We start from the raw sequence: 72089 nt of genomic DNA, 5'->3' as shown, positions 1-72089 counted from the left end.
GGTGTAGCTCAAGAGTCATTCTCAACTACTGGGTTCTACCATGTAGTAACACCTTGCACTATGTGATGTTTTGCAGTTTACAAAATGCTATCACATAATCTTCTTTCTAAAACCAAGAAGTAAATATATCCATTTTCAAACTGAAGTTGCTGAGACTCAGAAAAGTCAAGTAATCTTTCCAAATTCTAACAGCTGAGATGTGATAAATTCAGGACAAGAAATCCAGTTTTCTTCCAATCTGTACTCCTTTTTCTATACTCTGCTTCCTATAAAAGAGTTTAAAATTATCAACCTATAAAATACATGGTGATAGTAAAAATTCTTGTTTTCTTGTCAAATCACATTGTTTCCTTTTAAATATCCAGAATTTATTTGTTACTTTTTTTGCATGTGTGAAAAACATTCATGCTCTAATGATGAATAAAAGGATCAGTTTGGGAATTAAAACTTATATTATAAGAACAGTATTTTTTCTGATCAATTATAACTTCTTACCAATTTACATCATCATTTGACATGTGCTAAATAATAGAACACTGGAAAGGGGGAGTTAGAAGAGTTTACTTCCAGTCATGGTTTCATCAGTAACAAGTGAAACCGGATGGTCACTTACCTGCTGTAGGCTTCAGTTTCTTCACCCATACAATGAAAGGACCCTCTAAGTTCTTTACAGCTCTCTACAGCTCTAAGAACTCTGAAAAATCAGTAGGTCTTTACAAGACACTTTCCAAGTGCTTTACTAAGTCTGTGGCAAGTAAACAGCAAAATCTGTACAAATGTATTCAACAGGGAAGTTTTAAAGAATGCACTGAGCTCTTTCTATTTTTTAGCTACTATACTAAATGTTTTCATGTGCATACTCTTTGTTACACAGTTCAAGATCACCCCAAGAACTTTAATCAATTCAGCTGGAAATGTTGATTGGGTGTTGCTAAACCTGTTCCTTCTATGTTAATTGTGCTCTACTTACGATTTGGCATCTTACCTTAGCACTGATTTTTTTCTATGACAATAACTGGCTTCATCTTGTATATTTTAGAGTACTGAACACATTTAATTAAAATATTGTCAAGGATCAGAAGCCAGAGTGTGTATACACACACACATATAAAACAATAGATTCATTCTAAATCCTCAGGAATTTCACTTGTTTATGAACTTTAAGCAATTAAAAGTTAATAGAAAAGGAAAAATAATTAATTTTGAAAACTGTAAAGATACCGCAATGTCAAAGTAATGCTGAGCATCTACTTGTACTGCAGTATGTGTTAAAACTCATTAGATTTTTGTTTCATTTCCCTAGGTACAAATGTGTTGATGCAAATTATATTTAAACTTGTTCTCTTATTTAAAAGCCTTATGTTTTGTGTTAGGAGAGGACAGTTGTAAAATTATTAATTGTACATTAGTCTCATACTGATTTCAGAGGCTATTAACAATACAAACAACATCTTGGTGGTTGAGAACCAGCCTCAATCACAGCATATTCCATATGAGTTCATCTTTACAATCTGTTTCATACTGCATGCAAAACACTAAAGCTATATGCAACAGAACTGTTAAAATAGTAAATGAGGCTTGTATGTTAATAAATATTTGGCAGGTATAAAGGATCAAAATGAATCTTTGCAATGAATGGATGACATTTGGCCTTCTCAACAGCAACATATTGTCTTTACTGAGCATCTAATATGTGCCAGTCACTACTCTGAGCAACAGGAATATCATGGGCAGTATTATACCATTCTTTTCCTTGACAATAACATACTAAGAACAATATTTCTTCCATTATTTCAGCTCAAGTATTCAAAGGGAGTCAGCTAAAATACTTCAACAAATAAAACCTTCACTACCTATATCTACCCAGAAGTAAAACAGCATGTCTGGTGTCAACCGAGTATATTGACCCTTATTTTTGGTTTTTCTTCCACTATAGGGCTAAAGCCTTTGGGTGTTTGTGCTTAAGTATTTCATGTTTGTATATTCTATATAATACAAATAGTACTAGAAAAAGATAATTTTTCATATTATATTCAAATTAAACTGTAACTGGTGTTTAAAAATTAACTTCCTTAATCATTTACTTAAAATTTGATAAAATCAAAATACCTACAATAAAAATAGATTAGCAAACATATGTGTTTCCTCAATGTAGATTTCTGAATTCATATAAAGTTTAGAGTTATCAACACCAACAATGCCGGTGAAAGCTAGGCTATGATATTCTGAGCTCAATACAGAAGGAATTCTGGAAAGGCTGTGCATATTTTTCTCTTCCAAATTTAAATACTGGAAAACTTAGGTATAATCTAAGACCAGTGAAATACTGAAAATTCTGGTTCTTTCTATGAGTATGATTGATGTACTCTCTGCAAAGACCAGGAAAAAGGAAGCTAGACAAAATGCAGGGGAGTGATTTAGTTGATCTTAAAGAAGGGTCTCTTAAGCACACTTATAAAAGTGGGGCAAATAATAAACCCTGCAGTAAGAGATTTAGAAAACCATGAATAATTTGACTAGTCACCAACTTGCAAACAAAGCATATGGGCTCTGATTTATGACTCTAGATTAATTAATATATGTCATATTTAATTTCACTTTTATGCATATCACCTTGTACTTAACTACACTAATCAGTCGTTGATACCTCTTTTTGTATTGGGATGCAAGTTTGCACTTTTAGCAACACTTTCTACTTAAACCTAAAATAAAATGTGACAACTATTCAGGAAATTTGAATAGGCATTGTATTTGAAGAAACACAATTTCTATTTAACAGAAATTTTAAGACCAGCTATCAGGCAGAGTCCCAGTAAGAAACAGAATTTACCCTAGAAGGATCATTGAAGACTTCCAAAATCCTTATAGAAGTGTTGATAGGGATAAGGAAATAAATAAGGTACTTAGAGACAAGCAATAGTGGGAAACCATTACAACCCCTAGGACTAAAGGGATGAAGAGAGAAAATGGTGCTCCTGGAACCAAGTGAAAACTGTAGCTATAGAGGATGAGCTTTCCAGAATGAACTAGACACTTGGAAGAGTGACACTTCTGCCAGAGACTCCATACCAAAGTAGGGAGGGAGCTGAGAAGAAATATTCCAACCTCCCACCTCTTGCCTGTGCCTCCTCTTAACCAAATCCAACAAGAGGCAAGAACCAGAAGCCAAACCCAATCTCCCATTGAACAATTTAACCAAGGTCAGCCAGCAAGAAAACCAGATGATGTCTTCAGTAGTAGTCAATCTCCCCAGGAAAAGAGCAGTATAGAAGACACACAATGGATTTGTGTGGTATAGGGGTACAAATTAATTAATCATCACACCAGAATAGCAAAGTGTCTTTTGTTTGTTTGTTTGTTTTTTGTTGTTGTTGTTTTTGTTGTTGTTGTAAGATTTTATTTGAGAGAGAGAGATGGTTCAAGTAGGGTAGGGGATGGGGTGCAAAGGGGAAGGAAAAGGGACAAGCAGGCTCTGTGCTGGGAGCAGAGCCCGACTGGGGGTTCCATCTCATGACCCGGAGATTATAACCTGAGTCAAAACCAAGAGTCAGAAGTTCAACCTATTGAGCCTCCCAGGAAACTCAACTAAGTGCTGTTTAGATTTAAAGTATGAATTGAAAACATTAACATGGTCCTTTTTGGAGTTCACCAAGTGACAACAGTGTGAAGAAAAAAAGCATTCAAATGTATTCCCTAAGAGAGTGATTATTACAAAGCTATCGCAAAATGGCAAATCTAAAACCAATGTTCCTACGACCTGGGCTGTTTCTCTGAAAAAAGATATGATTCTGTCTTCTGGAGTGAAGAATGGAAGTATAAAGTCACATTTCTAAAATAATTTGTCCTTGAAAATATTATTTTAACAGACCCTGTGAGCCAATTACTCCATTTCAGAAATATTACTCTATTATTACTCCAAATATTGCTCCATTACTCCATTGAGAAATATCTATATAAGTGGAACCATCTACAGGGATGTTCATTTCAACAATACTCATATTCACCAAAATGTCAACCCAAATAGCTATTCATGTGGTAGGTATATTCATACATCTAAATACTCTATCATTATAAAAATGAACATACTAACACTATACATAGCCACATGGAAAACTGGGACCAAACTAATGTAGAGCAAAAGTAGCAAGATGGAGACAAATACATTAACAATATAGTTCTATCTATATGAAGTTTAAAATCTATATTATTTAAAGATACATTCATATCTGGAAAAAGTATAAAGAAAAATAAGGAAATGATTACCATTCAGATCAGCATTCTGGTGACCTCTAAGGGAAATGTGATAGGAAAGAGACACATTGGGGGCTTCTGACATTCTGGCAATGTTTTATTTTTTCTTCACACAGTATATTAGTTATTAGAGATGCCTTAACAAAATATAACAGATTGGGTGGGTTAAATAATAGGCATTTATTTTCTCATAATTCTGGAGGCTGGAAGTCCAAGATCAAGGTGCTGTCAGGATTAAGTCCTCTCTCCCTGGCTTTTGCAGGGCTGCCTTCTCACTATCTTCATATGGCCTTTCCTCTGTATACTAATGGAGGGGGACAGTGCTCTCTTGTTGTCTTCCTGCCTTCTTGTAAGGACAATAGCTCCCCACCCTTATGACCCCACTTAACTTTTATTATTGGCTCTATGACCAAATACTGCATACTGGGATTAGGGGTTCAACATATGAGTTTTGAGAGAACAAAACTCAATGTCATAACAGATGGTCCTTACATGGATTTTGGCTTTATAATTATTCACTACAGTATATGTTTATTTTATGTATTCTTCTATATGTGTGTCACATTTCACAACAAAAAATGTTTTTTAAATTATTACCTGAGTTCCTTTAACTTGAATATTTTGATTTTACAATGAAGAGGTTTCTTGATAATTAGACACATAATTCCTTTCCAGGAAATTTTATGCTTTGAAATAATTTCCTTTGGTTCCTAATCCTTAATTATAGCACTCACCAGATATAATAAATTAGAAGGAAAAATCCAAAACATTTTGTTTCTGCAATGTCTTTGGGAAAGACATCATAGGTTTATCTCTTTTGATGAAGACTATTTGTCCCAGAACACATGTGCCAAGCATCTGTTTTTAGAAGGAGATATAACATAGAAAAATATAACTGCATTGTTTGATCTCAGAAGGGAAAAATTAAAGTATGGAGAAATCATAAATAATAATTAAAATAATGCCAGTGTGTAAAAAAATATATAAAATTTTATTCTGGTGAGTTTGGACTGGGATTAATCACAGTAAGGGTCAAATTTACTGATGAGAGTAGTGATGTCCTCAAGGAAGAGAAATAGAGAGAAAGCAACTCTAGGGCAGGAGGAAAAAGGCCTTCTGAAATTAAATGCAACGAAAATAGAGTCCTAATTAGAGCTGTGAAATCATTTATTCAAAGAATAATCTAGCTTTAATATGACTTATTTGATTTCTATTCCTTGAAATTCTAAGTTCCATTTTACCTTGACAAATATAAATTCAAGCATTTATCAGATATAAAAAGAAATACTGCGGTAATAATTTAGGGGGCTTGAGTATAAACGTTTTCTGCCAATTTTCTTTAACTTTTTCATATTTTTTTAAAGATTTTATTTATTTATTTGACAGAAAGAGAGATCACAAGTAGACAGAGAGGCAGGCAGAGTGGGGGGGGGGGGAAGCAGGCTCCCCGCTGAGCAGAGAGCCCAATACAGGGCTTGATCCCAAGACCTTGAGATCATGACCTGAGCCGTAGGGAGAGGCCTAACCTACTGAGCCACCCAGGCACCCCATATTTTTTATTAAGTTTCTTATTTTAATTCCAGTATAGCTAACATACAGTGTACTATTAGCTTCAGGTATACAGTATAGTGATTCAGCACTTCCATACACACTTCCTTAATCCCCATCACCTGTTCCTCCCATTCCCCCCACTTCCCCTCTGGTAAACACCAGTTTGTTCTCTATAGATAAGAATCTATTTCTGGGTTTCTCTCTCCCTCCCTCTCTCTCTCTCTTTTTTCCTTTGCTTATTTTATTTCTTAAATTCTGCATATGAGCGAAACCAAATGACATGTCTTTCTCTGACTTATTTGGCTTAGCATTATGGTCTCTAGCTCCATCCTTGCCATTGTAAATGACAAGATTTCACTCCTTTTTATGGCTAGATAATATTCCATTATATATATACACCACATCTTTCTTATCCATTCATCTACGAATGGACTTTTGGGCTGCTTCCATAATTTGGCTACTATAAATAATGTTGTAATAAACATGGAGCATGTATCCCTCTGAATTAGTGTTTTTGTATTTTGGGGGTAAATACCCAGTAGTGTGATTACTGGATCATAGGATCATTCTACTTTGAACTTTTTGAAGAAACTCCAAACTAGTTTCCACAGAAACTCCAAACTATTTTACCAGTTTGAATTTCTACCAACAGGGCAAGAAGGTTCTTTTTTCTCCACATCCTAATCAATACTTATTTCTTGTGGTTTTTATTTTAGCCATTCTGCCAGGTAATATGCCATTGTATTTTTGATTTGTATTTCCCTGATGATAAATGGTAATAAGTATCTTTTCATGTGTCTGTTGGCCATCTAGATGTCTTCTTTGAAGAAATATCTGTTCATGTTTTCTGCCCATTTTTAATTGGAATATTTGCTTTTTGGGTATTGAGTTTTATCCCTTTTTTATATATTTTGGATACTAACCCTTCATTGTATAGGTCATTTGCAAGTATCTTCTCCCATTCAGTAGGTTGCCTTTTAATTTTGTTGATTCTTTCTTTTGCTGTGCAGCTTTTAATTTTGATGTAGTCCCAATTTCTATTGTATTTTTACTAATACGAAACTTCTTTTCCCAACATATTTTTCTCATGACCTGACATTTCTCTGCATTAATTATGTTTTTATGCTTCCTCATTTTTTCTTTTCTTTTTATTTTTTCTTTTAAATGAGTTTCCCTGGAAACCAAATCCTAAAATGAAAAAACACCATAAAAATACTCTCCAGACATCAGCTTTCCCTTAAGGTAATCACCTTAATTCTGTCTTTTCCTTCCCTGACAAACTTGTTAAGAAAGTCTATGCTTATTCTGTCGACCTAGTTATTCCCAACCTGTTACAATGGGGTTTTGCCCCTCCATTCTACTGAAACCACTTTTGCTGGGTCATCAACTACACTGTGTTTGCAAGATTCAGTGATTTTTTGGGCTCACATGCTTGCATCTGACACTTAACACCCTCTTTTACTTTTTTTTTTTTTTTTTTTTTTAATTTTTTATTTTTATAAACATATATTTTTATCCCCAGGGGTACAGGTCTGTGAATCACCAGGTTTACACACTTCACAGCACTCACCAAATCACATACCCTCCCCAATGTCCATAATCCCACCCCCTTCTCCCAAACCCCCTCCCCCCGGCAACCCTCAGTTTGTTTTGTGAGATTAAGAGTCACTTATGGTTTGTCTCCCTCCCAATCCCATCTTGTTTCATTTATTCTTACCTTGGTTAGTAGTTTGCTAAACCTTGGTTAAAAGTAAAAGAGGGTATATACACCCTCTTTTACTTTTAACCAAGGTTTAGCAAACTACTAACCAAGGTTTAGCAGCCTACTCCCGGCTTTTATAGAGCCCATGAACCTAGAATAGTTTTCACATTTTAAAGTGGTTTAAAAAAAAATGATATTTTGACATATTAAAAACATATGAAATTTGAATGTCAGTGTCCATAAATAAAGTTTTATCGGAATACAGACACAACTATTTGCTTATCTATGGCTGTTTTCTCACCTCATAGGCGGAGTTGTAAGGCTGTCTCAAAAGCCTGAAATATTTACTATCTGGTCCTTCACAGAGAAAGCTTGCCAATGTCTACTTAAAATTCACTCCAGCCAAGTGTTCAGGATGCCTGAAAAAGCTCCTACTTCTTTGATAAGATCTCCCAGAGCTGTTGTGAAGATTAAACTAGATAACATATGCAAAGTAACTAAGATAGCATCTGTCTCACAGTTTGTGTTCAAAACAATGTTAGCTCTCTTGTCTGCTGGCTCTTCTCCCTCTATCACTTAGATATGTGTTTCCCAAGATTTCATCTTCATTTTTTTCCTTTTTTCTTTTTACTCTCTTCTGTAAACCTCACTTTCTACCATAACCTCAAGCATCATTTCTACACTCATGAGTCCCAAAACTACATATCCCAGTCCAGACCCTGCTTTACTTAGATGCCCTACAAGAAATCCAGCTGGGCACATCCAATATTAAAATCATCCTTTCTCTAAAATATGTTCCCTTTTGGTATTCCTGAATTCAGTTAATAGCACTGCTATTCACCCACCCTCCCAACCAAGAAATCTCGTCTTTTCCTTTGTGCCTCTCTCTCACCCTTCATATCCAACTAGTCAGTCAATGAATCCTTTCCACTGCAATTCAGAAGCTTGTCCCACCATCCATAGAGCCAGCACTTTAGTTTAAGTCCTCTTCGTTTTCTTCTGATATTTTTAACTCATCTCCTGGAATTCCTCACTCAATGGGCACACAATCTGTTCCCATTTGGATATATCCTTTCCATTTCCACCAGAATTACTTTTTACCTTCTTATGTAACAAATGAGATCATAGGACTCCCTGCTCCCTGATCCCCATGACTCTCATTACCCAAAGGATAAGTCAAATACTTGAACCTGGACTTTCAAAATCCTACCCTCACCTCATTCATTCATCCCTTCAAAAACTACTTATTGAGCATGTATTATGAAACAACTGCTATGACAGACTATGGATACAGAGTGAATAAGGTCACCATCTTTGCTTGCTGGATTCCAATCTAGCAGAAGAGATCAAGATTAAACAAAGAACCATTTCCCTTCTATCCTTATTGAAAAGATACACTGTCATAGTGTCATCTGCACATGTAGTGACTCTGTCTAGATTACCCTATGGTAACTTTCTCCAGGTTGGCTATCAGAGTTAATTCTGGCTTTCTTTGCATTCTCTGAACATATCTCTAAGGTTTAAACATACTGTTATACAGCCCTGCTCATTTTACCTCCCTGAACTGTGAGCATCTTATATTCAGAGGCTGTGTCTTATTAATGCCCTCATGCCGAATCTGGTAGTTATTATAGGTCCTTTGATTAATTAGTAGTATCTCTTCTGTGATTAAAGGCCTAAAATTGGCTTATGTCTATACTATAAGAATATGCACTATTTGAAAAAAATCAAAAGTAAGAAAATATTTAAAGAGACAACATATGTTGTTCATGGATAAATGATACAAATAAAATAGCATTTTATTTGCACTTTTAAGTAATTAATTTAAAAATGTTTACTTTTACATTTTGTTCATTCAGGAAAGGCCAAATGATTTGCCAATAAAAGTATATTTCAGCTGTTAATGCTTAATTTTTATCCAGTAATTTTATTTCTTATGTTAGTATGTTCAAAGTATATTTTAGTAAAATATAAATCTCTTTGCTAAGAAATATTTGAGGATATTATCCTCACAGTAAGATATTTGTTTTATATGAATAATATATTTACATCCTGTAGATCTTCAAGTCATAAACAATGCAGAAAATAGAGAATGATGGATGGGCTGCAGAAAGATTCAAGAAAATAATTATAATAATAACTATTCTAATCTTTAAGATGTGCCAAAGGGGAGATCCAGGAAATTACCAAGCAGTTAACATCAATACTAGGAAAGAATAAGAATAAATAATAATAGAATTGATCAAGAAGTACTTAGACAAGAACAATTTAATGAACAACTAGCAGCATGAGTTCATGTAGAAATATTGTGGAATATTAACCAGACAGAAAGTGTGGGTATAAGCAGAGTCAGCCAAAGGAACCTAAACGTCTATTTAAAATTATACAACAGCCATTGAAAAAGTCTTAAAATAATCCTATAAGGATAAATATGAAATTAATGTTTGGCTGATATACTAGAGAAGACAGGACTTCATTTAAAAACTTCCTAGTCAAAAGAAACCTTCAACCCAACCATTTCCACCACTGAACTCAAAGTGGCATATATGAATGCTGATGTTAATACTTCAATATTCTTACTCCATCTCCCAACAAACAATTGCTCAAACTTTGCTAATAAGTAGGGAAGGGAAAAATGAAACAAGATGGGATCCGGAGAGAGACAAACCATAAGAGACTCTTAATCTCACAAAACAAACTGGGGTTGCTGGGGCTTGGGGAGAGTAGGGATAGGGTAGTTAGTTTATGGATATTGGGGAAGATATGTGCTATGGTGAGTGCTGTGATATTTGTAGGCCTTATGATTCACAGACCTGTACCCCTGGTGCAAATAATACATTATATGTTAATAAAAATAATTTTAAAAAATAAGTGGTTTTCAAGTCATCCAAATGAGGACTGTTGATATAGGCTGTCTTTGTGAACGCCTGAAACTAGTGTTGAAATCCTTACTAGAATGACAGCTGTTAGCAATGGCGGCAAATGAGTGCATCAAGTTTTTCTTTTTCTAAATATAATCTGCTTACGTGTAGGGAAGTACTTTGGGACTGCATGGTGAAGTGAAAGATTCTAAATGGGCCATAAGAAGCTTCATTCATTAGGAATGGTCTCTAACCCAGTGGAGCTCAGATCAGCTATAAACATCTCCCCTGTCAAAGACATGCTTTTCACTGATTAGGGAGGAGCCTGCTGCTTAGACCAGGAATCCTGCAGCTCAATCAGCAGGGCAGGACTGTATCCTGGGCCAGTATGGGTATTCTCAAGATGGCCGGATGCCAAAGAAGCATCAGCCAAGTGGGTAGCCTGGTATCATGACCTCTGTAGTGAGAAAAGGACAGCCAGCATGACTGTGTGAATGAACAATCTGATAGTCAATAAGGGGCCTACTAAAACTGAACCAAAACAAGAAATGTAGTGGAAAATATTCGGATTGTACTATTCCAATGACCATGGGAATTTAACTAAAATTGGGATAGCCTAATCTCCTTATTGCTCTGCAATGAGTTAAATTCAAATGCAATTTTACAATCATAACTCATTTTGCAAGAATTTTTAATCTGAAAGTCTGCTGAATTCTTTATATGGGTCAAAATATATCCTGCTTGCCACCCTAAATACCTACCTTGTTCTTCCTGAATACTTCATTTTTTAGCACCTCCAACTTTTTAACAATGATATAAAACTTCCTTCTTTTAAGTTAAATATTTAATAAATTTAAACAACTCTTACGTATGTCACTTCCTCTATCCAGAGTATGATATATCTATTCAATGATTATTAATAAAAATGTCCTTGGGGCACCAAAGTAGCTTGGTTAAGCATCTGATTCTTAGTTTCAGCCCAGATCATGTTCTCAGGGTTCTGAGATCCAGCCATGTGTTGGGCTCTGCCCTCATCAAGAAATCTGCCTAAGATTCTCTCTCCCTCTCTGTCCTTTCCTCAACTCATTCTCTCTCTCTCTTCCCCTTTCTCAAATAAATAAATCCTTAAAAAAATAATGATGTTCATACACTTAAAAACAGTCACATATTACAACTGTCTGGTTAGGAATTTCATTTGTATACTATTTTTTCATTCTTATCATCTATCAACATTTTTATTGGTGAGTGTACTAACCTTGCTTTTTTTAGAAAGTAAAATTAGTTCAATACTAAATTGATCCATCTCATTTATTATATCTGACTTCATCTCTAAAATTAAGAGTAGCTTTATTCCTATTAGTTTTTCCTCATTCTTCAACATTTAAATAATTTTAAACGTTTAATCATAGCTAAAGCCAAACATAACTTAGAATAACATGTTTTACTCTTTTAGATTTGTCCAAGCCTCTACAAATTATATTTCACATTTGCCAGCTTACTGAATAACATTTATTGGACCATGCTTATGCTCTGGTGAGTTACAGAACCTTGAAAATGTTCATTCTCTATCTTTATAAAAGAAGGTAGTAAGTAATACTGTCTAGTATTTGAAACACTGTCTAGTTAATGATATATCAAGTTTATAACTCTGTTTTTTAAGAGGTTACATTTGTAAAAGATAGAAAATAGAAGGGGTAAGACAGTTGTTTACTCACACTACATATCAGTTTCTGAGCGTACACTACATGGACAATTTAAATAAATTTTCCTGAGACACTGATCCTCATTATAATACATAGCATTGTAAACTCAGTTATACTCAACAAAGCTATCAATCTACATGCCCCAGTCAACAATATTCACCAAAGCTCTTTTGTTGTCATAATCATCTCTTTCTCTATATTCCTGTAAAACTATTTAAAGCAGGAATATCAATTTTGGTAAAGTACATTGAGTAAGACAGACTCCTACCTTATCAAAAGGATTTCTTAGAATAGTGACTATATTTTAATAATTGGACAACATACATGCTTAGAATTAATGGGGTTAACTTTTTTTTTTTTTAAAGCCAACATTTGTGGGGCACCTGGGTGGCTCAGTGGGTTAAGCCACTGTCTTCGGCTCAAGTCATGATCTCAGGGTCCTGGGATCGAGTCCCGCATCAGGCTCTCTGTTCAGCAAGAAGCCTGCTTCCCTATCTCTCTCTCTCTCTGACTGCCTCTCCGTCTACTTGTGATTTCTCTCTGTCAAATTAATAAATAAAATCTTAAAAAAAAAAAATCCAACATTTGTTTAAGTACTAACTATAGAACAGACATGGTTCTATTTGCTTTACATGTATTACTTCATTTAATCCTCATTCACAATGAATTAGCTACTATTAGTACTCACATCTTACTGATGACTAAACTCAATGATAAAAAGACTAAATAACTTGCTCAAGTTCACATAACTTATAAACAGAATACTGGAAAACCTTATTTTAAGAAAAGATCTAGATATCCACTTGTTTGGCCAACCTTCACTGATGGCTCATGAGAAAATGGAAAATGGGACTCCAGGTCACTAAACATCTTTTCAATAAACTCATGCTACTTTATATATTCAAAAACAGTCACATAAAGTTCAAAGGAAAAAATGGTAACTTCTGGCAGATGTGACTGGGAAAATTAAAAACTGGCACGTGATCTGAGTCTTTGAAGATAACCAAATTTTCAAATGGCAAACACTGGAAGGTAATCTAGACATAGATCAATATGGGCAAAGGATAGAAATTAAAAAACCTGAAGAGAGGCGAAAGGCACATCTGAGAGAATCTAGGAATAGAGGTAAAATTTTTAAAAGCTGGAGAAATGGGAATCAAAATGAAGTACTTTCTGTAACTTTAAACTTGATGAGGCTTAATGATATATTCTTTGGGAAAATTTTTAGAAGAGAAATACAGAAAATGTTGATTTTTTTCAACATTTGAGTAATGTAAGTATCCATTTGCATAAGTTCCAATTTATGATTGCCAGTAGCTATATAATGAATTCATTTGGAAGTACTATACATAAGATTAAAGTATATGATGTGGTATTTTATCCAACATTCTCTCTGAAACAATATAACCAAACTACATGCAGTAGCAAATTAGGTTAACGTCTGTTATAGTATTCAGCTGAAAAGCACGGCTCTATTATCTTAGAATTTCTGCAGTCACTACATCAGACCTCCATATACATTGTGAATATATATGAACATTTATAACACTTTTTCCTCAGATAAATGCCAAATACTAAACTGCCATAAATATGATAACCAGTTGTATATTCTAAATCATAGGAATGCTCTAGAGTACGGATATAGGCACACTCACGTGATTGCAACATTAGGCTTTCAAGTTTAGTGGCAGCAAAATGTGTCCACACAGACGTTTCTTGCTCTCCAAACAGTTCCTGTGCTAAGCTCTCTACCTTCTAGTTCACCCTGCTATACTAATGTAACTGTTATAATCAAATTTGGGTAACATACATAAGCATAAAAAGCAAAAATCATCTAAAAGTATCCATAGTTATGACCTTCAAACAACCACTGTATGCATTCCAGTGAAAGTAATCCATTTTTTCTATGCATATGCATGTGCATATATATTTGAAACTGGGTTTCCAGTCCATGTCTCTAGTCATAACTCTAAGGCTCACCTAAATGTACAGGATCAATGTGTTACTATATCCAGAAAAGCCATGTGTATAAACTATACTATTACTCAGCTGATTCATCACAATAATAATGATGCCATTAATTTCTTGGGAACTTTCCCTTCTCATCTGCTTGTTTCTGGTGATAAAATATCCCTAAGAGCAAAGCCCGCCCTTTCAAATAAGTTTTACTCAAAACAGCTGACTCTCTAAAGAACTTCCAGTCCTCAAAACTATCACCATTTCTAAAACTAAGGTGGAGTTCAGTACACGCAGGATTATGGTTAATGACTTATAGCACTAAATCAATTTAAAAATATAAAACTCTCCTGAACCTCATATAATAATTACAGGAACATTTCCAAATTTCACTCAGACTCTGGCCTTTGGTTGTCACATTAATCGAAAAGACTACTTATTCCCCACTGAATTGTCTTAGTCCCTTTATCAAAAATCAACTGACCATAATATACTAGAATTTCTGGACTCAATTCCATTCCATTGATCTGTATATCAATATTTATGCCAGTAAAATCCTGTTTAAGCTATGACAGCTTCATAGTAAATTTTGAAATCAGGAACATGAGTCCTCCAACTTTGTTCTTCATCTTCAGGATTGTTCTGGATATTTTGGGTCTCTTGCACTTCCATATGAATTCAGGATCATCTTATTAATTTCCTTAAAAACAACTTGTTGGGATTTTGATTAAGATTGTGTTCAATCTTTATGTTCTGTGGAGATTATTGCCATTTTAACAATATTAAGTCCTCCAATCCATGAACATAGAATGCCATTTGTTTAGGTCTATTTAATTTCTTTCAATGTTTTATGCTTTTCAGAATACAAGTTTTACACCTTTTTAGTTAAATTTATTCCTAAATATTTTATTTTTTTGATCTACAGTAAATCTAATTTTTTTCTCATTTCAGTTTTGGACTGTTCCTTGCTGAACTTATTAGCTCCAATAGTATTTTAATTGATTCCTTAGGATTTTCTAAATTCAAGATCATGTCATTTGCACATAAAAATACTTTTACTTGGGGCGCCTGGGTGGCTCAGTGGGTTAAGCCTCTGCCTTCAGCTCAGGTCATGATCTCAGGGTCCTGGGATCCAGCCCCACATCAGGCTCTCTGGGCGGCAGGGAGCCTGCTTCCCCCACTCTCTCTCTGCCTGCCTCTCTGCCTACTTGTGGTCTTTCTCTCTCTCTCTCTGTGTCAAACAAACAAATAATATCTTTTTTAAAAATATTTTTACTTCCTTTCTAATCTAGATGACATTTTTTATCTTTTTCTTGTCCATCTGCGCCAGTTAGAACTTACAGTACAATGTTGAATAGAGGTGAGGAGAGTCAACATTATTGTCTTGTTCTTGATTTTAGATACAAAAACGTTCAGTCTTTCGCCATTAAGTATGATGTTAGTTTTTCACAGATGGACTTTACATATTAAGTAAGTTCCTTTCTGGTCTTAGTTTGTTGAGTATTTTTATCATGAAAGGGTGTTGAGTTTTGTCAAAGCTTTTTCTGATTTGTTAAGGTGATCCTGTGGTTATTGTCCTTTATTCTACTGATAGGATGTTTTACATCAATTGATTTTCAGTAAACTAATCTTGCATTCCTGGGATAAATCTCCCTTGATCATGCATGGTGTGTGATCGTTTTTATATGTTACTGGATTCAATTTGTTACTATTTTACCTACATTCATAGGAAATATTTATCTGAGTTGTCTTTTCTTGTGATGTCTTATCTGGTTTTAGTATCAGGGCAATACTGGCCCCTCACTGCATGAATTGGGAAGCTATCCTCTTTTGTTTTTTGTTATAGCTTGTGAAGAAATTATAGTAATTCTTCCTTAAATATTTGGTCATATTCTTTTACTTTTTTTGTTTTTATACTTTTAAACATGCACTCTGACAGCATGTCCAATAGGAGGACATAAATGTCCACCCTTTCACTCTGTAAACCTGAAATTAATATATGGTATCTATGACCCACCAGAGTATTGTCAAAGTTTGAATTACAGGAAAGAGAAGTTCTCTAATTCCTCCTTAAAAAGTTTTTCAAGCTTAAAAAAAAAAAAAAAAAAAAAAAGTTGGGAAACATTTATCTCGGACCTGAACTGTTTCTCCTGTACCCCCAGCTCTCTCCCATTTCGCGACCCTCCCCAATGCAGAGTTCCAGCCACGTGCGCACAGATCTAAGAGGTGACCCTGGGGTAAGATCCTGGCACCCTCCCGCTTCCGTCAGCATCTGGAGGGGGAGGAGGTTGGGCCAAGAGGGTCTCCGGAGGCGGGGCGGAGGAGGAGAGAATGCAAAACAGTGCCTCGTCCCTGGAACCTCCTGAGCAGCAACGCCCCTCGCTATAAATTCAGAACTGCCTCATCGAGGATGATTCCAGCGCCTGTCAGCCAGGGCCCCAGGCAGTGGTGACAGGCAAGGGCTGGCAGCTCTGCCGTGCTAGGGCGGTGATTGATGGGGAGCAGTCCAAGCGAACCCCACGAGTGAGGTCGCACCCCCGGGACGCGGAAGCGGCGGGCGGAAGCCCCGCAACAGCGCTGCCAGCTCGCGGTCCGGCGTGGGCTCAGTGCCCTAGGCGCGGGTGAGTCGACACCAAGTCCCATGCCGGGTTTGGGGGCTGCGAGGCGGGCCTGCTCAATTTTATGTCAAGGTGTCCTAACTGCGGGTGCTGTGTTGTTAGGCTCCCGGGGACGAAGGAGAGAGCTAGCTTAGTTCCGGCCGGCGCCCACCAGGAACGGGCAGCCCTCCCCCAAATCAGGTGAGGGGCGCCAGGGTTACAGGGCACAATTTGAGACTGTTCCGCTGCGCGCCCCCAAAATTTCATTCTGATTTGACCAGACTCGTTTGAGTCCAAGCAAGAAATCTGCAGAACTGGGATGCAACCAAGTAAACTTTCTTCCTGGCTTCCTAGCTTTCAGCCAACTCTTGTCTTTTCACGGTAGCTTGAGAAAAAAGCCGGTATGACTCCGCGGGGCGTCCATTTAAAAGTTGTGCTATTTCTAAGGTGAATTTTGGAGTGTCCCCAACCTCCCTTTCTGCTTCCCAGGCAACACCCCAGCACAGCGCATCTCCCCCTCGCTCCTCCCTGCAAACTCTACTGGTGGGTCCTTGGAACTGGGCATAGCCCCCATCTGAAGCAAACTCTCCCACCTTCAGGTGTTCCCCAGGTGTCCTTTGATTTATTAGATTGGCAAGGGGGAGAAGCAGGGGAAGTTCCACACCCCAATCTCACAGCCCTGGCCAGTACACGTTTGTAACTGAGGCGGGATTTTAAGAGACAATCTTTTTGGCTCCCTTCCTCCACATCACCTACCTCGCACTCCATTCTTCAATCTTAACTGTCTAGCCCAGTCTTCCTGTACCTTCAGGCTGCTACTTCTCCCCAAGACCTCAGCAAGTCTTTCTCAAAGTGTCTCCTGTCCCGTTGTCTTTGGGCAGCTAGTAGAGACCCCGCTATTGAACCCTACTGGGGCTTCTTTACCTTTTCTTTATTTTCTGGTGGTGTATCAGAATTCCACTACTGGCCTTCAAAGTCCTCTCCTCTCAGTAAACATTCGGGTGTTCATTTTCTCTTGGGATCAAATTTGGGACTTAGCTACATTTATTTCTAGTGTCACTGAGAGAAAAGAAAGTAACGGTGAGGGATGCAAGAAATCTGGGATGCTACTGTTCTTTTAAAACTTTGTTGAGCAACTTGTTTCTCCTAAAGGTATTTAGTCCCCAACATGACTCTCTTGGTAGACAGCATGTGAGTGTCCAGGATCCCGAGACATTTATTTCCTTTAGCATAAGTTGTAAGCTTTTTCTAAGTCCTCGCTAAGAAACTGCCTGCTTCCCTGTCTCTGTAGTGCTTCCCTAGCTCTAAAGGCTCCACACAGATAATCTCTATTCAGGCTGTGGTGGATTCTGCCACCTTCACAAGCAGACAGTGCAGGGGCAGGAAAGTTCCAGGAGCTGGGAATGGGGAGACCCACGTAAGTGGCTGTGTACTATCAGGAGAGTTATTTCACAACTCTGAACCTCAGGTCCCCGCCCTTAAGGTTCCCTCCAGTAATAAAATTCCTTGATTCCTTTTGTTTCCTAGTTATTTGCTTAAAAAATAATAGTCTAAAATAACTATCCATTTAATCCATATTTGGGACCCCCAAAACCCTCTAAATAACTGTCCTGGTAAATTATCTATTCTGGAAAATCATTAAGTTTCCAGTGCCGGCTCCAAAAGTCCATCCCTACTCCCCCCCAGATTATGGCTGCCGGTTCCCATAACCTGGTTTATGGCTCAGGGAGTGTACCCACAGTTGCCAGGTCTCAGCATTTGATAAAGTTTCACAGTTATTACTGTCAATTCTGTCATCTCCTCTGTCTCTCCCCACTTTTTTTCCTGATTTCATTGTTCTTTGTGCCCATGATGAAGCCTCCTTAATGATGAAGCCTCCTTGATGAAGCCTCTGTGACCTTAAACTGAATCAAATTCTCCATCATCCAAGTCAGAAGAAAGCTTGTTTTCTTCCACTGGTTCCGCTGATACCAAAGGAAGACTTATCTTAAGAGGGTTGCCGGGAGGAGGGGGTTTGGGAGAAGGGGGTGGGATTATGGACATTGGGGAGGGTATGTGATTTGGTGAGTGCTGTGAAGTGTGTAAACCTGGTGACTCACAGACCTGTACCCCTGGGGATAAAAATATATGTTTATAAAAAATAAAAAATTAAAAAAAAAAAGATGTATAAAATATCTCTCAGTTACTGTCGCTTCGGCAGTGCTCCCTATCCCAAGAGTTTCAAGCCTAAATCTTTCCTGTCACTCTCTTCTCGTGGTTCAGTATTCAAAAACCAAACAATCTGAGGATTGTTCGGGTTTCTTACATTGTGTTTTTTCCCCGCTAGTTCCAGGTAAGGGGTGTGTGTGTGTGTGTGTGTGTATGTATATTTTTTTGTTTGTTGCTGCTGCTTATTACTGTCGTTGTTACTATCACTAATTATTTGCCCTATGCGGGGAGGGAAAATAGTGAAAGAAAATTTAATCTGCTACTTAACCAAAGCCCTGGTAAAATACTTAGCTGAGAGAAGTCTAAAACTAACAGCTTAAATATATGATGCGTATTTTCTACAGTTTTATCTCTGCCACCACATCCTTTTCAAGCAAATAACAGATATGCTGTATTTTGTTTTCAGATTTGTTATAGAGACCTAGTCCCATAATATTTGCATGGTTTGACTGCCTGATGCAGGCTTCCGGCCTTTAGCCCCACACTCATTAGTTTACCTAGTGCTTTGTCTGCTCAGTCATGACTGGCCTATGCCAGAGAGTCTCCCAAGGAAGCGAACAAATTAGAATTTTATTTAGATGTCTGAAGTAAATCCAAGTGTTCTAAAGACTAATTAAGCTGTCTTAAAGACACACTGTGGCAAATAACAAATATAGAGCCGGACCAGCAAACTATGACAAAGCAGTCAAGGCCAGGTTAGGAAAGCTCTTCTCCCATTTTAAACTTATCACCACTGAAAAGTGCTATTATTTTTCTTCAAAATAGTTCTAAGCCTTCCCTTTGAAAACTGCCTAAAGTCACTGAATTACGTGGTTTGTGTTCCCGGTCATGTAATTACTTATTAAAATAGTATATCAAAGTTCACATAAGCAAAAGAAGTTTTGTTCCATTTCCAGCCTAAATTTAGCTGTCATTTTACATTTTTCTATTTTATTCATTATATGAACTTTAGCTACCAGAATTCAATTTCTTGATGACTTAATATATAAGCTATCTTAAATCGAGGAGTGTCCATAGGGATTTAATATCATTTTCAACTGATTTGAAAATGACTACCATTACCCTATTAAAGCTCTAAAACACATCCAAAATAAATCACAGCCAAAAACAAACAAACAACAACTAAGGAACTATACATGAGCTATATATATATTTGCCAAATGTTTTATTAGTCAGTGGTCATTTTAATGACAAATTTGATATCTGGAAATAGAACATAAAGTATATATAGAGAGATCATAGATATGACAATGAATCTTGTTATTAGTCGTCATATTAATATTGAAAGTTCTGCTGATTTTTGATCCTCTGTAGCAAATGGTCACAAGGGAAAACAATTCCCTTGAGTGTTAAAACCATCTTTCAAGTATTTTACTAACATAAGATTCACTATATGCTATAAATATTGTATGACTGCTGTATTTTACATTATTCTTACAGCTCAATTTAGAAGTTTTTGCTTTATTTATCTGGTTCCTAAATAGGTGCATCATCCAAATGTCTGAAGTAGAAATAAATGTCTAGAATTTGCCAGTGATTACTAGAGCTTCCTTCTTAAATCTAAGAATATTTTAAATTGTGTTACTAGTCTCACATTTAATTACTTTTCTAACAGTTAATAGTTTAGAAAATGGGTGAAGAAATGGGTATGCTTTGTTTTTCTTAACTACACTATGCCTTCATATTCCAAGTCTTAAGTCTAAATGTCCTTAGAATTTAAAATCATAGAATTAATAATCATTCAGTTTGGGTCAAGTTTTATATGATTTCTTGTTCAATTTATACACAAATAAGCTGTTTTACACTTCACCAAATGATGTTAAAACTTATTTAGATTTAGATTAACTTTGAATGGTTAACTTCAGAGTGAGAATACTGGGGAACACATTATATGATTGTGTACTATTAAAAAGAGTTTATGATTGCTAATTTGCTCTCTATGATGTCTTTAGATATTTACCAATTAATATTAATCAAAGTTCTTTTATCCGCCTTGGAAAATGAAGAATTATATGTATGAATTGTAACAATAATAGTAGAAGATACTTACAGAGGAAATACTATAGATCTGAGTAATATTAGCTCCTTAAGAACACTGAAGTATAAAAATGGTCTTTGCCCTAGAGAGATGTTGGTCAAGCTAAGTACATATTTGGATATGAGACTCTCCAGGCATCTCAGTGACACTGGGGTGGGAAGCCATTTTTAAAACAAGCCTCCTTCTGTCCTCCTTTTCAGACCGGGTGGAACATCTAATGTGGTCACATTGTTTGATTCCAGCCACTTCCACAACTTTCTCTTTCTCAGGGGAGTATACCTCCTTTGATAATATATGCGCCACATCCAATGCTTCTTTGTATTCTATCACTAAATGCTCCTCAATTCACTTTCTTCTTGCTTGCTATTTGTTTTTAGCTAAAGCCATGGGAAATGTTAAATACATTTTTCAGGTCCCTATATTTTTTTTCAAAGATTTTATTTATTTATTTGTCAGAGAGACAGATCACAAGAAGGCAGAGAGGCAGGCAGAGAGAGGGAAGCAGGCCCCCTACTGAGCAGAGAGCCCGATGAGGGACTCGATCCCAGGACCCTGGGATCATGACCTGAGCCAAAGGCAGAGGCTATAACCCACTGAGCCACCCAGGAGCCCAGGTCCCTATATTTTAGAAGAGATATGCTAGAAACCACTCTTCAAAGCTCATTTGAGTATAGTACCCTATTACACACAATAAAATGACTTGAAATTGATGCTTTACTCTTACTAATTGGGGAACTAACTATTAATACTATTTTTTTAGTCTAAAGCTGTAAAGGCAAGGGGAAAGTAGAGGAAAGAGTAAGAAAAGGAGAAACAGAATAAAAGTTGAAATGGCAAATCAGTGGTTCTTCAGGCTTTAGGGAAAGGGTAGGGCAAGCATATTATAATCACCTGGGAGGTATTTTTAAATCTATATATATTGTCCAAATTTTCCTTAATCCCATTGCCCCTACTGAGAACCACTGTACTATATATTAGGAGCAATAATCCACAATTACTTCAAGCGTCAAGGCAAAGATCAGCATCATGAGCATCATGTGGGAGCTTGTTAGAAATGCAGACTTTCAGACTCCACCTAGACCTACTGAATAAGAATCTGCATTTTAACAAAATTCCCAGGTGGTTCAAACACACAATGAAGTTAGAAGAGTCCAAGTATACAGCACCTAGACCTTGTTTAGAATGATCAAAATTTAAAAAAAAAAAAAAAGAATGATCACCTAGGATGGTTCAGTCAGTAAAGGGTCTGCCTTGGGCTCAGGTCATTTCCCAGGGTTCTAGGATCCAGCGCCATCAGGCTTCCTGCTCAAGGCGGTGTTTCCTCTTCCCTCTGCCCCACCCCTCTCATGCTTGTGCACGCTCTCTAAAGTAACATTTTTACATAAAGCTCACATTTATTGAGCACAGCCTTTAATACTGTTTTTATTTAATTCTCACAACATCCCTATGAAATAGGCATTGCTTTATCCTCATTTTGTAGATTGGGATACTGAGTAATAACAAGATAAATAACTCACCCAAATGTGGTAACTGGTAAACACTTAAACACAGGAATTTTGATTCCTGTACTTTTAGCTGTCACCCCACATTGTCTACTCTACATTTGGCTGTCTCCTTTTTAAGGCCAACTAATTATTTGAGAATTTATTTAACATTATAATTTTAAATCAAGTTCTGTTTCATAGAAAAAAAACAAGATTTTATCTGTAATATTTGTCTGTCATCTTACCTTTAAGTGTAATAATGAAGAATTCTAGAAATTCCTTCTTTAGTTGGAAAATAAATACTAAAACTATGACAGCTCATTATTTAAAAGTTAAGGTTTGCTATCTCTATGTTTTTTCATAACTTACCTAAAATTTATTCTTTTTCCCTTTTGGTGTTCTGATGCTATAGAAAAAAACTTTTCTCTTGAACAAGTGATTCCCTACCTACTTCCAACTGAAATTTTATATCAGTCTTTTAGCTTTAATATAAACAATTGTCTACAAGCATGGCTCATAAAACTAGTTGAATGTAGTTACTAGCTAGTCAGTCTGCAAGCAAATGGTGACTTCTTTTAAGCCAGTGACTCCCCAAATGATTGAGTCTCTAAACAATTTCTCCTAGTGCATGTAGATTCTCTGAGAGATGTCAGCTGGATCTGGCCAAAAGCCTGTTGTTCTGACAGGGGCTTACTGACATTGGTCAAAATGAGTCTGGGTTCCCTGTGATCATGTTTGAGAGGAGAGGTGTGTCAACAGGACTGAGTATCTACAATTTTCCCAGCGACAAAGGGACATCATTGGGATATAGAACTTCCCCAGCTGCTTATATCTGGAAGTTTAGGCAGCACTAACACTACATTATCTAATTTATAACTTATGGCTTAGGATACAGTCAACACAGGGCTGCCATAATGCCAAGTTGTAGGGGCCTAGCAGGGTGGTAGTGCCTAGGAGACATACTGCACACAGCAGCAAAATTTCTTAGAGCTAATAAATGATAAAGTACCAATGATTCTCTTATGACCTGCTAGTCTCAACAAGACCAAACATTTGTGATTGCCATTGCACAGAATCCATACCAGGTTTTCTTCTAAATAAATTGAAAAACATGGGATTTCTTCTACAAAATTCATATATTTATACTTTCATTATCACATACATTTTTCTTCACCTTTTGACCCAAACTCTTCTCATTAATCCAATTCAAATGCATTTTACATGCTTCTAAATCTGTGTAATACACCACTAGAACAAGAATGTTCCATGAGCCCAGCTGTAGTAATTTTCTGTGCAAATGATGTCACTTCACATAAAACACATTGTACCCTGATGGATCCCAGCCCTTAACCTTCACACAGTTAAATGCTGCCACTTTATCAGGAATGGAAAAGTATCTGATGTGATTCCTACGTAATGATTTCTTGAATGTGTTCTGGCATTTAATCAACTAGGTTAATAGAATAAATTTTTAAAAGAAACAAAAATCTTTTCTTTTTTAAGTTCCTATTAGGTTAAGCTATATGATGGGACATTATATAGTCATTTTTACCTATTTAATAATATTTAATGGCAAGGAAAGATAATCATAAGTGAACAAAGCAAAACATAAATCACGAGTGTGATTCAGCTTGTGTGTGTGTGTTCGACAGATTCTTGTCAAGTTGACATTATGGCCTTACTTGGGTCTTTAGTGTTCTAATGAAAATAATTATATTAGCACTGATGTATGGTTAAATTCACTGATATACTTTTTAAATGTCTGCATCTTTGTAGACCAGATAAGACTAGGAAAAATATATAACAGATCTTAAAAGCTTTGGAGAGTTATTAAGATCAAGGCTAAGATCAAAAGTGACTTTTTTTTTCCTTTTTTTTTTTTTTTTGGTATAGATTTCAGATCTTTAGACAACTTCTACTAACTCTGTAGAAAATGATACTGGAAAATCCAACCCTTTCTGATTTTTTTACCCTAAGATACACTAGGGCCTTACAGAAGTTCACAAGGTTCATACCAAGGTGGTATTTTTTTAAGAGAAATAATCTCATGGGAAATGTCTTATTGCTATAACAAAAAAAAAAAAAAAAAAAAAAAAAAAAAACCCACTGAAATTCAGGGATAAAAAGAGATTCTTGTAATGCCAAAATCATTCCAAATAAGAATGTTATAGTAAAGTTGGTATATATTGTGGTTTAAAAAGTAATCTGTAATATGCCTATTGCCTTCTTGAATAACTCTTCAGCTTTAAAAAAATTTCTTACTTAAAAATGTCCTGTAGGGCACCTGGGTGGCTCAGTGGGTTAAAGCCACTGCCTTCGGCTTGGGTTATGATCTTAGGGTCCTGGGATTGAGCCCTACATCGGGCTCTCCGCTCAGCTGGGAGCCTGCTTCCTCCTCCTCTCTCTGCCTGCCTCTCTGTCTACTTGTGATCTCTGTCTGTCAAATAAATAAATAAAATCTTCAAAAAAAATCCCCCAAATCCATAACGAAAATATTGGTTAATTTAGCTACATAAAAAAATTAAAATCATCATATGTAAAAAGGACAATAAACAAAGTCAAAAGATAAACAGGAACTTGAGAAAGCTATTTGCCACACATTACATGTTAAATGCTAGTTTTCCCAACATAGCATAAGCTCTTCTTCTTTTTTTTTTTTTTTTAGAGATTTTATTTATTTATTTGACAGAGATCACAAGTAGGCAGAGAGGAAGGCAGAGACAGAGGAAAGGAAGCAGACTCCCTGCTGAGCAGAGATGCAGTGCTCTATCCCAGGACTCTGGGATCAAGACCTGAAGGCTTTAACCCACTGAGCCACCCAAGCACCCCAGTATAAGCTCTTTAAAATGAGAAACAGTGAAAAACCCAATTGAAAAATGAGCAAAGGCCATTACTGGGCAAACTAGTAGAAGAATAACTACAAATGATAAGAAAACAAAAAGCTCAACCTCATTCATAACTAAAGAAATGCAAATCAAGACAAATATATACTTTATATTTATCACCCTGAGAAAAAAATTTGAGATTTTATAAAAGACAGATTTTTAGCATCATATAACCTTTATAGAGGACATTTTTAAGTATCTCTCAAAAACATGGATTGTACTATTTGCTTCAACAATAATTTTAAACTTTTCTAATGATACATAGTTTAAAAAATGCATATGTATAAACAGGATCATTCAGGCATGTTCTTAAGCAGCCAAAAAGGGAAACTGAAAAAAAGAAGACCGTAAGGCCCATTAACAGGGGGCTGGCTGAATAAATCATCATGTGTCAGTGCAATGAATGAAATATTGTATAGTCATCAAAATAAATGAGGCAGATGTATATATACAGTATAGAGAGTTCTAGCCATATTAAATTTAACAAAAATGCAAAGAGCAGAATAGTATGATGTGTAAAATGAAAAAAAATGTGTATATACACATTTGTATGCATATGTATGCTTTTTTAAAAGTCCTAAAAAATATGGGGTGCCTGGATGGCTCAGTGGGTTAAAGCCTCTGCTTTCGGCTCGGGTCCTGATCCCAGGGTCCTGGGATCGAGCCCCGCTGCTTGGCAGGGAGCCTGCTTCCTCCTCTCTCTCTGCCTGCTTCTCTGTCTACTTGTAATCTCTGTCTGTCAAATAAATAAATAAAATCTTTAAAAAAAATAAGATACATTTGAAACTGTTAGTAGTAAGTACCTCTAGGAAGTGGATCTGAGACATGAGACATGAGCTAGGAGACACAAACTTTTATTTTTATACTCTTTTTATAACTTGACATTTATACCACAAGATGTGTCACTACAGTGAAAAATAAAAACAGACATACAAAAAAAAACCAGATCTCTTAAAAAAGATTTATTTTCAGTTCTTGTACAATCACACTTCTATAGGTTTATATTAAAAAGAATCATTTATCAAAGTTTAACTGTAGATTCATAAGTATCTAATCTATTATGAGATTTCTTATATTACTAGTTATGTCTACAGAAGTGTCTTAGAATAAGATTTTATTTTACCCCAAAACATTGTTTTTCTCCTCTAGTGTGTATCTACAAGGGTATGGGGAACATGTTGACTATAACCAGGAAGAAGATGAAATCCCATATAACAGACTGCCACTTTGTGCAGCCTAACTCTACATAAGGATAAACATATCCTTGATATGGACCAGAGAGTTTCATTCCCTTCAAAAACACATTTAAGATGTAGTGTTAATATTTATTCTATCAACTAAAAAATGAAAATCTGACCATATTCAGTGAATCTCATTACTCTTTTCTCTTTTCAGGTTGAATATATGATAAATTGGTCTAAAATGGCTGAGCTTTCATCTGACTAGACGTAGAAGCCATCCCAGAAGTTCTGATCCAGGTAAAATATCTTATACCTATAGCACTGCATCTGTCAGTGGTTTTTCTCTAATGTGTCAATGGTGGAGGTAGCACAAGAAACCACACACACCATTGTCTAATGACAGAAACAGAGGAAGCAGAAAAGAATGAAATTCCAGTCTTATCTCATCCCTTATATGCAGCTTTAGAACATACATATTTATATAATTTTAAATGTAAACAATTTTAGAATTACCATGATATTCATCTGTTAATGTAAACCATGTGAGAGATTTGTAACCCCTTGACAAGGATCTCCTTGTGGCCATTGGTGGATTGTTCTTCATACTCTGCAGGGCTTTCAGAGAACCAGGAAGGAAATGATGGTGTTCTCTCCTCAGCCACCCAATGGGGGGGTTGGGCTCTATGAAGCACTCACTTCCAGAAGCACATGTCCAAAGACCATACGTCCAAGGACCATAAACCTTAAAACTCACCTTCAGAAAATCCAGGTGTCTCTGAGTCTCATTCTTATAAAAGTTTCCCCTACTCCAGTAAGATATAGGCAAAAAGGGCAATGTGGAATTGGAGGCAAAGTACCCTTTAATACCCATATAGTCTAGCCCCCTAGTAGGCATGAATCCCATGGAGACATGCAGCTGGGCATTACACTCAGAACCTAAGAGGGCAGCGTGGGTAATCAGAGACTGCTCCGCCCATCCACTTCCTGTCATATTGTTCTACCTGATTATTTTTCATAAAAAGACTCCTGTATTTTCCAGATCAAAAGATATTTTTCTCCTCACAAAAACAGCTCAAGGAACAAGCCCTCACCCTCCTAAATTAACATGGGAGACACTCCATAGTCCCCCCAGAGAGAATAAAGAGAGTAGCTTTTCCTCTTCTTAATATATTGTGATTACATTTTATCAAAGCAGAAGACAGGACAGGTGCTGGGTGGGCAGACAAATGTTAGAGGTGATTTTATTTTTCTTTGCTTCATTGGCAAATGGGAAACAGTTGCTGGAAGGCACTCCATGGTGGTATTAGGAAACTATTTAGGATTGCTTTAATCTTGGAGACAAAAATAGAAACATTCTACGGAGTTCTGTCACTGGAAATCCTTAGGTTGGGGGGTTTTTTGTTTGTTTTTTGTTTGCTTGTTTTGTTTTGTTTTGTTTTTGAGGTATAGTTAAGCTTAGAAAGCTGGGCTATACATGTTTTCAGCAAAAATCCAGCTCTAGAAAAAGTATGTTGAAATATATGTCCTAAATAGGAAACTTTATTTTATATCCTAAGAGTTCTGAGCAGAAGAACTGTTTGTCCATAATACTCCATCAGCCTTATAACAGAAAAAGCAAGACAGTAATCCAGGGAAGTTCCTGATGGAAATGATTCTATGAACAGCCTCCCTTCTCTTGTTTTGGAAGCCCTCAGTTTCTAACAGTCACATATTTGTAGCAAAACTTTCAAAATAATATGATGTTTTCCTTACAAATAACAAAACAGTGAAAAAAAAAACACTATAAAATCTTCAACTTTTTCAAACCATTAAGTTGCAGATGAATAGGCAAAACATGCTTACTTCAAAGAAGTTATTTTTTGTTTGTTAAAGTACTAATGCTATACTAATTCTGCCACTGACTAGCAACTTTGCCTTTGGTTTCTTGTAAAATAATCTCCAAGACCCCCACCCAATCCATAGGCACTCTACTGAAATACAAAAGGTGTGTTTAGAGTTTCTGAACATTGCAGTGCCCGTTTTACCAACTTACAACTAAAGAACTCTGACCTCTTATTGATTTAAACCAGTAATGTGTAAACAGCATTTCAGAGCTTGTTTTATAGGACCAAAAGAATTTAAGTTGAAATCTACTTAGGAAAAATAAGGAAAACAGGACATTTAAAAGAATAAATAAAGACCACATTCACTGGCTTAAAATCTGTAGACTTGCACTGACCAGTATGGTAGTCATGTGCCATGTATGGCTATTCAAATGTAAATATAAATCAGTTATGATTAAATGAAATTAAAAATTCATTTCCTCAGTTGTGTTAGCCACATTTCAAGAGAAGACACATATAATTAGTGGCTATACTGTTGGACAGGACAGATTTACAACATTTGTATCATAGAAAATTCTAGATACAAATTCTAGATACAAATTCTAGATACAACATTTGTATCATAGAAAATTTGTTTATTGCTATAAACAACTTACTAATAATTGCAGTGGATTTCCATTGTTACTTGGTAAGAAATTTTTATGGTCTTTTAAACTTACTGGGAAATTTGAAAGTTTTTTAAATTCTAATTTTCTCAGCTATAGGTTATCTAATATATAATTCTCATAGTAATTTTCTCTTTTTCCTATTTACTTGCATATTAAAATACATGGTGTTAAGTATCTTATTTACTCTCCTAAGGTTAGAGGCTGTTTTCTTAAAAATCATGAGAAGAGGTACATGCAATTTTATTGAACTAATATATAGCTGTTGGGTTTTTTACCTCCATCATTGACATCCCCAAGTAAACAAAACTAGAAAATAAGTGGGATCATTTCTAAAGACCCACATTTTTTTTTGTTGTTCTTTATATTCTGTGAGGGTTTTTTTACTGCAATGATAGATATGCCTCAATTATACTGAGGTAACTACAGATGACTTAACATTTTTTCAGAAATTGGAAAGCCATGCAAAATAAGTATTAAATGACTTATTTTTTTCTCTTTTTCTAGAAATGCACAAGATATTAGGAGTCTCTATTTTTGTTTCCAAATTATTCGTATCACAGAGAACAGTACTTTGTTTTCAATTGTTAATTAATGTAATCACCACCTGTTATAGTATATTCTTAAAGTTCTTAGTCACCATGTCACCATTTCTCCACTAGTATTGATCCCATTATTAAAATGTCAGTCTCAATTACTTTCCAGTCACTTATACCTAGTAATTCAATTACATTTGGTTCCTAGACTAATGGTTGTGTGTTCCACAAGGCAAAAAATTAAAAATGAATTTGTCTTTGAGTCATCGAAGCATCAAGAATTTGAAATAGCTATATAACTAAAAGGAAAGCATGTAAATATCTCAGCTGTATTCCCTTTACACATTATTAGTATTATTTTTCAATAAATGCATATATAATAGAAGTTAGCACCTAGTTTTGGATTATCAAGTATGAATCCTTGAGTCTTACCAATGGAAAAAAAAAAGGCAAAGTACAGGTTAGTCATTTGAGGGGTGGTTCTTGCAATAAAGAAAAACACAGATTTCTTTATAGAGTAACAGGTTTACTCCAAAGAACCTATTATCCATAGTATATCTACGGAAACACTGTTCTTAGGCTTGAAAAATAGAGCTAGATATGCTTAGCACATAACTGACCATATAAGAGAATCAAATTTAGGTTACTGTTTAGATTTTTAATAATTAAAAGAGTTCAGAGAATTAGCACCAAAATGTGGAGGCTTTGTTTTGCTGGCAGAGAGAACTTTTGACTAGTACCAAAAATACTCATCCTTCCCCTTCAACTAGTCATTCCTTTTAAGACTTTTAAGAAGATTTAGACATTTAGGAATCATTTTTTAAATTCCAGAAAGGTGTAAGATATTTTAGAAATGTAATAACACAGCACAGATATGATGAAAGGTGGTTATCTGGAACTAGGTCTTGGGCACATTTCCAGAACTTAGATTCTAGGGAGCCCTGGGACAACAGGAACAATGTCATACTGCAAGTCCAAAATCCAGTCAGGAACAGCGTTTCTCCTCCTCCTCTCACCCAGGCAAGGCCAAAATACATCTATACACACCATGGGTCACCATACAAAGCAAATAGAGCTGCTATGGATTAAAAGAGGCAGTGGGTAAAGGCTACACCCTGAACCTTGGCTTCTCAGTGATACTCCCACATTAAAGAGGAAGAACAAAATGGGCATTTCACTTGCTTCTGGTCCCTCTAGTATGGTCAGTGTACAGAGCAGGAGGATAAAACAATTGTCTTAACAGTGTAAAGCAGAAAGTTCAAACTGCTTTGGCAGTGTGAAAACAATGCAAATTTGACTCACTAAGGACAACAGCTTCTCATGTGATATATATAATACTAATAGGTTGGCCATATTTTGTTCAACTCCAAACCATTAATGAATGCTCATATCCATTTTACATAGAACATATCTATACACGGTGGAACAAATAGGGAATGGCCGTATTTGTGAGAACTGTAGCCCACAACACATGAGCTTCATGGGACAACTGAAGTAGTAGTAAGTTCCTCTTGGATTTCTGCTAGAATTTAGACTTAATTAGAGGATGAGTTATACAGAACTTACCACCTGAATTAAAGAGTGAGAAATAGAGTATAAACCAATTAAGGGAAAGAAAATCATATTATGAATAAAACAATAAATGTCAATTAATTAAAGCTTTTATTTTAGCTTCCTTAAGATAATATGACAAATTTAACAGACCTAATTCAACATCTTAAAATGAAGAGATTTAGGTAACCTATTTTATGATTTTTATCTTCTTTGGAAGATGTTTAACATCTTTAATTTTCATATTTAATCAGTTTTGTTTCTGTTTTTAGTTTCTGTGGTGTCGCTATCCATCAACTCATATTGGTTGAGTGTGTGTGTGTGTGTGTATCCCAAGAGAAAGTAATTCTGCAATCCTCCTCAGCAATTCATTTTAACAATTAAGAACCCTTAAGCTAAATAGAATAATTCAATTCACAGGAAACTTTTATTCAATATGTATAATTAGTTTTAGTTAACTTTATTAATGAAATGTCGCAAATCAATTAGGTTTGCAATAATCAGATGCTGAGGACCCAAGAGGGGCTATATCTCTCACAAGAGGGGAAGGTGATATACAATTTAGTTGGGAAGCAAATGTAATTAGATTTGATCAGTTGAGTATTCCTGTCCTGATGTAGATTCGGGCACATAACCAGACCTGTGTATATAGTTAAAAAGAAGTAGAAGAAACAATGTGACTTGGAAAAAGTCTTCATGGTCCTCTCAGCCACATACTGATAGCTGAAGTGGACCTTTGAAACCATGGGTAGACTCATTTTCTTCAGACAGTGCTATCTTTTAAATTTATTTTTCAAATCTAAATGCCTGTAAGTAGGGCAGTATATATAAACTCTCCTGTTTATCACAGACCCCATTGTTACCTAATACCTTAAATAGGGTACTTCACACATTTATTTAACTGCTCAAATCCTGATGACATTTCAGTTTAAAACTATTGTGATCTAGAAGTTGGTTACTGAGCAAGTATTGGTTAATCCTAAAATTTCTTCCTCAGACTCTAAAATAAAAATATCAAATAAAATGCATGACAGTAAGAATCCTTCTGAATGAGAATGATGTTAAAAACAAGCTATTCCTATTTAGGGCTGTGGTTTGCAACAAATTCTGCTTTGATTCACTGAGTATTTCTGTCAGATACCTACATGTCAGGCACTATTCTCAGTCCCGAGGACAAAGTGTGAGCAGCAGACAAAAACCCCTGGCCTCAGAGAACTTATATTCTAGTGCATGTAGACAGAAAAACAATTAAGTAAAAAATGCAATATGTTGCATGACATGGAGAATGGAGATAGAAATGAGAGGGGGAGGAAGGAAAGCCTCCTTAGTAAGAAGGAAGGAATGCTGTGGACATCTGGGGAAAGATTCCTCTAGGCAGAAGCAAAGCATAAAGCAAAAGCAAAGGCCCTAGGCAGGACTATGCCAGCAAATTCAAGACACAGCAAATAGCCCAAATCCTTAGAAACCACAAAAGAAGAATGTATAACGAAAGAGAAATCAAGTTATTGAAGGATAGCAGGACTAACAGGTAGAAACTGGAGACTTTAAGAATGGATGCTAGGAGAAGAAACAAATGGAACTTTAAACCTAAATGATTTAAAGACCTAAAATGCTTTGAGATGTACTGAAATGTTTCCAAAATGTTAGATTTTTAAAAGAAGTCAGGTCTGTGATTCTATCCCCAATAGTTGGTTCTGTGGCTATAACTTGAACTCTAAATATTAAAAATGTGCATTTGATGTCCGTTCCTCCTGGACACCAACTGATTTGTTTGGGGCCTTTGGTATATTTCAAAAACTCTTTGCCAATCACTAACCTGTAATCCCTGGTCTCTGGGCCTGAAAGTAAAACTCAAGTAATAAAGACTTGGGGGTATATAACCTGGCCTTTAAATTATTTTTAGTGAAAGTTTTGCCATCTTAGACAAATATACCAGTGAACTTAACACTGGTGAACTTAACAAATCCCAGGGATACTAACAAATGTAAAATGATTTTATATATTAGTTATCCTATTTCAATTAAGTTATCTCCAAGCCCAATAAAAAGAAAATTCTAAATAAAAAGATACATTTGGGATTGTAACTGTGGCATTCATCCACATTAGGAAGAAAATTACTTAATAAAAATTTTCAAATTCAACCAATGCTACAAATGTAGGATAGTCTGAATGAGAAGGAATAGCCCTGACTTTGCATTATATTTTAGTGGTGGTGTTTTCTCATAATCCCCATGCTTTTTTCCTGTCCTGCTATTCTACAAGATTTCCTAATGAGGATTAGGGAACAAGTGTATTTAACAATATGTATTTGCAGGTTGGAAGCAAGAAAATGAAGACTAATAGTTTCTCTCCTGCTAATTTGATTTTCTACAGCTCCTCTCCTACTAGCACAGGCAAAAGACTTAGTTACTATTTCTAGCAGATGGGCCAAGGAAAAGACAAGCATCTGTGATGTCATGCTTCCCTCAAATGGGCCAGCTGCCCTACAGGCCTCCATTAAAGACTTCCCCAAGAGTAATAAATGAGAAGTGATCATGAACAGAATAAGATTAAAAAAAAAAAAAAAAGCAACTTCCTTTATTATAGAAAAGCAATACTCAGTGCATGGTTAACAATGCTACCATAAATATTTTTGTACATTTCTTTTGCAATGTCTAGAGTTTTAGGGTATGTACTTAGAAGTGGAAATGGTCATTTGATTTCCAAAGTGGTGGTAATATAAGGAGATTCCTGGGAATGGGGTTGTACTGAGTTGACAGAAAGACGTAGGGGTTCAGTCCTTAACTGCCAATGTGTGACTGGCTCTCTAAACTGAAATATGACCCCAAAAGAACTTTTTCTGGTATACTTCCAGGTCCTAAGGCTAGTTAATAGTACAAACGGTTATTTATTGATAATTATATAGGAATTTATTTCCTAGTACCCCACATATCAATGACATCCCATAAAATCAGCCTGCCAAGGAACTAGAACATTTTGAGTACACAACACACAACTTTAAATGAGAGGTTTTCCTTTTCTCACATAAAAACATGAAAGTCGGTTTGAACTGATCTGGACTTCTGTCCAGGTGCGTGCCTCTGATTTCAGAAAGCATGTACCTCTTTTGTAACTCCAGCGTGTCCTTGGAAATTGCTGCATAAAGGCCAAACTGCCAAGTCTAGTCCTTCTCTGAGGAAAACCTTTTTAGTTGTATGTCAGTAGCTGGTCTTTGTTCTCTTCAGTGCTCATTGCAAAATACAGCAGTTCTAATTCTAAATCCTAATAGTATTGAGAAGACAAGTTGAGTTAAAATAATGCCTGTAATTTAATCAGTATTCGGTCCCTACTAAAAAGCTAGTTAGTCACAGCTTCCTTCCCAATCCCTCTCCCCAGATTTCTCTCCTGAAAGGAGATACTTACTATACCTCATTTTAGGGAATACAAACTTTCCTCAGTTGCTAGGGCTAGAGGAATGAAAGATATGAAAATAGTATTTTAAGCACTATCACATTTTTCTTTCCATTCTTGGAGGTTCAACAGATTCTTAATTTCAGTTTTTTTAAATTCCCTGAAAATAATTTGTCTCTACTTACCTACTATTTCAATGCATTATTTTATCTTCTTATTCTGGTAGACTCACAAATTTCAGTCACCATCCAGATCAAAAAAAAAAAAAAAAAGTGAGATGTAAAGCATCTAAATGACAAATCTTCTCACTCAAAAAGCTAAAAATTAAAAAAAAAATCTCAAATCCAGGAATGAATTATCCTTGAAATTCTCCCAACTTGGAGTTTAGGGTTTTTTTTTTGTTTTTTTTGTGTTTTTTTTAATATTTTATTTATTTATTTGACAGACAGAGACCACAAGTAGGCAGAGAGGCAGGCAGAGAGGAGGAAGCAGGCTCCCCGCCGAGCAGAGAGCCCAACTTCGTGGGGCTTGATCCGAGGACACTGGGATCATGACCTGAGCTGAAGGCAGAGGCTTTAACCCACTGAGCCACCCAGGTGCCCCTTGGAGTTTAGTTTTAAGGGTAAAAACTTGGGAGATCAGTTTGGGAAGCAACCATGCCAGGTACTGTTTGATATACATAATCTTAACTTCCCACAACACTTAGGAGGTACTATGATGTTACAATAGTATTATATTGTTATTTCATGTTATTTTATTATATTTATAAATGTAGACACATAGCAGCAGAAAAAATAATGCCCATTAACTGGACACTTACTGGATCAGGCATTGAGTCAGTCGCTTCATCTGCATTTTCTTACTTAATCCACCAAAAAGCAAGCAAACAAACCCTATAGGCAAAGTTCTCTTATTGGTTTCATTTTTTTTTTCATGGACACTGAGCCTAAAGGGTCCACTTTGCTAACCAACGTCAGGACCAGAACTAGAATTTGGGACTGACTCCAACACCCTGGTTCTGATCATTTCTTTTCCAGATGTAACCCATCAAGTTCTCCAGAGCCTGATAACTTCCTGCTGATGCTTTTAATTAACTGCTGCACCATCAGCATTTTTTACCATATATGTATATAAGTGAACACCTTGTTAATATTTGCTTATATGGATATAGGGTACAAGTTTAAGCTAGCATCATTGTGTATAGTAGGAGAGTCCAGAGCTCTGAAAGGAATGCTGAAGATAGGGTAAAGCAAATATTTTTGTCACATTTCAGTGAGAAAACTGTTAATTCATATGCCACCAGCCAGACACAAAAATGCAATAGGAAATGAGGAAAAAAGTAGCTACTTTAAATAATGCGGTATGTTGTACAAATTAGTGCACTGTGAATTAGTTTCCTTCTTCTCTGGAATTGATCATTTGGATTATGTAGGCAAGCAGTGTAAGACATTACTAAAATTATCATTGAATCCTAGCTTTGAGATCTATGGAAGACACTAGGCAATTTGCCTTTTTATAAAAGGATAGGGATGGGTTATTTCCCTCTCTGTTAAATATTAGCCTTTGAAATGAACCTAGCTGAACTGCTAAATAACACTTGCAAATTGTTATGCTTTAATAAAGTGACAGACTGAGAGAGAAGTCACACTAGACCCGCTTATGCTTCTGGAAGCAGTACAGGCCAGAAACATTAAGCAATAATGCCTTTTAAAAGAAGGGAGCCTCTTAGCGTTACACCTTGCCTGGCAACACAGGTAGCCACTTACTCCAAATGCAGACATAATTACAATCTATGAAAATCTAGCATCAGAATCCCAAACCCCTGGTGCAATACACAGTAAATTATGGCTTTTATGTCTGTAATATTTTCCACCATTCTTTTTAAATATGTGAATATATGAGCGTGCTGTATTTCAGGGAGCCTTGCTCTATAAGGCTGTAGAAAGGTTTTACTGCTATCATTCGGGTATCTTGTAAACAGGACACCTCATTTTTAGATTTCTGGAAGGTTCAGAGCCTGCAGTGCTACTGGCAGAGGGCAGGCCCAAATGCACTACTCCTAATAAAAAAATCTCTCTGCAAACATGGAACACAGTGAAAACTTGAGGGACCCAAGGTGTAGGTGCCACTAACAATCATCACCTCAATTACAGCTTTAACCATGCAAATCTGGGCTCATTCATTGGTTTATAAAATTACAGCAGAGCCTTATAAAGTAAGTGTAAAAGAACATTCATTTTTAATCTAATCTTGGATGACCAATAAAAGAAAAATCTTATATTAAAACCCTCACAAAAGTTGTAAAATCGGTGTCTTAAAACTGAGAATAACTTGTCGAAAGAGAAAAATAAATGCTTTAAAATCTAAAGTTAAAAAACACAGACATCTTAAAGTAAATCAAGGAAATAACTATTTTTCAGAAAATAAATTTTGTTCCTGTGATTTGTGACTGGCCATTGAGTTTTGAGCTTGAGTATGAAGCTGTGCTCAGCTGTATAGTGGAAATAGCAGGGGAAACAGGTTCTTCTGCTTCATTTCCTAAAGCGTGGTGATTTTTTATTCCCAGGTGTTATGTCTTAAAAAGATCTTAAATCTTAAAAAACAGAAATAGATTTTGAAATTGAGAGCTCAAAGTTTCAGCTAGTTGGGTATGATTTTTAAAATAGGTAATACAGACCTCTAGTGGTTGAACAGTTAAAGCCTCAGCAAGGAAAAGAAATTGTGAGGCAAGTGCAGGCATTTTAAGGAGAATTTTTTAAAAGGATGAAGAGGAAGGGGGTGGGGGAGAGGATGGGGAGAAGGGGGAGGAGGAGGGGGAGGGGGAGAAGAAGAAGAAAGAATAGTTACTAGTTAAAATCACTCACATTACAAAATTCACATATTTCACACAAGAAAAGGTAAGCATGTGCTTCAAGGAAATGTGAAGCACCTGCCATCTTCACCGTGCTCCTTGATTCTCCTAAAATAAGCAAGGACCTTCCCACCAAAGTTCCGGCAAGAAATCTGGATCTGTATTGATTTTCATCCAAAAGATCAACATCCAGTTCATCTACTATATGAATGGATCTGACAGATATTTGTGTTATGTGAAACAGATTTCTTCTCCTTGGTACACAGTTCTGCCTCGTTGAGACTCTTCTAAATTCCTCATGAAAGCGCTCCCCAAGAAAATGCAACAGACCCTCACACAGCTGAAGCTTACCTGTCCTGTTCCCCAGTCCCTCTAAGGACAGCCCCACGCCACCAGAGTGGGCTGAGTGACTGGGGCCCTCTCCAGTCTACAGGAAGGGCAAACTGTTGGGTCCATGCACAAGCTTAAGTGATTACTAAATGTCCATCTAGACTAGGTTTCTAAACTTGAATGAATGCACAGCGCCTGAAGAGTCTTGTTGAAATGCAGATTCTGGCTCAGTAGGTGAGAATGGTGCCTGAGATTGCTTTACCAGTAAGCTTCCCAGTGTTGTTAATGTGGCTTATCCCGGGCCAGCTGGGAGTAGCAAGGAAACTCTGTAATATCTCTATCTTTTTTAATTACACTTTTATTTTTACTGATTTCTTTATTTGTTAATGGCATCTCTTAAAATTTAATTTTTGAATTTACTTGACTATATGTATGTATCACTGGGAACCTGTTACTCAAGTTTTGTAAAGATGATCTTAAACTTTAAAAATAGATTCAGTGTCATCTGTTTCGCCTGGTGAGTTCATGGTGATTATGAGCACCTCTCTAAGCATTTGCGGCCGTCAGGCAATTGTAGCCACAGTTAAGTATCTGATCAGCCATACTGGGACAGTGGGCGAGATCAGGTTTTGTGCGTGTTGAAAAACTATCTAAGGTCCCAAAGTAACCTCCACACCATAAAATCAGGCGGAATAAAAAACAAAAGCTGAAACTGTAAGAGTCAACAGATCAAAGTAGAATATGGAAAAATATATTTTTTCATACAAAATGTATTATAATTCCATCACCTAAATAATTTCCTATTACAGCATATTGTCAACCTTAATTTTGAAATCCATAATTTTAGAACTTATGTCACTGAGTAGTCTTTAAAAGCCTCTTGCAAACTTTTAACATCTAGTTTCAAATCAAAAATAATATATTAACAAGCTGTAGCATGGAGGGAGTACATAAATTATCATCATTGCCCTGCATGAACAGTAATTCACAGGTTTGGCTCAGACACAACTTAGATGAAATAATTAACTATGTACAGTACTTAACAGTAAAAAAGTAATTAATCTAGCTGCCTCATACTGGTTTGGCCTAAATAAACATGCAATAAAAAAAGCCATACAATTTTATTATTTTCTCACATTACTAAGTTGGAATTTTAATATGTCAGAAAAAAGATATCTTTTCTTTAAAAAACATCACTTTCTTTTCAAATGTCAATGTACTGATTATAAGCTGAATGAGTTCCAATATTTATAACTGAGGGCAGATGTTCTCAATATATAAGGCAGTTTATTTCATAAAAGTTTGGTAAAAGTGATTACTTTAAATTAAGATGAAATAAGGAAAAAAATCAGTTTTTAACCACAAATTACTCAGATTCTGTTAATGGTACTATAATTGTGTGGTGGTATAGCTTTGGCATAATGTTTCAGATAAAACTGTTTTTTGCCCCATGGGTTCTCGGAGGAGACAAGTTGTCTTTTGGCTTATAGACCCTTTACTAGCAGACCTACAGGTAAAAGGCAGGGTCATTATTTGGAGTGAGGGCAACAAATAAGGCAAGTATCCCTGTTTGGGCAAAAGAAAAATGTTCAGGTGATTTCTGCTAGGGGGAAAATTCATCCCACTCAGGTATTGTGTTTTGTTTTGTTTAAAGTTCACTTTCAGGGGCACCTCAGTATCTCAGTGGGTTAAAGCCTCTGCCTTCAGCTCAGGTCATGATCTCAGAGTCCTGGGATCTAGCCACGCATCGGGCTCTCTGCTCGTCAGGGAGCCTGCTTCCCTTCCTCTCTCTGCCTGCCTTTGCCTGCTTGTGAGCGCGCTCTAGCAAATAAATAAATAAAATCTTTAAATAAATAAATAAATAAAGTTCACTTTCAGTGTATGGATACTCCTTTGCCTAATCTCATAGACTATGATATGTTCTCCCCTATATGATGCCATCAATTAATCACTGTATTATTATCTCCATTTCATAAATAGAAAAGAAGAGGAAAAGACTGAGTAATTCTTCCAAAATCAAATAACACGCAAGACGTAGGGTCAAAACTCAAACCCAGAGACTTCTGTATCCAGCCAAGACAGAGTAACAGGGATTTACTTACCTTCTCACCTAAAACGATAACTATATAACACACACACACATACACACATACACACATAGGTGAAAAAATTATTTTTTTAATACATGAAACAATATGTGAAGAACAATGGCTTTCAAGACAGTATACACCAGGCAATGAAGGGCAGTGATCTCTAAGGGAGGAAAACAAATGAAGTGAACCCTGTGGTTGTCCCAGCTCACTGCCTGGGCATATTTTCCGGCCAAGGCATAAAGAAGAAGAATCCAGAAGGAGCTCCCAGGTCTCCCTGAGTTGAAGAGATGGAGCTAGGAATGCAGAGAGGCAAGGAGCTAGAGTTCACAGGGCAGTGTACCACGGAGTTTTACAAAGGAAGGGCCCAGTAATCTGCAAAGTACCCCCCTTGTGTTTCAGTGCATGTGTATGAGTAATCATCCACAAGGATCAGAGTGTATCCAAAGCCAAAAAATAGTTTCTCTTCCCACCAGACAGGGTAAAAAATCCTGTAATTCATGGGGCATCAGGTGGTATACTCAGAAGGATTTTTTGGCTTTCAGAGTAAGAAAAAAAAAAAAAATCAGCCCTAGACTAAATGCTCCTCTGGTCCCACCTAAGAAAGCATAAAAGCCAAACTGTTTGCAAGTAACTTAACTGCTTTCCAGAACAAAGCTGCAGAATAATTTGTAAGAATGCATAAACATCCAATAAATAACAAGGCAAAATTCATAGCATTTACCATCCATTCAAAAATTATCAGGCATGCAAAGAGGCAGGAAAGTACAATCTATAAAGAGAAAAAAAACAATCAATGGAAACAGATTCAGTTATGATACAGATGAGAGAATTAATCTACAAGGATATTAAGTGATTATTGTAAGTGTGATCCATATGTTCAAGAAGCTAGAGGAAAGTTTGAACATTCAAGTTATGTAAGATATAAAAAAGACTGAAACAATTTCTGGAGATGAAAACTACAGTATCTCAGATGAAAACATACATCAAGACTTTAGATACTAATATGTTCCTTCTACTGTACCCACAATATTCTTTTCTGGATCCTGAGTTTGATCCCAGCAGCCTAATACTTAATACTTGCTTATTACTACAACTCCCAGGCAAATGTTGCCTTTAGCAGGTGGTTACCAGCTAAAGACAACAGCATTCCTGAAGGCATGGAGCCCTCATCCCTATCCCATCTCACTTTGACCCCTCCCCATCCCATCTCTGCCCAATGAGCAGATTCTACTACCTCCATGGACTGCCACTCCTTCATTCTAGCATAAAGACTTCTCAGTAGAGTAGCTGCTAGTCGTCCTCAACATGGCATCTCCTGAGTTATAAGGAAGTTTACATTATCAGACCAACATTTTCTATCTTTCTTTACTGTCTTACTTTAAAAACTCTAGAGCTTGGAAAAGCATAAAGCATGAACTTTGATCTTTTACACAAAATAAAATTAAAATAGAAGTTAATACTTTTACAGCTCCCCACTCTTCCCATCTAAGGTACTATGTGTAAAACCATTAACTGTGTTCTTCCAGCTAACCAGGCAATTAATCAAAAATGTACATGTTGTCCTTTGCAGAATGCAAAATATGCTTACGAGAAATATTTTATCTAATGAAACTGAAGAATCAACTTGTCCAGGAAATTTTGTTAGGGCTAGAGGCCAAAGAAATGTATCTGCTAGCCAAGTGTTACCATTCATCAGAAATACTCCATATTCAGTATTAATCCTGTATAATTCCCTCAGTGTATCCACTTAATCAATACCAGATACATTCTCCTCAGATAAATTCTCCCTATGTACTTCTGTGTTTGTTCTTAAATCTGCAGTGAATTAACTTAGAAAATATATTGGTATCAAAAAAGACAAATGAGTAAATAATTTCTTGCTTAGAGCATCGCAGTTCACTTTAGAAACACTTTACTCGACAAGGAATAATAATATATATAATAATAAATAATAATATATTATTTATTCCCAAAATAAATATTTTTGGCACTTATTAAAAATATTTTAAAGTTTAACCTCATTACCAGTTATATAACCAGGGCCATTAGGGCTGTGTGGCTCTATGAAATAACATCAGTACGTTTCATTATTGATCTTCCTTTTGGTACTAGATGATCTTTTCTGAACAAATGTTAAAATAACATGAAATATTACCCAAATGTCACAGATGCTATACTGTATTCACCCATTTGGAGACTTTGGTTAAATGCAGCAACAGCTCTAAAAGACTAATAGTATCTTTAGCAATACGGAACAATGAAAAGGGAAAAACAAGTTGCTATTAGGAACTGTGAAGAAAGGAGTGACATCTAGGCTGCCCTTCTGGGAGAGTTCTCATCATCTGAGCTAGTCTCCCCTCCTGCACACCCAGATGGGGAAGATGGCTGGATGAGAGCAGGGATGAACAATAACCTCAGCCCATCACATCCACTACCTCCAACTCCTCAGTCTGATTGTTGTTGAATGTGGAAATGGAAGGGGAATTTCTAAAAGAGGTGTACTTCAAGTATTTAGTGTAATATAAAAAACACTGAAATATAGGGGTCTGCAGCATCTTTCTGGGGCTTAGGGTCTGCGTTCTTAGTTGTAAAATTGGGCCATTGACCTGGATCCTAGGTTATAAATTGGCAGCCCTCAGACCAACTTGATCTGCAGAAGCATTCTTTTCTACACGGTGTTGCTATTATTATTATTATTATTATTTGTATTAATTGAATACATTTCAAATAAAATTTTAAATATCCAGCTTATCTTTAAAAAAAAAAATCAGCCTGTGCCTCCCTACATCACAATTGGCACAACCGGCTATAGCTGACAAGTAAGACTCCCCAACCCCCACCTCCTCTGAGAAAGAGGAAGGGTCCTCCATTCACTACCAGGACTGCTTCACTCAACTGTTATTCCCAGCCCCTGTAAGTATTTGAATATGTGGACTTTGGTGCATGTAATTTCTAGAGACTATTCTAGCAATAAAATGTTACGAATCTCTGACTTAAGTTGTTTCAATAAAAGCAAGAGACTGTAGATAATAATAGTTCAACTACATTACAGGTGAAAATAGACTTTGCTTGGATAACCTGATAACAAAAACACCATACAGAATATAATAATTGTGTATTTTCACAGGGACAAAGGGTATATATATATATTTTAAGAGTATATATATGTATATATATTTCTAAAATAAATTAAGATACTAGAAGCATCTCTAATATATATATGCCCTTTGTCCCTGTGAAAATATTATATATATATATATATATATATATATATATATATATTCCTCTGAAGAAAAGCAGTAAATATGACCCATAAATTTCCTTCTACCACAGAAATTTCTGTGACTTCCTGACCCACACTGAGATAAAACTGCTCTCCAAACCTAAACCGAAAGACCATTCAAAAGTCATTCGACTTTTTATTTAAAAAGAACATTTAATTTGTTGGCATACCATAAACCATGCAATTTATCTAGAGAATGGATTTAAACTGACCATTGACATGTATGCAACTATGCCTACTGAAATACTGATTTCTAAACACTTTCTTTGAATTAGAACTTCTTCATATCAAGATATCCAAAACTATTAGTACATTGTTAGTCTCATGAAATTCTAATGAACTTCACAAATCTGCCTACTGTATTCTGAGTACAAAAATACTTAGCCTATTTTGTTTTCCCATTACTTTATATAGTAATAAAATAATACCAAAAATGTTATTACCAGAAACAATAGTGTTATATAATTATTAGAAAGTGAATCTCATGAAATCATATTAAAGAACAACAATTACCACATGTTAAGTCTGGTAATTCAAGGAAGAGACTTATATGAATACTAGGGGAGTTGTTGGCAAAGAAAATCTTTTCTCTGATTTCTGCATTTTGAAGAAAATTTTTGCCATTAAATTAGTTGCGGTATGATTCACCAACCAAAGGTCTATAGTTTGATATTTTCCCCCTCCAACTTAAAGTAATCTTAAAACTATCTGCCCTTTATATGTTCATACTTTCACTTCTTTTAAAAAAATGGATCCTTTCTGAATCCTTTACATTGCTTTATGGTCTTAATAACAAATTATATCACTATATTGTATTTTATGGATAGGGCTCCTAATGTCATTCCAGTCAGTTTTTCCTTTTTTTTTTTTTTAAGATTTTATTTATTTGACAGACATAGATCACAAGCAGGCAGAGAGGCAGGCAGAGAGAGGGAGAAGAGGAAGCAGGCTCACTGCCCAGCAGAGAGTCCGATGCGGGACTCAATCCCAGGACCCTGAGATCATGACCCGAGCTGAAAGCAGAGGCTTTAACCCACTGAGCCACCCAGGTGCCCCTCCAGTCAGTTCTTAGCTATGTGTAATAACATGACAACCATACATACATAAAGTAAAATTTTATGGGGCAATTTACTTAGTGTGGGAACATATGAATATATATTGAGAATATAAATAAAGATAATAACAATAGATAACTTTATTGTTTAATATATAGAAATCTTTCCCTCCATGTCTTTTTTAACCCTCACATTAACGGCATATAGTAAGTTTTTATCCCATTTTAAAGATATGGAAACTAAGTATCAAAGGTGAATAATTTAACCAATTACATGATTAAGTCAAAGGTGGAGACTTTATCTTAACTGACTTCTGTGACTGCAAAGCTTATAGGTTATTTCTTATGATGCCTGACAGCCAACAGACTCTACTAAAGTTAACGTTTCCTTTTAAAATTCTAAGTACTGAACATATACCTCTTAATATATACATTAGCTTTCCACTTCAGTCATGGGTTAAACTTTTTATTGTACCTAGTCTATTCACACTGAATGGGTATAATATACTGTCTTTTAAGGAAATTATGTTAAACATATCATCTTACAACATTCTTCCACTGGCAAGATAGAGGCTTTGTAGTCTCAGTGCCATTTGTCAGGTCAAAATCCAATGAATGTTTAATGCTTTGCCTAAGGTTTCAATTTCTAGAGAGACAAAGAGAAATCCCCAAAACCCCCTACCCCCAGTTCTAGACTAGGGTTTGTACTGTCTTTTTTTTTTTTTTTTTTTAACCCCTGCTAACTTCAATCAACTGATTTCTACTCTTCAATTTCTTAAATTATGTTGATCTCTTACTCACTACTTCTGGTTTTATATAGTATTAAGATTTGACATCAACATTCACTACATCTTTTCACTCTTAATTCTGAGTGTTTCCATCTGATTGCTTATTTTTGTACTTCATGGGTTTTTCTTTTTTTCTTATTTCTGTTTTACCCCAATTATCCAGGAAAGGCTGCCTGCATCTTTTGAAAGCTCTGATGTTCTCAATGAAAAGACCTTCTAAATGACCTTGTTTGTCTCCCATGGAGTTGCATATCACAACTTCAAATGCCTCACTAAAATGTTACCAGTTTGGCATCAGTATACAGAAAAGGCTGCACTCTGTGATAAGAAGTACAGTGGTGTTTTCCTAGTGAGAGAATAGAAAATAGTGCCATTTTTTTCTTAACGGAAAAAGGGGTAATATAGTTTCCTCAGATTTAGCTGCTATTTCAAACACAATGGTACTAGAACTAGTTCATAAGGAATTTGTAGCGACAGTACCACGTGAACCAATAATTAATATTCTGGTCATGGCTCTCTATTAGTGTTGCTCCTTTAGAAATCCTTTTTTCTAGAAATGTTCTTCCTTGGCAACAAAAACAATTACTCAGTGCCTTTATGGATCAGAAAAGAAGTTGGGTAGAAGAAGCAAGTATGAGAGACTCAAACTAAGTAACTGAAACTCCTGGGTGGCCAGAGAATATGGTTTGTAACTAATGGTATGTTCAACCTCTTTCTCACTTTTGTGTACTTGGTTTTAGTCTAATGAGAACCTTGATGACAGACTACATTTAATGTGTTATTTCACGGGGGATGGGGGGGAAGCCCTCATGTGAATATAAAGTTGAATTTACATTTAAATACTGCAAAGTCAGTTCAGACCCTAACACTGCAGACTGACTCTGGCCCTGTCAAATTCCCAGCAGTGATGCCACCAGAGGGCAGGGTTTGACTTCCAGACATGGTGGCTTCCTCCTTCCAGAGGTAACTTTTGGGCCGCTACAATAGCCATCAAATTCCTTAAAGCTCTTAATATTGATTCTAAGCCCAAATCTCTCTTCTGGTGTACTTATGCAGGATCCTGGAGTTCTGGAAAATGCTTAGAGAGGGTAATTTCTGGAAGGATCTGACACAACAAATATTTAGTTAACTCATAATTTCAGAGCTCCTACTAAGTACTCAACATGGCATCAGATATTTGAAGGTCAGTCAGCAGGATTTTACCTTTTGATCTCTAGTTTCCCTGGGATGATATGAATATAATACTTTAAATAAAAGCTACTAATAAACTATAGTATACAGTTAACTTATTCCATTAAAAAAAAATAGGAACTATAGATACCAAGAATTGAAAAAAAGGAGGGGGGACTAAAATAAGGTTTCTCAAGAGCTGCACAATTGACATCTTAGGCTAGATAACCCTTTATTGTGGGGTCCTGCCCTGTGCCTTGTAAGATGATTAGTAGCATCCCTGGTCCCTACCCACTAGATGCAAGTAACACTGCCTCTCCCCCATCCCCCTGTTCTAAGAACCAGAAATGTCTCCAGACATTACCAAATGTCCCTGGAGGGCAAAATTACCCCTCATTGAGAAGCACTGAACTAGAGTATGAAATGATGACCTTAGCCCGAAAAACACCTTGAAATTTTAGAATCTCTAAAATATGGGGTGCCTGGGTGGCTCAGTGGGTTAAAGCCTCTGCCTTCGGCTCATGTCATGATCCCAGGGTCCTGGGATCAAGCCCTGCATTGGGCTCTCTGCTCGGCAGGGAAACTGCTTCCTCCTCTCTCTCTCTTGCCTGCCTCTCTGCCTACTTGTGATCCCTCTCTGTCAAATAATAAATAAAATCTTAAAAAAAAATGTAAGGACCTGCTCTCACAGCCTCAATCTCCTCATCTGAAGAATGGGAATAATGCTGCTTATCCTCACAGGCCTTATTGTAGTTTTGTTAGGATTACCTTAACAAAACACCACAGCCTGGGTGGCTTCAACTACAGAAATTTACTTTCTCATGGATCTCCAGGCTAGAAGTTCAAGATCAAGGTGCCAGCATTGTTGGTTTCTGGTGAAACCTCTGTCCTTCACTTGCAGATGGCCACTTTCTCATAGACTTCTCACAGACTTCTCACATTGCTTTTCCTTCATGTAAGCACATTCCTGATGTGGTCTTCCTCTTAAGAAAATACCCATCACATTGGATTAGCACCCCAACCTCATGACCTCATTTACCAATAATTACCTCTTAAAAGGTCCTACCTCCAACACAGTCACATTGGATATTAATGTTTCAACCTATGGATGTTAAAAGGACACAATTCAGTCCAAAACAGGGCTCTTATATATAGGAAAGCAATTACCATGATGCTTGGTACATAGTAAACATTCAATTAATCATTACTCATAAATATTACTAATTTTTTTTTGTTTTTTTAAAATTATTTATTTGACAGACAGAGATCACAAGTAGGAAGAGAGGCAGAGAGAGAGAGGAGGAAGCAGGCTCCCTGCTGAGCAGAGAGCCTGATGCATGACTTGATCCCAGGACCCTGAGATCATGACCTGAGCCGAAGGCAGTGGCTTAACCCACTGAGCCACCCAGGCGCCCAATATTACTAATGTTAATACTAAGCCACATTTATAAGTCCTCTTAGTGAATCACATACCAGTAAAATCACAGAGGAGTATAAAATAACTGTACATTAAATAAGTTTATTTGAACACTGAGTGTCACTTTGTCCTGAAGTTATTAACTGAAAAATTTAAATTGACATTTTCCCCATTGATACAGCTAATTGCTTCAATGATCCTCTATCTTCCTTTATGTGAAGTTCAAAGGGCAGTAGGTCTTGCTTCCCCGGCATCTGATGAGTAGTTAATATTCCATAAATAAACTTGTAAGTACTTTGGGGGATTTCTCTATGTAAAGAAAATACAGTAGTCCCCCCTCCCCCACCTTTATGTGTGGTTTGGCTTTCCACAGTGTCACTTACCTACCATCTGGAAGCAGATGATCCTCCTCCTGACATACTGTCAGAAGGCCAATAGTAGCCTAATGCTAGGTCACAGCCTATGTCATTCACCTCACTTTATCTGGTCATGTCAATATTTGATCATCTCACATCATTATAAGAAGAGTCAGTACAGTGCAAGGTATTTTGAGAGAGAGACCACATTCACATAACTTTTATTACAGCATATTGTTATAGTTGTTCTGTTTTATTATTAGGTATTGTTCTTAAACTCTATGTCTAATTTATAAATTAAATATTATCACAGGCACTCATGAAGAGGGAAAAAACTCTGTATAGAGAGTTCTACTATTCATGACCGGAGGTCTTGGAATGTATCCCAACAAATAAGGGAGGAGTACTGTAAATATTTCTTAAGTCTTTAAGAATGATAATTCATATTCACCCTCTAATTTGTTTTATAAGCATCATCTATCTATAGAAGATAGACCCAAAATAAACTAGGGAGAAAAAAATAGTTTCAAACATCCATGGTCTTCAGCTGGAACCAAGTAACTATGGAGATTTTGAAATTGCAAAGGAACATGGACCTTCTTTAGCCAAAAATATTTGTTTATAAAAACCCAAGGATGTTAGATATTTCTATCACACTGGCTTAGCATTTGAAATTTCTTCTGGCTCAAGTGCAGTTTCGCTGTCCTATTTCCGACTGTGGGGTTCCCTCCCTAACCACAACTGATTTCAGATTGGAGGCTCATAACTCTGAGGACAAGAACAGAGTCAACTTAGCTAGCTGGAAGAATGAGAAGAGTTTTATTGTTTTGAAGAGAGGGAAGCGCTGTTGTTATAGCAGGTTCAGGAAGAGTGAAGTTGATGTTGGTAGTTTTTGATTTGAACAGTTTTGTTGTCAGTCATAAAAGCAGAAATTGCTTGCTGAAAGCAAAGGCCAGGAAAGGAGAGAGTTGCTATGGCTAAGTTCAAAACAAGAGGAGATGGTGATCTTGGTGTGGCAAGAATGTTCAAAAATATTCTCCTTGTCCTTAAACAGTTGCTGCTGCATGAGTAATGTGCCACTTCACTACATAGCCCTTCTATGCAGAAATGCTATATTTCCACTCTACCAACCAAGGGATACATTTTAGTTTACATTTAGAGGAGAAATATACAAATGAAAGCAAATATGGTATAATATCTTATGCAGCTCTCTGGGAAAGAGTTCATTTTTTGCCCTGCCACTCAGACTGCACACAAATACTAGGAATATATTTTAATTTCAAATCTGACATGTGACATCTGGTAACCCATTTATTGCTAATGAAGTTTTCGCAAGAAGCAGCAGTCACCAGTATCTCATTGTATTTTTCAGTTGGCAAAGTATTGTTACCTTTCATTGGTCCAGCATTTGTGCCACTTATCGGCGGTTTGGTTAGAAAATACAAGTAGTCCCACATAGAAATGAATGGAATGGTAAGTAACAGCAGATAGAATAGTCTAAACTTCTTACTACAATCAGAAGTAATTGTCATTTATATTTAAAAATTATATAGGTATTCGAGAGAATGACGGGAGCCGGCAGAACCATCCAGTCCAAGTAGCTTGTCAGCAGTGCCCTCAGCCTCCCTCTCTGAGCCTCCTTACCTCTTTCTGGTACACTAGCTTCTTCCACTTGCAGTGCCCAGCGCAGTTTCGCAGTTCCCCTTCTCCAGATTTGCTTATAGGGAGGTAATTAGTCGTTTATACCATAGCGTAATTTAGTAACACTAACAAAAGTCTCAAATCCACAAGATCTTATGACATCACCACATACATAATCTCCTAAGGTTCCCAGCCATGTTGTGAGCCTGACAGGACAGGTATTTTTTTACTTCTTCGTTATTAATTATCATTTTTTATATGAAGAAAATGAGTCACAGGTTAAGAGAAAAGCTATAGACTCCATAGCTCATAAGCAGTAAATTCATGTACTGATTTGGATCTTTCAGTTCTCATCACCTTGCTCTTCCACTGTGTTAGTCTGGCTTTCACCTGAGTTGGTGTATCTCCTCCCTCAAATAGATCTTGGAGGTATGGGAGTGGGTATTCCCAACCCGATTCCACTTAAAGAAATTCCAGACATTTATGAATGAGTGCAAGGAGTATTTTATTAGATAATACCCTTTTGGGCACTCCTTAACTACACTAGTCGTGAATGTCTGGAAAAATACAGTCTAATGAATAATTCTCAAGCTGTATTTTACGAGTCTGTCATACTTAGTTTGGGTTTTGATGCCTCAGAAGAGCCAAATGAAAGCATTTCCGCTGAGGGCACTTTTGTCATTTGTTGGATTTGGTTTTGCCTATTAATCATGATTAGCAGCATACAAGCCACAGTTGCAAATTAAGACGAGAGTAGGGCAATGATTTTAAAACATTACTGTGCATCAGAACTACCTGGAGGGCTCATTAAAACATAGCCTGCTGGACCCCACCCACAGAGTTTCTGATTCAGTAGGTCTGGAGTGCGGCTTGAGATTTGCATTCCTAAGGAATTCCCAGGTGAGACTGATGCTGCTGTTCCTGGGACCACATTTTCAGAACCATTGCTAGAAGGGCTCTGTAGGTGAGAGAAGCATCTAACACTGTATTGTCCAATTTGGGAGTCAGCCCCAAGTGATGACTGAACTCTTGGAGTGTTCAGCTACTTTCAACTGAGATGTGCTGGAAACATAAAACTATATTCCTAATTTTTAAGAATTGGTACCAAGACAAAGGTAAAATATTTTCATTTTTATATTGATTACATGTTTAAAGGATAATATTTTGGAAATATTGGATTAGATAATGTATTATCAAAATTAATTTCACCTGTTTCTTTTTACTTGTTTAGTGTGGCTACTAGGAAACTTTTAATTTCATATGTGGTTCCCATAAAATTTCTTTTGAATAGCACTGACCGAAAGAATTGGAAAATAGTAGTGGGATTAGTAAACCACAGAAAATAACAAATCCCAAAAGCTGTAAGTGTTCAGGATCCAAAGAAAATAAATCGGTTGGTCAGATTTAGTCTCAGGGCTCCACTTTATACACAAGACATTTGCTGCCATAATTATTAAATGTAGAAGCCATACAGTATCCACCATTTGACCTTTCTTTCAGCATTAATCAAATGCCTCATTATAATTCTTGAAATAAATGCATTAGATTAAAATAATGAAAAGCATTTCTGCTCAATTTCTGAATGAAAAAAATTCCATTAGTTTTTGAAGTTCTGTGCTTTCCTTCATTAAGTTTCACTTATCCTTCCATTACAGAAATCATATTGTAAAATTTATATTTTCAAAGTGCTTTTATGTCTTCCTAAGACTTCACTGTTTACCTTTAACAATCTATGAAACAGAAGTGAGAACAAAGGTATTTCCATTCTAAATATGTTGTAATAGCTGAAGGATAACAAAGAGGTTAAATTACCTGTGTATGATTGTGTCAGTGGTTAGTAACAGAGCAGAGTCTGACAGAACTCTTGTCCAGTGCTTTCTCTAAGAGACTACTCTGCTGTCTCTCAGTTTTTACAGCATTTGGATGTTTAAAAAAAAAAAAAAGTAGTATACAAAACAGTGCTTTAAAAAAAAAAAAATGTAACTCGAGGCATCGAGTGGCTCAGTGGGTGGCTCAGTGGGTAAAGCCTCTGCCTTCGGCTTGGGTCATGATCCCAGGGTCCTGGGATGGAGCCCCACATAAGGCTCTCTGCTCCGTGGGGAGCCTGCTTCCTCCTCTCTCTCTGCCTGCCTCTCTGCCTAATTGTGAGCTCTGTCTGTCAAATAAATAAATAAAATCTTTTAAGAAAAATGTAACTCTGATAAAATCAAACATTACCTTTACAGAATTCATTTTCATAGGACAAAAGTCCATTTATCCTTCAAAACACTGACCAATGTAATACTTCAAAATATTATTCTAAATAATATATTACTGTGAGGTTCCTTTATAATACTCCGCCTTGGCCTCTGTTTCTTTTTTTTGTTTGTTTGTTTTTTGTTATATAATTTTTTATTTTTTATAAACATATATTTTTATCCCCAGGGGTAATGAAAGAAAATGGGATTGGCCTCTGTTTTTTTATCTGGGCAACTGAATCCCATTAACTATTTGCTAAGCTTTAAAAAGTTGTTTTTTTCCCACAAAGAAATCTGGAAGTAGGTCTGTTTTGTATGAGTTATTTTAACAATAATACACTGTGCCACTTTTTACATAGGATGTTATAATCCTGACTTGCTAACTGTAGGGCATGCTTATAATTTTGATTTGCAGTCATGAAACAATCCTTTCACCTGGAATTGCTAATGAATTACACAGGTGATGCCTGAGAGGTTCATGGTCTAGAAACCAATCAAGCTAGTCTAGATTAAGGCTGAAATCTATACCTTTGACCTCAATAACCTAGGATCATAATCAGCTATCCCAATGCTGTGCTGGGAAAATATTTCTTTGAGTAAATAATCTAAAAAATGAGGAGAAAAACCAATGTCACTGTAATGTAATATTCTTACACAGAGTTTATTTATCTTCAGTAAAAGGTAAAATTCATTTTTTTTAAGAAAAAGACTTCTTGTGTTTAACTATCAAATATTATTAAATCATTGTGGCATTAATAACATCCATATCGATAGATGTTGGCAGATTTAATGATTTATCAATAGGTCATTTCTACTTGTTAAGCCATCATTGCCTTTGTCTTCAAAAGATATATACCTGTTCCAAAGAAAGGTTATAAAATTTCAGTGTTTCAGGAAATTTCTTTAACCATTATCCAGTTCCCGGAGAATGCAGAGGTCTAGAGGAGCTAAGTGACTGGTTCAAGGTCACTTAGTGAATGAGAAAGCCAAAATTTGAAGCCTAGTCTCCTTATACATCGTGTAGGACCAATTTGTAGAGTTTCATTCAAAAAGTATTTCTACTGCAATCAGAACATTTGGCAATTTGAGGAAACATATACAATATGGGTAATATTTAATCCTTCTAGCTTGTATGATTATGTATGACTATGTGATTTCTATAATGTTAAAATTTCTAATCTGAAGTGAATTGCCATGTGGCCAGTAAATTCTTTTTTTTTTTTTCTTTTTTTAAGATTTTACTTACTGGAGAGAGAGAAGGGGAGCAGGGACAGAGGGGGAAGCTGGCCCCCCACTGAGCAGAGAGCCCGATGTGGGGCTCAATCTCAGGACCCTGAGATCATGACCTAAGCCAAAGGCAGAGGCTTTACCAACTGAGGCCCTGGCCAGGAAATTCTAACATAAAACTCATAATACATATAAATTCTATAATAATATCATAATTTCTTAAGAGTACAAATTAATTAATGCTTCCTTTTTTTCCCAGTAACTTTCCTCATATCCCTTAAAGTGGAATGTGAAATGAAATGGGCAGTTTCTGCTGCTGATTTAAAGTCTCAGAGAAGCAAATATGAAGTGATTTAACATATAAAATTTGGGATTTTGCTCACAAGTTGGGTAAAACAGCTGTTGATGGAGATGCCCACATAGGAGCTGCCTTTTTCATTTATTGAAAAAGAAAAGCTTGTGAACAGTCTCCAAGAGTCCTATTATTAAAAATGATGTTTCCTCCCTTTTGATGAATGGCTGAGATGCTGATCCTTTGAAATGTGGTTATGAGTCCCTTCGGGAAATTCTATGAGTCCCTAAGTTGAGGAATTTGGGAGTATAAGAGAACTGGAGTTTATTTATATACAAGCTGGATTTATTTTCCTTTTCTCTTAGTCTGTGCTCTTTCAACTCTTTCTAGGCTCACTAAAGCCTTCCATGACCCTCTATTTTTAACATAAGAATATTTTCTACTAACACCAATAGGTCAAAGGACAATTTCTAGCATATGATTAGACTTAATGACATATATCTCATCCCTACCTGTTTCTCTTTTCCTTTTGAGATTAAAAAAATTTAAAATACAACAAAAGACAGCCAAGAGTTTAGTACAGAAAAAGAGTAGGAAGAAATATCATAGGAATAAAGGGAGTTGTTTGGGGTCTTGAGATATTCATCACAAGTGAAATATTTGAACTGTAATTTATGATAAATAGCGTCTGAAGTGGAGAGAAATTGAATTATAATTTAGTGTTACATTAGTGATATTGAAGTACTGAATAATTCTAATAAGCAAAAATTTAGGATTCCCATTTTACTTTCCTTGAAGTGTATACCCTAACTTAGAAGGAACTTCTGAATTTCCTTTCATAAAGCTGAGTTCTTTCTATTCTTGGGCTATTTTGTAAAGCAGAGGGGAGGGCTAGTTGAGGATGGCAGAACATTTAACCACCATCACCACAGTTTGTTACCATTGGTTATGTGCAGAAATAAGAAGGCAGTTCTGTTTTCATTTCTGTGAGAGCAGGCCACAATGAATGATGCTGACTTGGGAAGAGGGCCAGAAGCCATTGTTTACCGCTTAGACATATCATACAGCCTTTCATTAAGTTTAAGGACGCTGAATCTTGAGCACTTACTTAGTATGCATAAATAATTGCAACAATTATATATTGTGTGTTCTAAGAGAAATATTCACCTTGGAATTGAAGAGGTAAACAAAATCATCTCCCAGAAAAATATTTAACATAGAGAGTTTAGTCTAGGATTGCCAGTCATTCTCTCGTGCATCTGATTTAAAAGCATTTCTGGTCACTTTCCCCCATGGTGCCAAGCTCTCTGCCATGCTTCTTTCTTCATGGCTGTCAGGATTACCATGATGGAGGAGAATACCACCAGATGGGCTTAGATGCTTCATTAAAAGGCATGATGGGGGCAGGGGTGAGCATGAATAAGGGCAAGACTATAATCCAAAGTTTATTGGGTCCAAGCAACTTAGCCATTATCTCAAAGTAATGGAGGGCAACTTCCAGTCAAGATAAATACAATGAACTAAGCAATCATGGGCATTACCCTTCTTTCTTGAAACACATAAAATATCAGATCACAGCTCTGAGTAAGAATTGAGACCACATGGCGCCTGGGTGGTTCATTCGGTTAAGCATCTGCCGTTATTTAGCTCAGGTCATGATCACAGGGTCCTTAGATCAAGCCCCACATAGTAGGGCTTCCTGCTCAATGGAGAGCCTGCTTCTCCCTCTCTCTGCTCCTCCTCCCAGCTCATGTTCTCTCTTTCTCTCACTAACTCTCGCTCTTGCTTTCAAATAAATAAAATCTTTAAATATTTAAAATAAAATCTTTAAAAAGAAAAAAAGAATTGAGACCACATGGGCCAGAGAAGAACCAATACCAGTTACACAACCAAGAGAAAGTTTTAATGAGTTTACCAGGATGGAAGTCAAGACCATTAGACGCAGGCACTAAAGGCAAGTGAAACCGGCTTTCCTGGTTAAAGCCAGAAACTGCAAAATTACTGCCTATTGTGACCAAAGACGAGATAACTTCTGCAGACCAGCTAAAAATTGGAGAATGGGCAGGAAGCCTAATTTGCATTATCTGAAGAGAAAGTATGGCATTGGAAACTAGGCTGAGAACTAAGTATTAAAAACTTATCCGGATCAAGTGACTATTGTATACCCAAGCAGAAATTTCACAGGCTATCATCATCCAGACACCAAGCCTCCTAAAGAAGTTAATACCACTACAGATTAACTCACAAAGATTACAAAATTTAAGAGGTAGGTAAATGCCAAGCAGAGGGTCGGTAGATGAATCAAATAGAATCTACATGAGAAGAGCTATGAACTACAAATAGGAAAACAATTGGATAGGGGCTCTTAACATACAGATGTTCAAAATGTTTATAGAGACAAGGGTACAAATAGACCCCATAAAATAAGAACAGAAGGTTAAGAAGTAAGAACAAGTGGATTTGAAAAAGAAACAAGTAGACACCCTAAAAATTTTACTGCCAACTTCTATGATTCAATGAATTCACAAATGGATACTGACTAACAGTTGTTCCCGTAGAATGCCTCATTCATTACTGAGAGAAAAAAACACAGAGGAGCAGAAACAGTTGTTTTCTAAAGTCTGAATTATAAAATAAGAGCAATAAAGAGAATGACTTTTGAACAGGATGGTTTATTGAGCTGCCCAGCACTCCAAGAAAATGACTTACAAACACTACTCTACTCTTCTAGATATTTGAGAAAGATACTTTGATAGAAGATTATTCTAAAATATAATTACTTTGTCTTTTAGTTCTCTCTTTATTATCATAGGAAACTATGTGGTATTGTTTTTTCCTTAAATTGAAAACTCATTTTAAAAGGAGCTTGTAATGAACAATTTAATTAGATTGGCTTTGGCTTGCCTAAAAGCTTAAGAAGGTATTAATATTCTAATCAAAAGTCTTGGGGAAATATTCTTAAAAAGAAACCAAGGAAAAGACTGAAAGATGAAGGAAGGGAGGGAGAGAAGGTAGGTAGTAGGTAGGAAGGGAAGAGGAAAGAAAGAAAAGAAAACCTTCCGTCTTGGGCTTGTTTTTAAGAATAAAGGAAGCTGTCAAGGAACACAAGGTATCTACAATGAAAGCAAGCAGTGGATAAATGTAGGGTGGCCACTATGAGCCAACCTTCTGTTTACAGCAGACCAAAAGTTCCCACCTGACTCATGGCCAGTGTATTCAGCTGTTTAAGATGATTTTTTTACTCATACTTTGAAAGAACATCCTGGTATTTTTAACCTTTTATGGCAACAGAAAAAACTTACCAAAGATAAACTTTTTTTATCTTTTTTTTTTTTTTTTTTTTTTTTTTTTGAGCCATGGCTAGGTCAACGTTTATCTTGCATTCAAAAAATAATAGTAAAAATTTTTTAAAAAACCATTTATTAAATGCATTCTGTTTGAAAGATATGCCTAGTGCTTTTGGGTTATCTCATTTAATTCCTGTAACAATCATGTACACTAAGAATCATTGTTCCCATTCCTTCAATGGGAATAATATAATCTATATGTAAATAAAATATAATAATAAATAAGGGAACTGAGGCTTATGTTCAGAGAAATAGGGTGACTTACCCAGAGCCATACAGATTTCTAAGTGGCAGAGGAAGATTCCATTATAAGTAGTGGTTTTTTTTAAGCTTTTATTTATTTATTTGACAGAGAGAGAGATCACAGTTAGGCAGAGAGGCAGGCAGAGAGAGAGGGGGAAGCTTTCTTGCTGAGCAGAAACCCCAATGTGGGACTCGATCCCAGGACCCTAAGATCATGACCTAAGCCAAAGTCATAGGCTTAACCCACTGAGTCATGCAGGCATGCATGCCCCATTATAAGTGCTTTGACTCCAAATCCCATCTCTTTCCCCCCTAAGAAGAAATGGTGCTATGGAATTCATATAAGGCACAGAGCCTGTGTAAAAGATGTGATGAAACCAAGAAGTAGGAAGAGATGGATCCTCCTATGTTTTTTTTATCAGTACATCCTACCTGCCTAAAACTCTACTGGGAGAAGTAGTACAATGAAAAATAGCTGCTTTTTGGGATTTTTAAGTTTGCTGTTCCTAATAGATCACATCCCTTTCCTTTGGCTCCTCATCAAAACTGCATCCTTAGGGGTGCCTGGGTGGCTCAGTGGGTTAAAGCCTCTGCCTTTGGCTCAGGTCATGATCCCAGGGTCCTGGGACTGAGCCCCCGCATCGGGCTCTCTGCTCAGCGGGGAGCCTGCTTCCCTTCCTCTCTCTTGCCTGCCTCTCTGCCTACTTGTGATCTCTGTCTGTCAAATAAATAAATAAATAAGTCTTAAAAAAAAAAAAAAAAAAGCATCCTTTCAGTTTCAAAGAGAAAAGACCCTACTCTTTCTTTCTCACTCGTTTATCATCAATCACAGATGCCTACTAATCAAAAGAGTTCAATTTTCCCTCTTTCCTGAGAATCCAGTTTCTCTAGGAAAGTCTATCAGCGGCAACAATGCTGACTGAGAACGATATTCCTTGCAAATCACTACGGCCCCATGTCACCCTCACATCCATCGCACATTCAGACCCTACACCACTGTTCAGGGTGTTGTGTGGTATCTGTAAATTTACAACAGCAGTTTCCCATGGATGATGATGCAGACATTCATAAGGAGGGAAAAGTTCAAGTGATGACAGTCTCTTATCTACCTCGGCTGACCCACTGTCGCCTTTTAAGTTCTTACCCCTCTGTTTCCCATACATCCTCCAAAGTCCAAATGCCATCTTCTGTGGGAAGTGCCCCTGATCACTCCCCCAGTCTCCCACCACACCAAGCTGGGTCAATGGTAAATACAGACTATTCCATATTACCCTGTTATGGTATAGTATTCAGCACTGGAGATAATTTTGTCTTTAAAGCTTTTGGCTGCCCCCACTGGTAGACTCAAATGCCTGAAAAGAGAATATGAACTTTTTCACTTTGCATCTGTAACTCCAACACATAGTAGGTGTTCAGTGAATATATGATAAGTGGATGACTGCCCACTGAACACACTATTTGCATTTGTGCTTCCCTGTGCTTGCTCCCACTGTTTCTATCATCTAAAATTCCTCTCCTCTTTCTGATCCCCTCAAATACGAGAAAATTTGTTTCCTTACCGGACAGGAAGTCTTGGTCATTACTTACATAAATATTTATGTAAAATGTTCTTCTAATTAGTATACTCGATGTGATGTCTGGAGTTTCTCAAGTGATATACACATTTAAATGATAAATGTCTGGAACGCCTGGAAATTTCAGTCAGTTAAACATCTGCCTTTGGCTCAGGTCATGATCCAAGGGTTCTGGGATAGAGTCCTGCATTGGGCTCCTTGCTCAGTGGGGAGCCTGCCTCTCCCTCTGCATGTTCCTCCCCCTGCTTATGCACTCTCTCTCTCTCTGACAAATAAATAAAATCTCTAACAATTAATTAATTAATTAATGATAAATTTCCTACTAAAATATCCAGGTATGTTTCCCTAGTTGTCCAGAGCAGGCTTCTATATACTAAATATTAATCAATATGGATCAGTGGGAACTGAAAAAGAAACCAACCTCATTGTGAAGGAATTGAAGTCCAATTGGAGTCCAAAGTGCAAACTTTTTCCCATAGAAATTCTTTAATAAATGATGTTTATAGTTCCAGACTAATCAATAAAATTCTACTCATTCCAGACACAGTATTAATGGAACCAGCCTGAGACGTGTATTCTTAGAGTTAGGGTCAAGAAAGAAAGAAGAGAAAGAGGAAAATTTCCTCCCTACTTTCAAGCACCCAAGCTCATGGCACCCAAGGGATTCTAAAATATTAAGTTTATTCCTTCCTATCTGTTAGTGCCCTTATGGCAAAGCTGAAACAAATATTTACCTCTGTCCTAGTTTTCAGTTATGGAGTTCGCCCAGGCTGCTTTTTAATCTTTGAGATCCTTTAACCTTGACATTTTCACTTTTTTCCTAAGCAAAATCCAACTGATCTTAACCAGATGTTAAAAGAACAAATAAGTCAATTAATACACATTAAGGCGTAAATGACTGCTAGCCCATAAATCTTTTATGAAGCATTTAATTTTTAATAGAGAATAGTTGTTTACCTAAAGGAATGCATACTTCTAAACTGGCATAATTTCAGTAACTTTAATAAAATAAACTGAAAAATCAGCAAAATATAGGGAAATCCTTCTGGGTGAGGAAGAAATAGGTCATATCTCCCTGAGAGACTAGCCCTAGTTTCCATTATATTTATCCCTTCTTTTCATCATCTTCTGTTTTAGAAACCACATATTTCTAAAAGTACTGAGGATTTTTTTTTTTTTTTTGGTCTGTTCGGTTTGGTTTTGCTTTTGGTTTTGATTTTTTATCCAAAGTGAGACCCAGGTTAACATAAGATCATTTCAGGAACAAAATGTAAATTACTTCTTTAACCCCGTAGAAACCAGTCTCAATATGCTATACTCATAGCTTTTAAGCTATATGCTATTTACTCATTCTTGTGTCCTCTGGCTGCATTATTTATCGTCTGTCCCCTGGAATAGGCTGGGGCCTCCATCAATAAACAAGATTATTTGAAACAGGCCCTACCGTCAAAAAGCTGACCTACCAGTGGAGAAGACAGGTCAACAGACAATTATAATATAGTGCCAATTCCTGCATCCCAAGTGCCAAAGTGGCTTAGAAAATGAAACATCCAATTGCCCAGATAAGTCAGAAGGGCTCCACAGAGGATGTGACATTTGCTTGTCTGTGGATACTAATGCTCCCATGAACGAAAAGAGAAGAAAAAAATTTTCAATTATGTAAGACTGAGTATAAAAGGAGGAGATAATGGGGACATGAAACCAAAACCTTGGATAAGAATAACTACCTCTTGGGAGACGCAAAGAGGCCACTTAAGAAACTCTTTCTTCCTAGTGTTCTCTTAAGATCTGGCTACTTGAGTCTCATCCCTATCACAGCACGACTTTACACCAAGATGAACACTAGGTGTTTATATTTGTCCAGCTCTTCTGAATGCCAAGCACAGCTATCCTGGGAAGATTAGTAGTATCTTATTTTGTCCAGGATACTTTGCTACAGCAGGAAAGTACAGCCATGCTCTTCTAGGGACCTGCTCCTGATGTAGCCACAGGATCTTTACTCAGAACCCTTTCCCCACCCAGTGAGCATCACCTGTGCCGGATGCTGAGCTTTTACCTCAGAGAGTGCCCGTGCCACATGGTGTGATGTTACTACCTTCATGGCATCCTCAGCCTTCCTCCTATGGGTTTTCTGATGGACTCTGCTAGGGCAGAATATATTGATTTTCTAAATCACATAAATGAATAGCTTGATTACTTATTGTGTAAATTATTGAAGCAAATATTTGCAGAAGTCTTTATGGAGCTCATTCCTGAGCATCTGAGTCTTCTGAAAATCCTAAAGAACTGCTACTATCTTAAGCCCCCATGAAAGACATGTTTTATTGATAATCCTGGCCTATTCTGCTCACTTGACATTCTTGTTATACAGATGGTTAACCTCAGAGTTCACTCCAGAAATGGCTGGCAAGCACATAAGTTAGAAGATTCAGTCTCTTGTGCTAGACTGAGTTTGAAGTTAAAAAATAAAGTGGGTATTGCCTGAAGTGGCCTGGGAAACCATGAGAAGAATACTTTTCCACAAAGGTTTGAGCCTTCCCCCTTATCCCTTCCTAAATCAGTTCCCACAATGACCAATTTCCTCCATAACCTAGAGGCAGCTATTCTGACAACTTCAGGGAGGATGCTAATAAGGTTTATATTTAAGTAAAGATTGTGAAATGAAAGAAATGGTTTGATTAATAAGGTACAGATGTGTCACATTTCTAAGGTTAAAGACAAATTAATTAGCCTTATCTACCTCTGGAAAAACTCAAGTCTTCCTCAATAACTAATTTAATTCAGTGTTATTTTCTGAGATTTAGATTAGGAGTTTTAATTAATTTGGAAGCTAGGATTTACTTCTAGAAAAAATGCAAAGGACCTAGGTAAGTTTATTCAGAGTGTGAATAAACTTACCTAGGTCCTTTGCATTTTTGTCTGGAGGGTATTTATCTGGAAGATATTTATCACTTTCTAGAAAAGCAATTCGAAAAACTGATTCAATGTGTAAATTAGACTTTCTTGGTTCAGTTTTTCTCCAAAAAATATGATCTATTTTTTCCTAAGACTAAAGTTGAGTTACAGTATTTATTATTGAAAAATAAAACTATGTTTATAACTGAAAGTTCAATTTTTTTTACCTCTTCATTTTTATTTTCTTTAGGTGCATCTGGCCTAGTGTCTAAGACTAATTAATAACCCAAGAGATCAAAATGATTCTCAACTCTTCCACTGAAGATGGTATTAAAAGAATACAAGATGACTGTCCCAAAGCTGGAAGGCACAATTACATATTTGTCATGATCCCTACTTTATACAGTATCATCTTTGTGGTTGGAATATTTGGAAACAGCTTGGTAGTGATTGTCATTTACTTTTACATGAAACTGAAGACTGTGGCCAGTGTTTTTCTTCTGAATTTAGCATTGGCTGATTTATGCTTTTTACTGACCTTGCCATTGTGGGCTGTCTACACTGCTATGGAATACCGCTGGCCCTTTGGCAATTACCTATGTAAGATTGCTTCAGCCAGTGTCAGTTTCAACCTCTATGCCAGTGTGTTTCTACTTACATGTCTAAGCATTGATCGTTACCTAGCTATTGTTCACCCAATGAAGTCCCGCCTTCGGCGCACAATGCTTATGGCCAAAGTCACCTGCATCATTATCTGGCTGCTGGCTGGCTTGGCCAGTTTGCCAACTATAATCCACCGAAACGTATTTTTCATCGAGAATACCAATATCACAGTTTGTGCTTTCCATTATGAATCCCAAAATTCAACCCTCCCCATTGGACTGGGCCTAACCAAGAATATACTGGGTTTCTTGTTTCCTTTTCTGATCATTCTTACAAGTTACACTCTTATTTGGAAGACGCTAAAGAGGGCTTATGAGATTCAGAAGAACAAGCCAAGAAATGATGATATTTTCAAAATAATTATGGCAATTGTGCTTTTCTTTTTCTTTTCCTGGGTTCCCCACCAAATATTCACTTTTCTGGATGTATTGATCCAGCTGGGCATCATACATGACTGTAAAATTGCAGATATTGTTGACACCGCCATGCCTATCACAATTTGCATAGCTTATTTTAACAACTGCCTGAACCCTCTGTTTTACGGCTTTCTGGGGAAGAAATTTAAAAAATATTTTCTCCAGCTTCTGAAATATATCCCCCCAAAGGCCAAATCCCACTCAAGCCTATCAACAAAAATGAGCACACTCTCCTACCGCCCCTCAGATCATGGAAATGCATCCACCAAGAAGTCTGCCTCATGTGTTGAAGTTGAGTGACACACTTGAAACCTGTCAGTGAAGTAATCTTGTGAAAGAAGGAGCAAGAAAAACATTCCTCTACAGCACTTCACTACCAAATGAACATTAGCTACTTCTCAGAATTTAAGAAGAAAAAGGTTTTATGGTCTCAACGAACCATTCCAAAGCTCTGAACAAAAGCTTTTCTTTCCCTGTGCAGCAAAACAAAGCAAAGCCAGATTTTGCATTAGATAGATGAGGGCCACTCAAAGAATGATGTCCGAAACTGGATGAATGTGTTGATTGGAAAAATTTTACTGGCAGAAATGCCATCTCCCCAGTCTCCTTTTTCTGCTATTTTTCATTTCCACATAAAGGTATTTGGAATATGTTAAACCCTGAGAGGGGAAACAGGGGATCAGAGCTCAAGACGGCTCTGCCCAATTTCCAAAGGGCAGTAAAGCTTTTGTTCCTATTTACCTATTAGCAACTCTGACCCACTTGTACCTGCTACTGCACATTTTGTACATAGACCTGCTAAGCAGTAATCGTCAAGTTTCAGAAACTTTTGTGAAATTCAACTAATGTCATTGATTCACACTGCCAAAATATGCCAGCTAATAGGTTTATTTGTATATAGATACTAAAAAGTGAGATATAACCCAAGTAGTAGTGTCTTCCTAGTCATATCAGTTTTGTTTCATATCTGAGAAGTATATAAATTTGTGGTAAAAAGATTATATATCATAAAGTATGCCTTACATTTAGAAAAAATATATGTTATATCTGTATAACCATATCTCTAAACTGTTGTTACTTGATTAAAATCTGGCAAACATATTTACATTAAAATAATTTTATTGTAATGTATTTAATCTTCATTACTTATAATGGATACTGATTTATTTTTAAAATATAACTACGAACACATTTCAATTTAAACTTTAATACAACTTTAATATAATAGTTTAATGCTATTGCTTATAGATTCTATATTCTGCCATTGAAAAGGAAAATATTACATTTTATTCCATCTTAGTCCAGCATATAATACACCCTTTTGAGTTTTTCAAAGTTTTTCATGCAACAAAGGAAAAAAAAAACTCATTTCTTTAACACTAAAATAAAACATTATTTTATACATAATTTTTTTAATAATAGGACTTTCCTAATTACACATGTGATCATTGTAGGACACAAAGATGTAGGAAAGCATAAAAATAAGTTTTATTTAGTTCTCCTGCTTAAAAATTGCCATTTTAAACATTTGGGTACATTTTCTTCTACTTTTTTTGTATTCATTATACATACATACATACATATACAAATCATGATATTTGAGTCAGAATATGTATAGTACTTTGTATACAGATTTTTCACTTAATGTAATAGCTTGTTAGCTTGCTACACCATTAAATATTTTTCTAAAACATTTTAATAATTGAATAACATTACAAAATACAAATACATTCTGATAGAGTTAGCTAATCCTGAAACTGGGACAGTTAGCTTTTTTTGATTTTTCAGTATAATAAATTGCACTGTGATAAATGTTCAAGTACTGAATCTGATAAATTTCTCAATGCAGTTCTAGAAATGGTACAACTGAGCATACAGATAAAAATATTTTTAATACTCTTAATACATATTACCAAATATTTTCCAGAAAACTTAGAACAATTTCTAATACTACCAACTATGTATGAACATATCTCACCACAGTCCCAGCAGCATGGAATATTTACTAGATTTAAACAAAAAGGAAATTTTACTGTAATCCAGGTACAGCATGCAAGAACTGGGATGCACATGCCCTAAAGAAAGTACTGTAGTATTTCTGCGCCCCTTAGGCAGTTGCCTCATTTTTCTCCCTAGAGGATTCACTGGCTTGGAAGTCCACATGGAGCAGGCTGATGTGATCATCTGACTCAATCAACAGTGGTAAAAGATGGAGGTGATGTATGAAATAGTCAATGGAAGCTATGGAGCGGGCATTCAGAGAGCTGTTGGTGGGCTGGACAGAATCTCCACAAAGCAGCCTATTACACTCACATTCCCAAGGATACAGAATTTATTTGATAATAAATGTGGTTACATATGTCTTATATTATCTTCCTTTTACATTGTTTTGAATTTCACTAATATAATACCAGCCACTAACTCCTAAGTTCTGTTACTATTTTCACAAAGTATCACCTCTAAAAAAAATTCTTATTCCAAATTATAGTGCAAACTTATCCTATTTGAATTCCCTCCAAGTCAAATGTATAACCTGTTCATTTTTTTATTCAATAGTCATCTTAATCTAAATGATTACAAGTACTTCAAATTTTCCAAACCATTTGGTAAGTTACAGTTGTTAAGCTTTCTGGCAGATAATTGTAATTTAGATACCCTCCTTCTCATCTGTATTTATTAGATGGCATGAATAACATGTTCCAAGCCTTGTTTTCATTTTAATTTAATCAAATCATATTATTGTGATTTTTTTCCCAATCCCATTTTGTGAAATGGACATTGGTAACTTCAATGATTAATATTGTTTTTTCAGTAAGACCAACTTAATATTGTAGACTCTACTTACCAAAATGTCAAGATGAGATGCCATAATTTATTCTTCATGGACATCATCAGAGGTTAGGGGAACTCCATATTTTTTGGATTATTTTTAAAATTTATGGTGAAAGGAGTATTTACCATAAGAATATAGGTGCCAAATCATCCCAATATGCATTCCAGTGGTAAACATTTCAATCAGCTGCTGTGGGCAGTATGAAAGAGAGCCAAGCAAGAAGCAGCCTGATCGGCAAGCCATAGAAAGGCTCACAGAGATCTGATACTACCGATTCTCAGTTTTATAACTCTATATACTGGGACTTCCCCCCCCCCCCTCAACAGAATATACCAATCTAGGGAACCAGAGAAGCAAAAACAGATTCAGACAAATCACAAAAGTGAAGTGAGTGAAGAAAATGAGTCCCAGGGAATTTTGGCTATTGTGTGAAAGATGATTTCCCAAGGATAGAGAAGAAAGTAAATCAGAAACAGATGAGACCGAGAAATGAACAGAAGCATGGAGGCAACCATACACTGTCTCAGTGCTCAGGGTGCAACCCTCACAAATGAGATACATATGGGGGTTTAGGTCCCCAGGATCACGTGTATCCACTGGATCCAGAATAACCACAGCAAGACAGAACCTAAATATTAAGGAGGGAAGCAAGTTATAAACAGCAGACAATGGTATGGGGCAAGATTCAACTTTGATTTTTATATATTTAAGGCTTCATGATGGGAGAGAAAAGATCTCTAGAACCACACTGGAGGCTTTGATGAGACTGAAAAATAAATGTAACAGGATAAGAAAATGGAAGAGGTAGAACATCAGAGCTAATGGTTAAAGGGTCAGATTTTTCAAATTTAAAAATTTTACTGAATCAGTTAAAATATGACATCTGTAACTATATCCACTATTGTCTGATATATTTGTATAGTGAACACCTGTGGAACTATCTACGCAGTTCTCCTTCACATAGGAATTTCCCTACCTCACCCAAGGACAGGACCACCGCAGAATGAGCCATTTTCCTACCTAATCCTATCCACAGGCCACAGTTAATTGGTCGAGGCTTGAAGTGAACCAATAAAAGATTTTTTTTCCCCTAAGCATCTTTCAAACAAATACTGAAGAACAGCTGGCCCTTCCCCAATGCTGGAAGTTGTAAAACGTAAGCCTGGATTCTATTAGCAACCATGTCCTCGGTGAGAATGAAGTTAAAAGGCAAAAAGCCCTGAGATGCTTGAGTCCTTGATTTTACCTGTGTCTGATGCCCATGTCATACTTCAGAATCCATGTCTTTAATCAAGGAACAGAATATAATGACCTATAGTGTAATAACTACATGTGTTCCTTCCCACTTGACCAATAAGAATTTCCTCTCTGATGGCCAATAGACACATGAAAAGATACTCAACATCAGTAATCATTAGGGAAATGCAAATCAAAACCACAATGACAGATCACCTTATGCTATCAGAATGGCTAGAATCAAAAAGACAAGAAATAACAAATGTTAACAAGAATGTGGGGAAAAAAGGAGTCCTTATGCACTACTGATGGGCATGTAAATTGGTTCAGTCACTGATGAAAACAGTAGGGAGAATCCTCAAAAAATTAAAAATAAAAGTATCGTATGATCCACTAATTCAACAAAAAAAACAAAAACATTAATTTGAAAAGATAAATGCACCCATATATTTATGTTTATGGCAGCATTATTTACAACAGCCAAGATATGGCAGCAACCCAAGTGTCTACTGATAAATGAATGAATAAGATGTGATACACACACACACACATATAGATATACACACATACACACAAACACACACACATATACATATACATTTAGAATGGAATATTACTCAACTGTTAAAAAAAGAGTGAATGTTGCTATTTGCAACAACATGGATGAACCTAGAGGGTATTATGCTATGGGAAATAAGTCAAACAAAGAAAGACAAACACTATATAATTTCACTTGTATGTGGAATCTAAAAAACAACAAACAAACAAAAAGAAAAAACAGACCCATAAATACAGAGAAAAAAACTGATGGTTGCCAGAGGGGAAGTAGGTGAGGGGATGGGAAAAATGGGGGAAGGGGCATGGGAGATAGTTTTCCAGTTATGGAATGAATAAGTCATGGGAATGAAAGGCATAGCATAGGGAATATAGTCAATGGTATTGTATTAGTATGTATGGTAACAGATGGTAACTACACTGTGGTGAAGCATAGCAAAACATGTAGACTTGTTGAATCACTATGTTGTACACTTGAAACTAATGTCACGTTGTGTGCCAACTATACTTCAGTTAATAAATAAGTAAAATTAATTTTTTTTCAATTTTAAAAAAAAGATCTTCCTTTTAATAGTGGCTAATACATCATTCACTGGCCATCTAGCAGGGATGATAACAATCTGGGTTCCAAAATAACTTGGTCCCTAACTTAATAAAGGATCATATTGACTGTCCCTCTTTCAAATGTCTCCTTACAAGAGGGTGAAGACTAGGATATCTAATGTAGTAAATGCATTAGAAGGGAAGAGGTGTGGAGACATGAAAGAATTTATAGTTGGATGGGACTAAAGGAACTTACTGATAGTACCTACTGTTAAAAATTATTGTAAATGGAGCTCTTTCCCTGAGGTAGCATACTGATAAAATACTCTGTGTTGCCCAAAATTTATAATAAGTATTATCTAGACCATGTAATGGTGGTACATGGAAATGAGTCCTCTGTATCACCTGAGAGCTCCAATACATTCCCCTCTCTCTCTGTGATCTGGATGTTCTCCAAATCTCTTCAACCTGCAAATAACACATCCTACCCTGCCCAAATCCAATGAACAAGACCTTCATTCAGTAAACTGACCTACCTTACTTGACAAATGAGGTAAATAAGGTCCAAATATAAATTTTCAAAGTCATAAAGAGCCAGAATTAGGTTACTGTCTTTTTTCAAAAGACAGTAAGTTAAAATGAGCAATTTAGCTTTTAACAGTATTTGATTCTAAGTCACACATATACAAATAAGCTTTGTATAGTAACCCTCTAAGAGTTTAAATACCTGAGATTTGCCCTTCAAGCAGTATAATAGGAAAATAGTTATCTATGTGCAAAAAGATGCAAACTTGATGAATAAATGTTCATTTTGAAACTTTTTAAAGATTTATTTATTTATTTTAGAGGAGAGAAAGAGAGAGAGCGAGAGAGAGAGAGAGAATCTCAAGCAGACTCCCTTCTGAGCCTGGAGCCTGATGCAGGGCTCAATCTCACCAGCCTGAGATCATGACCTGACCTGAAATCAAGAGTCTGATGCTTAACTGACTGAGCCACCCAGGTACCCTTAATTTTGAAACTATTAAAAGCCAGTTTGTTATCATAACTGCTTCAAAATCAAAATGGTGATGAGCCATATATGTCCCTGAGTCCATTTCTTCATTCTTTCCAGGTCTTAATAAGCTTTCCTTAAAAAACTGAACAAGATGAAAAATAGTAATCCTGGCTGACCTTCCCAGTGAGTTGGGATGTATTTCATGGACATTCTTGCCAAGCCTGATGAAGTTCTGCTATGCCATACCAGCACACACAGTTGTTAAATGATGATTTTCACAAAATAAGCTTCAATTCTGCTAAATGGCCGAGCACAGGCTGGGATTAGCCCATAGCAAGAAGCCCTTATGGAGTTAATTGCAGAGAGGAAAACATCATACATGCAGATCTCTGAGCAGAGGTGTTATGAATCAGCCAACACTGTGTGAAGGAAAAGCCCCCAGATCTGGATCTGCTTTGATCTGGCATTCTCCTAGAAGATATTGTTACAGCCAAGTTTCTGAGTAGTATTGAATGGACACAAAGAAAAGTATATTAGGCAGAGACTATAAAGCTGTACTTCAGTTTTAATCACTGGAGACATGCGCCAACAACAAGAAAGAGAAGAGAGTCCCCAAACATATAATCTGATGCCTTTACAAATATATAAATGTGATTTTCATTCATTCACATAACAAGTGGATAGTAGGAAAGAAAAAGAAAAGAAAAGAAAGAGAAAAAAGAAAAGAAGGAAGAGAGGGATGGGAGAGGAGAGGAGTGGGGAAGGGAGGAAGGAAGGAAGGAAGGAAGGAAGGAAGGAAGGAAGGAAGGAATACAAGCACCTTTTTCCCTGATGTTATCACCTTTATGGCTGCTCCTTGAGTCTGTTCCACCTTCTTCCAGAAACAGCCACCTATTTCCATTTGGTGCCCACCACTTCCCACATTTAGTCCAGAGTCTGATAAAGCTCTACACCCATTGCCAACACACCCAATATGGAATGTGACAAGACCTAACCAAATCTGCCCATCATAGTCCCCTGACTGCAATGGGATGGGCACATAAACTAAATGGAACCAGTGAAGGTGACTCTCCTGATTTTGAAAGGGGCTACAAGACAAAATTCTTTTTCTTTCTTACACAGACTGTAGGTGGATGTGAGGAGCAGTTGCAAATATTTGGTCATTCCAAAGGGAGATGCAAGAACTTTCTGGAGTTTTCACTGGAATCCCAAGAATGAAGCCAATGTATGAAGCCAACATATGGAAGGCTAGACTGTGCCACAGTCTAGCATTAAATTCTGTCCCACAAGCTAGCATTACTCTCTAGATCTCTTTTCTCTTAAGCCAGTTAAGAATGGGTTTCCTGTCAACAATTTATCTACCAAAGTCCAATCTTCAGCAAAATCTAAATTACAGCTGCCAGTTTTCAAATTCTTACATAGGACAGTCACAGAGTTCTCTGTTTATATGTATTATATTATTTAATCCTCATAATGATCAGTTTTATCAGTTCAATTATTATTGAATGAGACAAAAAGAGGCTTAAAGATTTTGTACAATCAATGCAAGATAACATTACTGGCAACTGCTAACCCAGGCATTTTGACTTCAGAATCTGTGCTCTTATTTATTAAACTATGTTGCCTCCCTCCAAAAAAGCGGGGGGGAAAGGCATCACAAAATATGAGTCATGTAGGTAACTTCCAAAATATTGCCCACATCTGTTTATTAAATCAGTGTCAGTAATATTTTACTTTGTCTTAAACTCATACTTAACTTGGTTACAAGCTAGAATTTCAATAGTCTTCGTCCTTGAAAGTTGGGCTCATTAATGAAAAGTACTAATTGACCTTATACAACATAACACTGGATTTTACACTTATTGTAATTTGATTTTGGATGAGCTTATACTGAGTCTAGCAATAAACAGGCTATGACTGCTAACCATCACAATAATTAGTTCAGTGCTCTCTGGTCCTTTCTGCACCCAAGATTTTAGATAGCATTTCCTAAATAGAAGGGGGAAGGAAATTCCTAAAATAATTTTCATGTCAAATTTTACCTTCTTACAACCTAATGGAATGATGTACTTTTGAAAAAAACATTGTGGAGAAACTATATTACATTCTGAGATAGATTTCCTTTTAAGGTATACAGTTCAGATTTGGCAATAAATTTAGATGAAGAATATACCTGGAATAACGAAAACAAAAGTGTGATTTATTACAACTATGCCCAGAAAATGGGAGGATAAAGGTGAAAGATCACAGCCATGAGGCCTGAAGACAGTTCTAGGAGCATCATAGAAAATCACCTCAAAATGGTTGGTAGTCAAAACAGTGAGAAATGAGAAGAGAGTTGCAACTGATCGGGTAACGCATGTTCACCACCTCACCTTTTGCTTCTAGTGCAGGGCAGATAGAAAGCAGTAGTTATATGTGAAACATTAAAAAACAATGCAATTCAGTGACAATCTGAGAAAATGACCGTAACAAGATGGAAGTTTCAGCAGCCAAGATGAATCAGAAAGTAGTGATGAAATCTATCATGATGGGAAAGTGGGCATAGAGGTAGATAGATCAGTGATTCTCAACTGGGAATGAGTTTGTGCTCCAGGGCATATTTGGCAATGTGTGGAAACATTTCTGGTTATCACAACTTGCGTGAGGAAAGCGCTACTAACTGGCACCTGCATGTAGAGGAGATGCTGCTAATTGTCCTACAATGCACAGGACAGTTCCACAAAGAATTATCTAGCCAAAAATGTCATTAAAGCCAAAGTTGAGAACCCTTGGGATCAAGAAGGAAGAGGAGAGCACCATTCAAGCAGCATGTATTAGCAGCCATGCATGGTGGTAAAAGACAAAATATCTGGTCTCCAATTTTTATGACCCCCCCCTCATTTACCTGCTTTCCCTCTTTTTCCCCCTCTTTTATGTGCTTCCACTAACTTTATCAAATTGTACTGCATGTGAACTTCATCCAAACAATCTATTTCATGGAAAAACTAATAAAAAGTGCAGTGTCAGGGCACCTTGGTGGCTCAGTCAGTTGAGTGTCTGACTCTTGATTTCATCTCAGGGTCATGGGATTGAGCCCTGAGTCAGGCTCCCTGCCCAATGAGTAATAAGCTTGAGATTCTCTCTCTCCCTGCACCCCCTGCTCACTCTCTTTCTAAAATAAATACATAAATCTTTTTTTAAAAATGCAGTGTCATTTCTTGGGCTAAGTATGCAAATCTATTAGGCTTGTGCAAAATGTGTATTTTAAATTCACTCATGAATGTTGGGAACTGTGGGAGGCCGCAATAAGGCTTGAGACAAGGACCAAATCAGGCCCTGACTTGTGCCTCCTTTAAAGTCCTAATAACCTAACAAAAGGTTTAGGACGGGAAAAGTTGAGTAGCACTGAGAAAGGGTTTGTTCGCTCGCCTACGTGACTTCCCACACGCTTGCTAAACAAATAAGAACAATTTGGTTGGGGTCAAAGTTGCTGGTCCTTGCTGCCCTAGCACAGCCCATAAATTACTTTCAGGTTTGCTGTATTTGTACTGGCATCAGCCATTTGGCGTCACGAGGAACTCATGGTTGTTTAACTAGACACAGATGTAATATCACTATATATATGGCCTTAATGCTTTGAATAATCTTAGCACTGTTGGACATCCTCCTCAGTGCTCCTCCTGCCCC

General features: G+C 36.4%; 1 protein-coding gene across 1 annotated transcript; it reads left to right on the top strand.

Annotated features, from left to right (window-relative positions):
• Nucleotides 1-16334: 16334 nt before the first annotated feature.
• On the top strand, nt 16335-64630 carry AGTR1 (angiotensin II receptor type 1). Its single transcript, XM_059391776.1, has 3 exons — nt 16335-16645; nt 26632-26714; nt 61431-64630. Exon 3 carries the CDS (start codon nt 61480-61482, stop codon nt 62557-62559), a length of 1080 nt encoding a protein of 359 aa, XP_059247759.1. The 5' UTR covers nt 16335-16645; nt 26632-26714; nt 61431-61479; the 3' UTR covers nt 62560-64630.
• The last annotated feature ends 7459 nt before the right edge of the window (nt 64631-72089 follow it).

Source organism: Mustela nigripes, chromosome 2 (assembly GCF_022355385.1).
Source record: "Mustela nigripes isolate SB6536 chromosome 2, MUSNIG.SB6536, whole genome shotgun sequence".
In the NCBI taxonomy this organism is placed as follows: domain Eukaryota; kingdom Metazoa; phylum Chordata; class Mammalia; order Carnivora; family Mustelidae; genus Mustela; species Mustela nigripes.
This window is presented reverse-complemented; position numbering and strand designations above follow the sequence as displayed.

Coding starts and splice junctions, on each gene's coding strand:
- AGTR1 (XM_059391776.1), top strand. CDS start 61,480: ATGATTCTCAACTCTTCCACTGAAGATGGTATTAAAAGAATACAAGAT.